This window comes from Capricornis sumatraensis, chromosome 7 (genome assembly GCF_032405125.1).
Source record: "Capricornis sumatraensis isolate serow.1 chromosome 7, serow.2, whole genome shotgun sequence".
Taxonomy (NCBI): domain Eukaryota; kingdom Metazoa; phylum Chordata; class Mammalia; order Artiodactyla; family Bovidae; genus Capricornis; species Capricornis sumatraensis.
Window position 1 is genome coordinate 64,023,893 of NC_091075.1, and position 72,089 is coordinate 64,095,981.

Sequence of the window (72,089 nt, forward strand, 5' to 3'; positions counted from 1 at the left end):
TATATTAGAAACACTTTACCTTGACTTGGGAAGGAGGATGGTGTTAAGTTCAGGCTTTCTAAGAGGGCTGTGTCTAAACTAAGCTGTGGAGAATAAATACAGGCGGGGGGTGTGAGGGGAGAGGTGATGATTTCAAGTAGAGACAGTAGAATCGTATTAAAGAAAACCCTCAGAAAAATCTCCCAAAGGAGGCCTGAGACACTCTTGGGATTCCTTGTAGTCATTTTCTTCTTTTATGAGAACAAATGGGATCAGTGGGCTATAAATATTCTTTCTTTTTTTAAAAAGTTTTTGTTACAGAATTTTAGGAACTTATAGGGAAGAAGGGAGAATCGTATAATTAACTCTCATGTATTAAGAAGTTAGCTTAAAAATAATCAAACTCATGGCCAACCTTGTTTCATTTATGTTTACCACCTCCCCTATTGTATTATTTTAAAGCAAACTCTAGGCGTATATAATTTCATCTGCAAACACTTTAGTTATCTTTAATGAATAAAACTTTTTGATTAATAATATAATACATCTATCATACACACAGAAATTAAAGCAAATTCTTAATATCAATGCTTCTTTTTGAACAAGCTCAGCCAGTGTTCCTGGGTTCCTTCTGGGAAATTAATCACTTAAATCTTTCTAGTGCAGAAAGTGTGTTATTTGATTTTGGGGGTCTTTTGTTAAAAATTCCTTTTCTTGGTGAAAATTGTGCTAACTTCCTCTTTTAAAGGTATTTATGAATAATAGGCTAGGGGAAAATCTGTCCCCAGTGGCCTAAGAAGTTATAAAAGTATAAAGAATGGAAGTCAAATGGGATCTTAATTTTGTTTCTGAGTGAAGTAATAAAAAGCACTGGACATTTTCTTTGGGACAGTGATCCTGTCATTTTTAGAGGGGCCTAGCTGCTGATTTCAGAAAATCCCTATCTGGTCTTCACTTAGTGCTAAGTCATCTCATTCTACGCTAGTTTGAATTCTGGCTGGTCAGGGTGGATAAAGCTCCTTTACTTTTATGCAGAGGGACAAAATTCAGTGTTGTTAATAGCTGGCACTGTAGATAATGGGAAATTAGGAGAAGAGGTAAGCAGGAACCAGCTCTGCTACTGTGCTGTCTCAAGACTTCTGTGTAAGTATGAAGTTACAATCAAATGCTATCTCATCTCAAACTACTTTGAGTAGTGAAAGCTTCAATTTGGCTGAATCCAGAATATATGCATATAGACCGAGAGACGAGAACAGGACATGGTCTAAGATCTGTAAGAACGGAGTCATCTCTAGGGTTGGTAAAGCAGGTGCTGGAGAAGTAAGTAGTCATTAAATGTAAGCAAAGAAATTAGGAATAATTGAGGTATTTTAAGTAATAGAATGCTACAATCAGACTTGCATTGGAACAGGGCATATATGAGGGCACAAAAGCCAATAGGAGACTGTTTTATTACAACAACTAAAGAGATGATTAGTGCATGAATGAAAGTAGTGCTGGTGACAACTGTGACTGGGGACAGCGTGGAAATATGTTTTCAGATTGAACCCGTAGCACATGCAGACCAGTTGGTCAGCAAGTTGAAAGGAAGGAGTCTGTGATGGCATCCAAGTCCGTGGCCTGACCCTTCTGAAGAATGATAGGATGCAGATGTCCAGCTGCCCTGTTTCTTGGCTGATGTGCAGACTGCCGGATTACTTGTCGGTGGTCACTGCCACTCTGAACCCCATTCAGTATTGCAGCAGAAGCCTTTCTGAGATCAGGGCTGTGGCCAGAGTTAACTGGGGGATGATTCAGCCCAGCTGTATTGGAATAAAATGCTTAATTGTCCAGCGTGTTCTCTGTTCAGCACAGAAAACAGTCCCCAAGCTCCTATGTTCAAAAGAACTTCGTCATATTCCCTAAAGCTTTATTTTTAGTTACTCTCACACTAAAATAAGGGCTCATTTGGTCTTTTCAAATTTTAAAGTCTACTTGACGATCTTTAAACTTACAGATTATAAGAAAAAAATAGGAACACACTGCTTTAAAGAGTGTCACATCCTAAAATTCAGAATAATACTTTTATAAGTTAGCTAGGCCTTCGTGTATTAGGCATCCCTGTATCTTAATATTGATCATTTATTACAATCTTTAAATTGATCTTTATCTCTCTTCCCAGAAGCAATCAGAACTCTTGGACTGTTTTCCTTCTGGCTAAACCAGAAGCAGCAGCAGAATATCTCATACAGGATTGTTCTGAGTCCCAGGATCTCAACAGGCTTTATAAGCTGGCTCTGCTCTCCCTGTGAGCTAAATGGATGTGGAGAAAAAATCTTTTGTTCTTTTCAAGAATCATTTCAACCAGCATTTATGGACAGCAATAGTTGGTTTCAGATACTTGTTTTCTGCATGGGCTCTTTCTTCCCTGTATAACACTTATTCCTACTCTTAATTCTAAAAGTTAGTCACCTGGCATAGCCAGAAAGAAAGCAACACAATGCAACATTTATTATCTAGAAGAGAGGCACATTTTCCTCTCATATCTCTGATACCTAATAGTTTTTTTTTTGTAGTTTTCAAGTTATGCAGCGGCAAAGTGTTTCACATGCCTGGGGAAAATCTATTGAGTGACAAACACGCAAAGTTCAAGAAAAATTTTTGTGTGTTTTTTTAAATTAATGGAACAAATTTTAATTTATTATCTTATACCCAGAAGTTAGTTTTACTGGTGATTTACTGCAGTCCATGACTTACTAGGCTCTGGCACTGATGGTTGATTTACTGTTATATCAGTTCCTTAATTAAAATGAATTATTCATAGTTTTTCCTGATAAATGACCTAATTATTATGCTAATCATAATAATCTGAGTCTTCAGTGTTTTCTAAAGCATCCTGCCTAATGGGGTTATTAAATATGTGTATAATTAGAGTCTTATAAAAATTCAGAAACATGCTTTGACACTTTTATTTATATTTAGAACTTCAAAAACATCAAATATAGGATATCTTTTGCCCTGAACTCAATTAATTTCTTTTATGTCATTTTCTTTTCCTAATATAAAACTGAATGAGTATAATAAATAAAATGACAACTAACTTCATTAGTGTTACACAGAAGTGAAAGATTTTGTACCCAGTCCTACTTTTGAGAACTTTAGCTCTAACAGGAAAATTTTCCTTCATGATGTGGAGACTATTCAAGGCAAAAGGAGTGAACTGACCTGATGCTTATTGTTATGTTGTCAAATCTTACTTATATACAGGAGATGTGACTATACCATGGGCTCACTGTATGCATGCTCAGTCACTTCAGTCATGTTTGACTCTTTGAAACCCCATCGACTATATAGCCCACCAGGCTCCTCTGTCCATGGCATTCTCCAGGTAAGAATACTGGAGTGGATCACCAAACCCTCCTTCAGGGGAACTTCCTGACCCAGGGACTGAACCCACGTCTCTTACGTCTCCTGAACTCAGGCAGCTTTTTTACCACTAGTGCCACCTGGGAAGCACATGCCATGCCTCATTTAGTTCAGTTCAGTTCAGTCGCTCAGGCGCGTCTGACTCTTTGCGACCCCATGAATCGCAGCACGCCAGGCCTCCCTGTCCATCACCATCTCCCGGAGTTCACTCAGACTCACGTCCATTGAGTCAGTGATGCCATCCAGCCATCTCATCCTCGGTCGTCCCCTTCTCCTCCTGTCCCCAATCCCTCCCAGCATCAGAGTCTTTTCCAATGAGTCAACTCTTCGCATGAGGTGGCCAAAGTACTGGAGTTTCATGCCTCATTACCTAGTGACTATTCATATCTGGGACATTTTTCTTTACTTCTCTATTTTGTTTAATTTCTCAAATCCAAATCATCACACTTGCATATGGTTATCTTATTTCAGGGCCAAAACTTAATATTTGAAGATATTTGGATATTCTTATGCATTCAGTCGGAATTACGTTAATAATCAACTCCCAAGGGCATCTGAAGCTGGAACATCTGGCACACAATCAAAGTTTAGTAGGAAATGATTTTGATATCAGGTCTCAAATCAGGCAGTTTGACCAGCCATAGCTGGATGGGTTACCAGCTATGTTACCAAGAACAAATCAGGATTAAAAAAATACATGTTATGCTCAATTTTGTTTCAGTCTAGTTGTTCAAAGGATATTTTGAGACTTGAAAAGAGTAACTCATGGGTTTTGTTAAACATGAAGCCCATTCTGAAAAAATAAGACTGACCTTTTTTGTTCACAACTCATTTTGTCATTGCGCACACAGATATAGATGGTGAATGTGAACATTTCCCATCATTTAATGGCTTATATTTTTTGTAAGGTTCTCCCTTTAACTCTCTTATTTTCTCTATCATTTTGAAACCATCAATTTCCATTTCAAGTTCTGGAGATCAATAATTGTGTACTCCAGGACTTGCAAGTGAAAGACATTTGGGGACATGGTAGTCTTGCTTGTCTTTCTCCTCTTCATCCTAATCCTTTTAGACATCTGTGGTCCAGCTATGAGAGGAGGCAAAGTTGTGTACTGTGACCTGATAAACACTTTCATTCCCATCTTTTGAGAGCTGCTATGATTGGGCAATTTCTTGGACAAGCCAGCTCTGGTGGGTACCCTCTACACAATGATGTTACACAAAGATGATGGATATAATATAGCTCTGAGATAGCCTCCTCTCCAAACTCACCTTAAAGTTCAGTTCCTTCATTTCATTAACATAGGAGGAAGAAGAGGGAAAATAGAGCATTATCTCTTACCTTAACTGTTCAGTGGTGATGTCCCTCTTTTTCTGTTTTTCGACTAACGGTAAACTATGGAATGAGGTTCGTGACATTGTACAGGAGACAGGGATCAAGACCATCCCCATGGAAAAGAAATGCAAAAAAGCAAAATGGCTGTCTGGGGAGGCCTTACAAATAGCTGTGAAAAGAAGAGAGGCGAAAAGCAAAGGAGAAAAGGAAAGATATAAGCATCTGAATGCAGAGTTCCAAGGAATAGCAAGAAGAGATAAGAAAGCCTTCTTCAGTGATCAATGCAAAGAAATAGAGGAAAAGAACAGAATGGGAAAGACTAGAGATCTCTTCAAGAAAATTAGAGATACCGAGGGAACATTTCATGCAAAGATGGGCTTGATAAAGGACAGAAATGGGATGGACCTAACAGAAGCAGAAGATATTAAGAAGAGGTGGGAATAATACACAGAAGAACTGTGCAAAAAGGATCTTCACGACCCAGATAATCATGATGATGTGATCACTAATCTAGAGCCAGACATCTTGCAGTGTGAAGTCAAGTGGGCCTTCGAAAGCATCACTATGAACAAAGCTAGTGGAGGTGATGGAATTCCAGTTGAGCTGTTTCAAATTCTGAAAGATGATGCTGTGAAAGTGCTGCACTCAATATGCCAGCAAATTTGGAAGACTCAGCAGTGGCCACGGGACTGGAAAAGGTCAGTTTTCATTCCAATCCCAAAGAAAGGCAATGCCAAAGAATGCTCAGACTACCACACAATTGCACTCATCTCACACGCTAGTAAAGTAATGCTCAAAATTCTCCAAGCCAGGCTTCAGCAATACGTGAACCATGAACTCCCTGATGTTCAAGCTGGTTTTAGAAAAGGGAGAGGAACCAGAGATCAAATTGCCAACATCCGCTGGATCATGGAAAAAGCAAGAGAGTTCCAGAAAAACATCTATTTCTGCTTTATTGGCTATGCCAAAGCCTTTGACTGTGTGGGTCACAATCAACTGTGGAAAATTCTGAAGGAGATGGGAATACCAGACCACGGGACCTGCCTCTTGAGAAATCTGTATGCAGGTCAAGAAGCAACAGTTAGAACTGGACATGGAACAACAGACTGGTTCTGAATAGGAAAAGGAGTACGTCAAGGCTGTATATTGTCATTCTGCTTGTTTAACTTCTATGCAGAGTACATCATGAGAAATGCTGGACTGGAAGAAACACAAGCTGGAATCAAGATTGCTGGGAGAAATATCAATAACCTCAGATATGCAGATGACACCACCATTATGGCAGAAAGTGAACAGGAGCTAAAAAGCATCTTGATAAAAGTGAAAGAGGAGAGTGAAAAAGTTGGCTTAAAACTCAACATTCAGAAAACAAAGATCATGGCATCCAGTCCCATCACTTCATGGGAAATAGATGGGGAAACAGTGGAAACAGTGTCAGACTTTCTTTATTTGGGCTCCAAAATCACTGCAGATGGTGACTGCAGCCATGAAATTAAAAGACGCTTACTCCTTGAAAGAAAAGTTATGACCAACCTAGATAGTATATTCAAAAGCAGAGACATTACTTTACCGACTAAGGTCTGTCTAGTCAAGGCTATGATTTTTCCAGTGGTCATGTGTGGATGTGAGAGTTGGACTGTGAAGAAGGCTGAGCACTGAAGAATTGATGCTTTTGTAAGTGTGGTGTTGGAGAAGACTCTTGAGAGTCCCTTGGACTGCAAAGAGATCCAACCAGTCCATTCTGAAGGAGATCAACCCTGGGATTTCCTTGGAAGGAATGATACTAAAGCTGAAACTCCAGTACTTTGGCCACCTCATGTGAAGAATTGACTCATTGGAAAAGACTCTGCTGCTGGGAGGGATTGAGGGCAGGAGGAGAAAGGGACGACCGAGGATGGGATGGCTGGATAGCATCATGGACTCGATGGACGTGAGTCTGAGTAAACTCTGGGAGATGGTGATGGACAGGGAGGCCTGGCATGCTGCGATTCATGGGGTTGCAAAGAGTCAGACGCGAGTGAGCGACTGAACTGAAACTGAAGTGAATTTACAATCAATGCCCTCCCTCTCCATGGTGAATGACCACATACTGACTCCTCCTCATAAGACACACATATAAGTTTGGGGGGAGGCTTTAGGGGTTGATACTGAACATTTCTCTGTGGGTGAGGTCTAGTCTCACCCTTCTCCTTCTACTCCCCCTTGATTCTGGTCAAAATAAGCCTTCTTTTTGATGGAACTTTGTCACAGGTGAACTGAACTCTTGAATGGAGTCCTGCCAAGATAGGTCAAGTCCAGCTCCTTCTCTGTTGGTCACATGGGCTGTGGGAAACTCTGATGTTTTTGCTAGAGCTGTGATAAATAACTCTGACCTTATAAGAATTTCTTTTGGACATAATGGTGCAGTATTTCTGGGCTGTATGGGATACATATTTATTGTGACTAGTGCCAAATTGCCCTCTAGGAAGTTTGTGCTGGTCTATATTTTCACCAGCAATGGATGAAGTTTCATTTTTACCAACGCCTCTGCCAGTAGTTAGCGTTATCTAGATTTCCAATTTTTGCCAGCCTACAAGAACTTAATTTGTATTTCTGTAATTGCCATTTGTTTTGATTTGTCATCTAGTTGTCAGCATCTTGAGTTTCTTCTATTATTGGATATTCATATTTCCAACTCATTTTTCTATTTGAGTTATTATCTTTCACTATAGAATTTTAAGTGGTCTTGTATATTCTAAACATTAGTCCCTAGTTGGTTTTATACTTCAAAAATATCTTCTTCCATTCTTTCAGCTATATATTAACTTTATCCATAATGTTTTTTATCGACCAGAAATTTTTCATTTTGATGTAGACAACTTAATCACTTTTCTGTTTGTGCTTTCAAAGTTTTGTTTAAACAAAAAAATTTTGTTCAAATCTGTAGCTGTCCTACATTTTATTCTCCCATTTTATTCTTTACCTTTCGATATTCACTCCTTCATAGTCTACTTTGGTATGTAAGATTAAATGGGGATTCACTTTTCCCAAACCTTTTTACTAAATAATTCATTGTTTCTCTGTGAGTTTGTGATGCTACACTTATCTTATATAAAAATGTCCCATATACATGGTATATCCCTGAGCTTTCTATTTTGTTTCATTGGTCGATATAATTATTCTTGTGATAGTGTCTTATTTTTAAAATATTATTATTTTAAAGTATGTATTCATATCTGGCAGCTTGCCACTTTTTTAAAAAAATCTTTAAAAACTTTGACTTCCTATTAAATAATAGAATGTTTATTTAGCTGTTTAAAAAGCCAACTGGAAATAGGATGAGTATTACATTGAATTTATAGAATTAGGAAGAGTGAATATCTTTGTAATGTTAAGTCATCTTGTTGAAGAGAATAGAATGTCTATTTAATTTTATAAATCATCTAGTATGACCTTTACTAGAGTTTTATGTTTTCTCCATGGAGTGTGTTCTTGGTTAATTTCTAGATAGTTTATGGCTTTTCCCCCCTTTTCTTTCTTTTTTCTTTTTTGCTACTGTTGTATTTTCTCATTGGTTAATGTCGGGGTAAGTTAGTGCTATTGATTTTTTAAGTTGTTATACCCAGTTAAATTTCTTTTCTAGTCTTAGTCTTGGTTTGCTAAGATTTTTTAAAAAATAAACAGGTCTGGAACTTGATTAAAGTCTTTTTTCATCATTTAAATAATATGATTTTCCTATCTACTAATGAGATAAGTGGCATTGATGAATTTCACCAAACATAACTACAATAATTTTGTACTTCTAGGATTAACTTCATTTGAGTATGATGTGAACTTTCCAGGTGTTTTTCAGATGAACTATTAGATTCGGTTAGCTAGCTGTGTGACCTTGAGCTGTATGACCTTGATGAAGCCACATGATCCTTCTATGCCTAAATTCTTTTTCAGTAAAATGGAGATAATAGTCAGAGAGTTGTCTTTGAATAATGTATTTCGGGGTTTGTTTAGATGAGTGCCTGATGTAATAAAATCTATGTAAATGCTTATAATGCAAAATCTTTTGCAGTCAGTTAAATGAGGTTCTAATTTTCTTTTCTTCTGCACTGTCTGAGTTTGATAGCAAAGTGATACTAGTCCCCCAAATGAGTTGAGCAACTTTGGGCTTTTTCAAAGCAAGCATATTTAAATAAACAGAGTGCTAACTTACCATCTTGATTCTAGAGGGTTTTGCCCCCTCCCCACCTTTTTTTAAAAGACAGTATAATAACTATTGAGTATGATATTAACTGTGGGTTATATATGGCCTTTATTATGTTGAGACAAGTTCCCTGTAGGCCTACTTTGTGAGTTTTTGTCATCAATGCTTCCCTGGTAGCTCAGTTGGTAAAGATTCTGCCTGCTATGCAGGAGACCCCAGTTTGATTCCTGGGTCAGGAAGATCTGGTAGAGAAGAGATAGGCTGCCCACTCCAGTATTCCTGGGCTCCCCTGGAGGCTCAGCTGGTAAAGAATCTGCCTGCAATGTGAGAGACCTAGGTTCGATCCCTGGGTTGGAAAGATTCCCTGCAGAAGGGAATGAATACTCACTTCAGTATATTGGTCTGGAGAATTCCACTCCATGGGGTCACAGAGTTGGACACGACTAAGCAACTTTCATTTTGTCATTAGTAGACATTAAATTTTATCAAAAGCTTTTCCTGCATCTGTTGAGATAATCATGTGGGTTTTATTCTTCATTTGCTAATTTGTTGTATCACAACAAATTGATTGATTAGGGGATATTGAAAAATCCTTTCATCTCTTGGATAAATCCCAGTTGATCATGGTGCACAATGATTTTAATGTATTGTTGGAGTCAGTTTGCTAGTATTTTGTTGAGTTTTGCATCTGTGTTCATCAATGATATTGGCCTGTAATTTTTGGGTGTGTGTGATTATCTTTGTTTGGTTTTGTTATCAGGGTGATAGTTTCTTCATAGAATGAGTTCATAAGTATTCCTTCCTCTACAATATCTTAGAATTCTTTCAGAAGAATAGATGTTAACTCTTCTCTAAATGTTTGGTAGAAATCGCCTATTGAAGTCATCTGGTTCTGGACTTCTGTTTGTTGGGAGTTTTAAAATTACTGATTTCATTTCAGTACTGGTAATTGATCTGTTCATATTTTCAATTTTTCCTGATTCAGTTTTGAGAGACTGTACCTTTATAAGACTGTCCACTTCTTCTAGGTTGTCCATTTTAAGGTGCATAGTTGCTTGTGGTAGTCTCTTATGATCCTTTGTATTTCTGTAGTGTCAGTTGTAACTTTCCCTTTTCCATTTCTGATTTTTATTGATTTGAGTCCCCTCCCTTTTTCTCTTAATGAGTCTGGCTAAAAGTTTATTAACTTTATTTTTTCAAAGAACTAGTTTTATTGATATTTTCTATTGTTTTTTAATCTCTATTTCATATTTCTGCTCTGATCTTTATGGTTTATTTCCTTCTATTAACTTTTGGTTTTGTATTGTCTAGATGGTGAGTTTAAGGACAATGAAGGATATGATCTCCAGGTACAAAACACTTGCTTGTATCATTCCTATTTGCTATCACTTCACCAAGCAACTCAGAGTTTCACCTTTAAGTTAATAAAGAGACATTATGCTCAATGAGATAAGTACAATGGTGTTTTCAGGAGATGGTGGGAGAGATAGGACAGATGATGTTTAAGAGTACAAACTTATGAGCAGTAAATCCTAGAGATCTAATGCTCAGTATAGTGAATATAACAATGATGTTGTACTATAATCATCAGAATTACTAAGAGACTAAGTCTTAATTATGCCAACCACTAGAAAGAAATGATAATCACGTCAGGTGATATAAGTGCTAATTATCACTATAATGTTAATCATATTCCAATATATAAATGTATCAAATTGTTGTCCTTGTATAAATGTACACCTTACGTTTATGCAATGTTATCTGTCAAATATATTTCAATGAAAATATTAGATCTAAAAAATAAATATGATAAAAATATTAAAAATAGCAAAGCTTTAGCAGAACATCATATCTTTTTAGGTTGGAAGCTAGCAGCTTAGGGTTTGAGGGAAGAAGGGTTAGGAGGGGTAGGTTTTCTAGTTTGTCCAGGTAGCTCACATATTTTCATCTACACTTCATTCAGCAGAGATTTTGCAATGCTTTCACCAGGGCGACTTGAACTCATGTTGCTGAATTCTATAGTAAAAGGCCAGACTATAATCTCCCAGACTAATGTGGCAAGATTCAAGAGCCAACCTGGAAGGTTTTCTTCTCTTATGACTGGTTTCGGCTGTCATTGGCCCCAGGCTACAGTCAGTCTTCTACCTCTCACACCCAGTCCAGTTAGAAAAAGCATTTGATCCCCAGGGTTTCATGAGCATATGCATTTTGTATGTGCATTAGTTACTATAACTCATACTCCCCTCTTGCTTCTATATTGGTCTCAGATTGACCAGAGGAACCCAGCAAGCCAGGCTGTTTTGCCCTGTGTTCTGCAACTAGGACACCATGATTGTCCTCTCACTTCCTAATTTGCTGATTTGACTTAGTAGTCCTGACATGCCCTGGGAGCATTTAGACTCAGAGAAGAACTTTCCATCTTTGGCACATTCTCAATGCTGTGACAAAGAACACAGTCACAGCTGATTGCTCTGCTGGGCTTTGGCTGGGGGACTTGTTATTAACTAGGCTCAAATGAAATTTTAAAAGAAAAGGATATTTTCCACATTGGCATTTAAGAAATTGTGCTACAGGAAGTGGTATATACTTGTGCCTTTTCTTGATAGAGAACACAAAGTACTTTGGATTGTTCATAGCTCCCTCAATGCACTTCAGCAAAAGAAAAGCTGAAATTTTAAATTTATTGCCAGTCCTAGGGAAGAGCTTACTAAATTCTTCCCTCAGCTCAAATGTAGCCCCTAAACTATTATTAATTATATTAGTTATATAAATAGACTTTAAAGTAATCAATTACTAAATTAAATTAAAACATTCCTCTGGATTACTTTTATTCTGTTGTACTTGGTTTAGACCTGATGGGTTTGTATAAAATACTGGCCATCATAGCCACTCGCAGTTATCAAATGAAACCAATGCATTATTTCATAGAGGGTATTAGACCTTGCATTGAGGTGTGTATGGAAGTGTATAAACAAGTGTAAAACAAGTGGTTGCCTTTCCCATTGGCCTAATTAGTCTCTCTCAAGTACAGATATAAGTTTTGCCTCTCATAGAATCACTATTATTTTTTCTGTCAAGGACTGCATTTCCTATTTTTGGTGTTTTTGGTTCTCTTTGTCACTGAAAGGGGAATGTGTCAATTTAAGACAGCTGAGATTAGGTTTCACAAAGTCTCAGCTATGGATGGAAATCATTTTTGCCTGCAGTTATTAAATGTGAAATTCAATCACTAAATGACTTATTCTCTCCAGTGGACACCCTCAGCAGATGACAAAAAGAACAACTAACTTGGGTCCTCATCAAAGATGACATTAAAATATTCTCTTAAACTTTCTAACTTAATAGCACAACAAATGTTTCTTGAGCATCTACTGTGTGTCAGGCAGTCTTCTAGACCCGAGGATGATACAAATGGAAACAAGTTAAATTCTTCTCCCATTATTAACAAGGAGACAAAATGAACAAAGTATGCAGTAGCAATAAGTTCTATAAACATACTAACAGGGTGAGATGACAGTGACTGGGGACCCACTTCAGCTTGGGGTGGTAAAGGAAAGACATGCGCAAAGTGGCATCTGAGCTGACACCGGAGTGAAATGCAAAGATGGAGACAGAGCATCCCAGGTGGAAGGAGGAGCAAGTACAGAAGCTCAGAGGATTGCATTTTTATGAAGGTAACTAGAATCATTGTGGATTGAACTGAGTTATGGAGGGAGAGAGCAGTATGGGATAAGATTGAAGAGGTGGATAGAAATCATTTCATTCAGGGCTTTGGGGCCCTGACCAAGAGTTTAGATGTTATTCTAAGGATAATGGGGAGCACCTCCAATCCTTTAGCAGTCCTGCCATCTGTGCCTTTAAAATGTATTCAGAATATGACAACTGCTCACCCTTATACCAACACTTCTACTTCTTTTAATCAGAAAATGTCAGGATCAAATGCAGCTAAAAAAAACCACAAACAGTTCTGATGTGTACAGAATGGATTGTGGAGAGGTGAGTCTAGAATAGAGGTATCAGTCAAGAGATGATTTTGTGGTCCAGATGGGAGGTAATATTGACTTGGATAAAGGTGGCAGTGATGGAGGTGGTAAAAAATGGCCACATTGAGGTTATATTTTGAACTAGCCCCATCACCATAAAACCTGAGACTGTGAAACACGTGGAGAGCAGTTTTCCTGGGTTCCTTTACCCTGTCACTTTCCACCCAGGCGTCCCTTCCCAATAAAGTCTCTTGGTTTATTATCAGCATGTGTGTCTCCTTGGATGATTCATTTCTGAGAGTTAGGCTAGAATCCACTCAGGCCCTCAATGGGGTCCCTCTTGCTGCAACACCTAAGTTTGACTCTGCTGAAGCAGTGACTGTTTTGTCTCATCTTTTATTTTCTGTTTATTTATTAAATTTACTTACCTATGTATCTTTAAGGAAATCTCATAGACAAATAGGGGAACTGGTCTTTGGCTCAGACAGGACAGACTGACCTTGGAATGGAAAGAGCTACGGGTACTTGAACTGGCTTCTTGCCTCAAGTATCCTTTTTTGGATCAAGAGAAAATGTGTTTCCTGCTCTAGGCTCTAGGCTTTGTTTGCCAGACCAGCTGTGAACACTTGTTACAGCCACACAGATGCTGTTCACAGCATGCCTGTGACTGGTTGGAGATTGCTTAGAAGAAACTGCCAGTGGCTTGCTTGACCTCGCTCTCTTTGTTTTGATAATTCTGTCCTAATAATCCAACAACATCGACATTTGACCATGGTACCAGTCAAGACCTGATCTATCTTGCCTTCTGGTTTTCTTCTTTATTAAATGGAAGTATTGTTGTTACAATATTGTGTTAGTTTCAAATGTCCAGCAAAGTGATTCAGCTTTATATATGTATTTTTTAGATTACTTTCATTATAGGTTATTATAAGCTATTGAATATTGTCCCTTGTGTTATACAGTAAATCCTCACTGCTTATCTGTTTTCTTCTTAAGATTTGAATGAATGACCTCTTTGTGTGTAGGTGTGTGTGTATGTAAATGTATATGGTTGTGATCATAGTTTCAGTGTGTCTCTCTGACACCCAAGACCTGTTATCACAAACTATAACCTTTGGCCATTTTTTTTGAAGATGAATGAAAAGAAATAGTTCAGAGTGAAAAAACATAGTTCAAAGTTTTATCTGCATAGGTAAATTTATAGTGGTCCCTTTTTATCTTACAATGTTCCTCAGATAAGTTGGTTCCTTTTTAGTTTTCAGAGGGATGGCACAAATAAATTAGAATTTCTGTCTCAGCTGCCATTTTGGCAAGAGTAAAGTTTCTTGTGTAAAGATGAATAAAGAGGGAGGCAGGGACCCAGAGAGTAGAGAATGGGAGGTGTAATTTATCTGTAGACGCTCGACACTGCCCTCTTCATAGCAACAGCAATAAAGAAAAAGAAATGTTTCCAAGTGAACATGAAAAAACAACAGTTGTGTGTCTCAGATGTTAAAGTATGCAGTTGTCTGTTGTGTAGTTGCTAAATCATGTCAGACTCTTTTGCAACCCCATGGACTGTAGCCCATCAGACTCCTCTATCCACGGGATTTCCCAGGTAAGTATACTGGAGTGAGTTGCCATTCCTTTCTTCAGAGGATCTTACCCGACTCAGGGATCAAAACCACGTCTCTTGCATGTCTTGCATCTCCTGCACTGGCAGGCGGATTCTTTACCACTGAGGCACCTGGGAAATGCACACTTTTCACAAATACCTTTTATGATCTAATGTCCTAAAGGAACTGTGCTTTTGAGGTATCTTAGTTCTGTTCATATGTAAATGTAGCTGTGGGTTTCCAGAGATGAGACCTTTCCTTTGTTTTGAGCTCCCTGCAAGAAATTCCAGTTATAGGTTGGAAAAAGGATAAGCCAAGTGGAGACGTATCTGAAGGCTATGGGGCAGGTGGAATTGGGAATTACTCGTCTTGTTAGGCGAAAGCGTCTACATATGAATATACTTTGTGTTTATATATATATGTGTGTATATATCTATATACATACACACAAGACTCTGCAGTTCCACTTCTAGATTTGTTGTTTAATATTTAAGGACATTAGTCTGATGAGAGGGCTTTGCTTTCAGAAGCTGTCTCAGGTCCCAGATGACAGAGCCGCTTGTCCCCCACGTGGCAGTTTCTGGGTACTGCAGCTACAACCCAGCAAACAGCCGTTCAGAGCATGACAGCTTCTCATCCCACGAGAAAGCACGTCTCATTTGGGTACTAAACCTGGTGACACGCGAAAGGAGATGTATGATATTTATAGAACTGAATGTTTAGAAAGCTCAGCAATGCCACATCAAATGGTTGGAGATACCCAAGGGGCAATGGGTGAAGCGTGGTGCCGAGCGCAATGCCGACCTTCCTTTCATTGGGAACCAGAGCTTCACACCATGCTAAGCATTTTGCTACCTATGAAACCCACATTTGAATCAATCACTGGGAGCAGAGCCAGTTGGACCCTGTGGCTCTGTAAAGTCCAGCCGGGTGATGGATGGTAATATTTTTTTGGAATGACTTAAGGAAACCCAGAGGACTGTTGACAGGCAGGGGGTCCTGACATTATTAGATTCCTTCTGATATGTCAGTGCTGCCAGTGAATTTTAGTTTTCCCCAAGGTTCTTTCTGATCTTGGAGGAAACACTGAATAAGCTTCTGGACTGTCAAATTTGCAGTGAGTTCAACTGATATTTCTTTTTGAGACTTTAAAGGATCGTAAATTACAACCGGCTTTTTGATCTCAGTGCTGTCATAGCCCTCAGCTGTAGCAAATGTGCTCAGTAAATGTGTGTTTTGATGGACTAGACTTTTGTAACCAGCCCCCACCTCCCCAGTTTTGGAAGGAATCAAAGGAAACCTTATAGATGTAGTAAGATAAAGAATATGTTTCATTAAATCAAAATGATTTATAGAAAAGTAAAACATTCCAATAATTTGGGCTCAAGCTGGGACTTCTGTTTAAAAATGTTTTAAACTTCATAGTACTTTGATAGTGTTTTTGTAGACTTTCACATGATGCTTAACATATACTACCATTCCATTTGATTTCTGTTTGCTCAGTGATAACATTTGATTGAAGTCCTGGAATTCTTGTCTCAACAGGTTTATTAACCTCAGAGTTTCAGGTCCTAAATCTTATGTGTTTCAATAATTGTTGCTACTACCAATTTAGCAGTATTCCACCTTTGGTCACATTAAAAAAACGATAATGTAGTCAGAAAAGAATGTTAATGTTGGTTCTAAACAAACTATTTAAATTCTCGGAGTAGTGGAAGGAACACTGGATAAGTTAGTAACATTCAGTGTTAAAATGTGGATTCTCCTGCAACAAGCTAGAGGACCTCTGACAAAATTTTTCAAACCTCTTTGATTCTCAGTTTCAACATCAGTGCATTGGGGATAAACATATTAACTTTCTAGTGTATTGTTGATTCACTCCAGAAATTTATTCAGCAGCACTTTTGTGCTAGGCATTATTCCAAATGTTGAAATACATTGTTGAATAAGACATCCAAAAGCCCTATCCTTATGAAGCTTGCCTTCTAGCTGGGGAAGACAAACAGCATAGACTTAAACAGTTCTGGTAGCCCTAAGTGTTATATAGGATATACATCAGGACAGTGTGGTAAGAATGCCTTGGCTGATAGGGACAGCCCAGCGTCAAACAAGGTGACTGGGGAAAGCTCCTCTGAGGACATCATATTGAAGGTGACCTGAATGACAAAACAGCACTACTCTTGTGAGAGGTCCGGGGAAGCACATTCTGTGGACAGGGCATAGAAATGCAAAGGCCTTAAAATAGGTTAGAACACGGAACTTTTTTGTTTTCGGCTGTACTGTGTAGCCTGTGGGATCTTAGTTCCTTGATCAGGGATCAAACCCATACTCCCTGCCCTGGAAATATAATGGACTACCAAGGAAGTCCAGAGTGTAGTAAGAACAGACAGAAGTCAGGTCTTGGGTTGCCCCGCAGGCATGGCTTGGTTTCATTGAGTTAGACAAGGCTGTGGTCCTAGTGTGATTAGATTGACTAGTTTTCTGTGAGTATGGTTTCAGTGTGTCTGCCCTCTGATGCCCTCTTGCAACATCTACCATCTTACTTGGGTTTCTCTTAACTTGGGCGTGGAGTATCTCTTCACAGCTGCTCCAGCAAAGCACAGCCGCTGCTCCTTACCTTGGACGAGGGGTATCTCCTTACCACCTCCGTTCCTGACCTTCAATGTGGGATAGCTCCTCTAGGCCCCCCTGTGCCTGCGCAGCCACCTGGGAGAAATATCAATAACCTCAGATATGCAGATGACACCACCCTTATGGCAGAAAGCGAAGAGGAGCTAAAAAGCCTCTTGATGCAAGTGAAAGAGGAGAGCGAAAAAGTTGGCTTAAAGCTCAACATTCAGAAAACGAAGATCATGGCATCCGGTCCCATCACTTCATGGGAAATAGATGGGGAAACAGTAGAAACAGTATCAGACTTTATTTTTTTGGGCTCCAAAATCACTGCAGATGGTGACTGCAGCCATGAAATTAAAAGACACTTACTCCTTGGAAGAAAAGTTATGACCAACCTAGATAGTATATTCAAAAGCAGAGACATTACTTTGCCGACTAAGGTCCATCTAGTCAAGGCTATGGTTTTTCCTGTGGTCACGTATGGATGTGAGAGTTGGACTGTGAAGAAGGCTGAGCGCCGAAGAATTGATGCTTTTGAACTGTGGTGTTGGAGAAGACTCTTGAGAGTCTCTTGGACTGCAAAGAGATCCAACCAGTCCATTTTGAAGGAGATCAACCCTGGGATTTCCTTGGAAGGAATGATACTAAAGCTGAAACTCCAGTACTTTGGCCACCTCATGCGAAGAGTGGACTCATTGGAAAAGACTCTGCTGCTGGGAGGGATTGGGGGCAGGAGGAGAAGGGGACGACCGAGGATGAGATGGCTGGATGGCATCATGGACTCGTTGGACGTGAGTCTGAGTGAACTCCGGGAGATGGTGATGGACAGGGAGGCCTGGTGTGCTGCGATTCATGGGGTTGCAGAGAGTCGGACATGACTGAGCGACTGAACTGAACTGTAGTTCATTTCAACCACAGTAAAGATTGGAATATTCTCCAAGGACAATGGAAATCATTGGAAACTTTTAAGAAATGTAATGACTTGGTTTAATTTGTATTTCAAAAAGTTGACTGCTGTGTAGAAAATGGACTGTGGGATAGATGCTATCTATCTTTCAGGAAGAATAGTTAGAAAGCTATTCCTCTATTCTGGGTACCAGATGATGTTGCTGGGACTAGTGAAGTAACAATGGAAATGGTGATAAAAATATGGATTCATGATGTATTTTGAACTAAACTGATGATAAAACTTGCTAATGGATTAAATTTGAGGGGTTTAATAAAGAGAGAAGTCTGGGATAAATCCTACATTTTTGTTTGATGGGTGACTCATGATTCATGAATTGGGCAGTGCTCAGTCGTGTCTGACTCTTTGCAATCCCATGCTCCCCTGTCCATGGAATCCTCCAGGCAAGAATACTGGAGTGGGTTGCCATTTCCTGCTCCAAGGGATCTTCCCAACCCAGGGATTGAACCCAGGTATCCTGCATTGCAGGCAGATTCTTTACCATCTGAGCCACAAGGGAAGCCCCCCTTTGATGGGTATAACAATCAAATGTGAGTCAAATTTGAGAAGAAACTGCTTTGGGCAAGGAAACTGAGAGTTCCATTTTTCATATGTTATGTTTAAGTTGTTTTTTAGGATTCAAGTAGAGATATCATATAGGTATCTAAGAATAAGAAGTAGAATATGCAAGCTGGAGCTCTGGGCAGAGCTTTGGGCTGGAGATGTATAAATTTGGTAATGAATAGTTTTGCTGATATTTAAAGCCATAGGCCCTGAAGAGATGGCTCAGGAAAAAAGAATGAGCAGAGATCAGGGGACCTGGGGCACTCCAGTGTTGAAATGCATATTCAAAAAATCAGTTGAAGAGTTTGGAAAGGAGTAGCTTGCTGATGGATAAAAACAAGAAAATGTTCTGTGTCTAGGAAGGGGTTATTTGTGTCTGTTGCTGCTGAGAGGTATTAGTAAATGAGGATAGAGACATGGCCTTAAGGTTTGTTCACAGTGACTCAAAACAAGCACACTTGCACTGCAGTGACAGGGACAAGAGCCAGACTGGAGTAGATGGTTATGAGAATTATACTCCACGCAAATCCACTGTCTGGTACGTAATGTGTGCTTGACATATGGTATATATTACTGAGAAAGTTTAATTTGGTGGCAGGTTTTGTGGTTTGCTATAGCAACCATTCTCCTTGCCTCCTTCCCCCACCCCCACTTTATTTTTCAGGCAGACATCCCCCCCACAAAATTTGTTCAAGTTTTTGACTCTCCCCTATGCCTAGGGACAAGCCATCCCTCATCTACGTCATTCTTGGTGGTCTCATTCCTCTCCTCAGGGACCATCAACTCCAGTCAGTGGGATCTGAGAGTGGTCTGGTGAAGTGAAAGTGTTAGTTGCTCAGTCATGTCTGAGTCTTTGTTAACCTGTGGACTGCAGACCGCCAGGCCCCTCTGTCCATGGAATTCAGGCAAAAATACTGGAGTAGGTAGCCATTCCCTTCTGCAGGGAGTCTTCCTGACCCAGGGATCAAACCCATGTCTCCAGCATTGCAGGCATATTCTCTACCATCTGATCACCTTTTCCTTTGCCAATAAAAGGATGTTCATGGTATGAAACGCCCCTCTCCTTCACGGAGTTACATCTGTTGGGGATATCTGGAATTGCTGCAGCCATCTGCATACAGCAACTGAGAAAGACAGACTGTCAATGTCAGCGTGGAAATATGAAAAGCCATCTCAGTCTCCCGGGAGTACTAAGACAATCTTTAAATCAGTAGTTCTCAGGATATGAATCCCACAAAGCTCTGTATGATGCTGATCTTATTTATAAATTACCTAGTGCTAGACATTGCTCTAAGTTTTACTTACTATCTTTTAGTTCAGTTAACTCGCTCAGTTGCATCCGACTGTTTGTGACCCCATGAACTGCAGCATGCCAGGCCTCCCTGTCCATCACCAACTCCTGGAGTGCACCCCGATGATGCCATCCAACCATCTCACGCTCTGTCGTCCCCTTCTCCTCCTGCCCTCAATCTTTCCCAGCATCAGGGTCTTTTCCAGTGAGTCAGCTCTTCGCCTGAGATGGCCAAAGTACTGGAGTTTTAGCTTCAACATCAGTCCTTTCAATGAATGCCCAGGACTGATTTCCTTTAGAATGGACTGGTTGGATCTCCTTGCAGTCCAAGGGACTCTCAAGAGTCTTCTCCAACACCACAGTTCAAAAACATCAATTCTCTGGCTCTCAGCTTTCCTCACAGTCCAACTCTCACATCCATACATGACTACTGGAAAAATCATAGCCTTGACTAGATGGACCTTTGTTGGCAAAGTAATGTTTCTCCTTTTTAATATGCTGTCTAGGTTAAATATGAGTAAATTGAGATCAAACAATGTTAAGTGATTGACCTGGAGGATAGGAGAACATAGAGTGGGGATTCAAACCGAGGTTCTCTACCTATCATGTGCATGATATCTCTGTAGCTCATAATAAGTAAGTAAGGCATCAGTAAATGAAGATGTATCTATTTGATATCTATATTTTAAATGATGGGTGACTTTCTGGGTGGCTCAGATGGTAAAGAAACTGCCTGCAATGCAGGAGACCCAGGTTCAATCCCTGGATTGGGAAGATCCCTTGGAGAAGAGCATGGCAACCCACGCCAGTATTCTTGCCTGGAGAACTCCAAGGACAGAGGAGCCTGGAGGGCTGTGGTCCATAGGGTCACAAAAAGAGTTGGATATGACTGTGTGACTAACACTTTCACTTTCATTTCAATAGAGGCAACTGGTTTGAGACTCTTTCTTCTTTTGTTAACTAATGGGCCTAGAACTGCAAAGGAGATGTGTTTCAGCAGTCCTTGGTTGGCACATGCATTGGGTGACAGTGTTCTTGTCTGGAGGGACCAGAATCCAAGTTTCCAAAGAGTAACTTGGCACAAATTAACTGCCAGGTTGTTTAATTGCTAATTTTAAAACAGATAAAATTTAAAAACTACTAATAATTTAGGACTTGCTATATGACCTATCTTGTATGCAGTGCTTTAAGTATTGTACTTTGCGTCATTACGTCTTCACTAAAGCTTGAGCTCTAAGAAAATTTTATTTTCTGCATTTTTATGATTGAGAAAGGTCATGAAGTGTCTTAATGTGTATTGTTCCGAACTGCTGAATTTTAGTCCAAGTTTCTTTCATTTCAAAAACCATACTCTTAACTATCCAATGAATATATTAAATTTTAATTAAAATTTAGCATAAATCTGGAGACCCCGTAGTACACTGAGGTAGCATTTGTCTCAAGAAGGGCTTGTGCATAGGAAATGTCTGAAAGTAAGTAGAATGAGATTAACAACAGTTTTTCTTGATATTGGGGATAAGAGTTAATTTTTAATTCTCTCTGATAGATCACTGTTGCTAAAAGAAAAACTTATAAGTGATTTTAAAAAAAAATCAGGATTTTTAGTTTGTAGATCTGGCAACCAGATGTTAGACACAGATGGATTTACCAAGATAATGTGGGATTATTTTGTCACTAAACACCTGGCCAGCCGGGCAGTTGTCCCTTTCTTTTTGTCTTTTATTCTGACTTCTGCTGCAGTTATAAGGGACGAGACATTCACCTCCACTCCTCTCTCTGAGCGTTAAATTCTTTCAGGTTTCTTTCTATAAATCACTAATGTCTTCTTTCCATCTCTCTGGGTATGACTGAGTAATCAGATTTTTCCTATTCTAAAGACAAACAGAAACCAATGGCCCAACTATTTATTTTGTGTTGGGTCGATTGGTACATTAAATAAGGGAAAACAGGATTTTCTTTTTTTTTAAAAATCATCTGAAGATAAGAGAGGCTTGCTCGTTGAGTTGTCGGGGTTCCTTTTCTGTTAAGTCTACCTAATGCTATGTACTCAACCACAGAACAGTGGGTGATTACTTAGTGAATAACCCCAATCACCTCTTAGATTTCTACTTCATCAATGTTTGTATAGCAAACAGATCCTTGATAAGGCCCAGGTTGATTGCAAAATGAGTTTCCTGTACATGTTGCCGACAAATCTTTTTCCTGACGACCTAGTTATATTTTGCGGGTTTATATGCTTTTTAGAATTTGCATTTTGCCACCTTCATATAAAACTTTTAACAATGTTTAAGGAATACTGTTGATAGTAATGTAAAATACAGGTGGCCAGGCTGGAACTGAAATACTGGGTCAAAAATTGAGGAGAACATTTTATAACTTAGTATTTCAGCCAGAAATTGATAAGCCTTCTTATGATAAGAACTGAAACACTGTCAAATTCAAGTGACTGTGTTATAAGAAGACATTAAAATTTCATGATATGTCCTGAAATGAATATACTTCACTTTATATATGTAAATGACACTGTTCTTACATTTATAAGCTAAATAGACCTGTCCCTCACTGCTATCTATCCTTCAAATGTACTGTTTTGTTAGCACATTGCATGTTTTCTTTCATCAACCCATTTTGCTCAATGTACTGCTTTCCCCTCCTCTTTCAGTCTGTAGTATAAGCCGCAATGGCTCTCTGAACCACATGAGGAAAAGTACTATCTTTTCTCTTTTGCTCCCAGATTTTATGCCTTAATCCTTCTCGAGGTGAAATGGTTACTAGAGAAATCTAAAAATTAGTTCTGTCTAAAGTGCTACCTCGGAGAAGGCAATGGCACCCCACTCCAGTACTCTTGCCTGGAAAATCCCATGGGCGGAGAAGCCTGGTAGGCCACAGTCCATGGGGTCTCTGAGGGTCAGACACGACTGAGTGACTTCACTTTCATGTATTGGAGAAGGAAATGGCAACCCACTCCAGTGTTCTTGCCTGGAGAATCCCAGGGACAGGGGAGCCTGGTGGGCTGCCGTCTATGGGGTCACACAGAGTCGGACACCACTGAAGCAACTTAGCAGCAGCAGCAGCAAAGTGCTACCTCACTTGAAGGTTCTTCATCCCTTCAGAGAAGAAGGGAAATGCCTGCACATGAGCCTGCAGACAGAAGTATGATGGTGTGTGTAAGGGAAAGTCTCAGAGTTCAGCTCAAATATTTATGTAAATTCACTTTGCAACTTGAAGGTAGAGAAATGAGCTGTGATCCTATGCACTAGTTTTAAGTATCAGAAATACTGGTGAACCTGTAGAAGGAAAAAGAAATAGGCATATATCTGGGTTACACCAGTAACAAAATTTTCAGTACTTAAAATTTTAGGTACATTATCTTTCATAAATTTTTATGCATATCTATGTATTTAATTCAGAAATTTACTCTCTAAAAATTTTGTGTTCTTTTCCCTGCATATAATACTACTTTATACATATCTATTTGTCTATATCAGTCTGTATATCTATTTTTTCAATCATCTGTGTGAATCATGCATGTGTGTATGTATGCTAAGTGGCTTCAGCTGTGTCCGACTGTTTGTGACCTTATGGACTGTATCCCCCCAGGCTCCTCTGTGGGATTCTCCAGGCAAGAATACTGGAGTAGGTTTCCATACCCTCCTTCAAGGATCTTCCTGACCCAGGGATGGAACCTATGTCTCTTACGTCTGCTGCATTAGCAGGCAGGCTCTTTACCACTAGCACCACTGGAAGCACTAGGTAAATGCTGGTTATCTTAGTCCTTATTTGATAGTGATGGGGTTCAGATCATACTACCCCACAATATGGCATGCTGACTATTTTAACCTGAAAGAATATGAGAAAACTGCAGGTCCTGGAAGAACTCTCTGACCTTCCCCCTTTTCCCCCGAGCAGACCATAAAACCTTCTTGTGAGAGGTGCTCTCCTTATACTTCAGGAAAATGAATACCCATATCCCAGAGATGATTGACACTGATAGGAATGTGAACACACCGCCTGGCTAAGTTTCCCATTTACTACTGTGGCTCATATCCCTTTGTCCTATATATTTTTTGCATGACTTTCTTCATCAGACCTGATATAAAAATGTCCAGGTTTAACAATTTCTTTGGGTCTTCATTTCCTTTTGAAGGCTCCATGTCAAGGAAAATTTATATTAAATAAACCTGTCTGCTTTTCTCCTATTAGTCTGTCTTTTGCCCAGCCACTTACAGAGCCTCAGCTGAAGAACCCAGAAGGCTAGAGGGAAAGGAGTCTTTCCTTCCTTGCCATAGTAAAGGTGACATGGTTTCCTGTGTTTCTTGCTCATTTGTGCTTCTTCTTTTGCAACTATCCTATTCATGGACTTATTTTCAGAAAATTCAGACCAAAGATTCCCTAACAATGTTCCTTTAAGACAGTATTGCAGTGTTTTCTCTTTATGAAGGAAGGAAAAGAGACTGGGTATTGACTGAATCAGACTTAGTATTTGAATGAAACTCTGAAATCTAGAGTGCATTTAAGAAATATAATACTGGGACCGAATACCTTTGACTTCTGCAATCGATGTGTAGACCAGAGCATGTATTGTCTTTGTAATTTAAAAAGAAAGACAGTGGAAAAAGCCAAGTTTTGGTGTAAAAAGGAACACAACAGACACATTTCTTTACTGAGCTCAAAAGACTATGCAACCATATATTTAAATTACAGAATCAATTTTGAGGTTGACATTTTGTGATGAGAACACTGAAATGTTGCAGCTAGTTTGGGGAGAAATGGGCTTAGTATATAATTAACAGAGACAAGCCATTACGGAGAACAAAAAAATAAAATTAAATCAGATAAGTGCACATGTCAACTGCTGGGGGGGAGGTGGAATAAAGTATGAATCATTGTATTTTGAATTAAAATAGCATGCTTTGATAATTGCAGTGTGGAGCTTTATATTCGTTTTCCTGCCATGCTAAACAGCCTCACTAAGTTAAAAAATACTAGCTGTGACACTGAAGCAGTCAATAGCATTAGCAGGAACTAGAGCCAGAACATTTAAAGCAGGAAAAGAAAAAAAGCACAGATTTGTAGGTCTGCAGAATGTTCATCAGAGTTTACAGGCTCACCAGATTCTTGTTCTAACTGGGTATGTGCACACGTATATTGGACTCACAGTGAGGGGGAAAGCCAGGGAATGGAAAAGGGTAATGCTAATCCAGATGATGGCAAAAGTCAGTGCTGAAGATTGCACCTCGCAGGTCCCTTTGCATACATCTCTTCATTTCATCACCACAACCCACAAAGGAGGGATTAAGAACCTCACAACTGCCTTCGGCTATGAGAGGCACCCTGACATTCTAAGTCTTTTCTCTTTCCAAAGCTCATGTTCTTACTGACCTGGAGATGCTGCCACAGCATCTCTTCCCTAGCCCCATTATTTTTTGCTATTGTTTACTCTGTCCCAACTATTGCTTCATTCATGCATGATATATCAAATAGCTACCAGATTCTTAATATGAGCCCTGCCCTGCCCTGTGCTGGATGCTCTCAATACAGCAAGGAATTCGATGGCTGTTTCTTCAAATCATGGAATTTACAGTTAACCAGAGGAAACTGAGAATTATTAATCATTGTCAAACAGCATTAGTTAAGTACCTAGAAAGTACAGTCACTATCATTTTTGCATCAGTGCTTTATTTTGGTGTTATCCTCCATTTTGCATGTGAAGAAACAGGCTCAGATACATTTGGCAGTCGGTTATATTTCAGGTGGCTGTGAAGTGTCTGATCTGGGATTCTGGCCTCGGCCTGCAGGATGTTTTGTTGTCTCTTCATGATGTCACCCTGCCTCATTGCTACGCCCGTTGATTCTTCAGTGAATTTCTCATCAGGAGCCGAAGTCCCTGTGCCACCATCTTTTGCATTTTTTGCCACTACTGTGTTGTTGTTGCTGCTGCTGCTAAGTCACTTCAGACGTGTCTGACTCTGTGTGACCCCATAGACGGCAGCCCACCAGGCTCCCCTGGCCCTAGGATTCTCCAGGCAAGAGTACTGGAGTGGGGTGCCATTTCCTTCTCCAGTGCATGCATGCATGCTAAGTCGCTTCAGTCGTGTCTGGCTCTGGGCGATACCATGCACAGCAGCCCACCAGGCTGCTCTGTCCATGGAATTCTCTAGGCAAGAGTACTGGAGTGGGTTGCCATTTCCTTCTCCGTATTGTTACTTTCCCCTAAGTCAGTTCTCTTGTCAGCATCTCCCACAGATAGGATAATTTTTGCACAAAGTAATGTGTTTGAAGTAATGTGCTAATGCTGTCTCTAATAGCCTCACCTCCCACAAAAAACATATGTGCATATGCACACACACACACACACACACTTTACCCTTAGGGACATGTGGTAAATGAACTAATATTCAACACGACGGGCTTTCCTTGTGGCTCAGCTGGTCAAGAATCCACCTGCAATATGGGAGTTATAGTGAAGTTGCTCAGTCGTGTCCAACTCTTTGCAGCCCCATGGACTGTAGCCTACCATGCTCCTCTGTCCATGGGATTTTCCAGGCAAGAGTACTGGAGTGGGGGTGTCATTGCCTTCTGTAATACGGGAGACCTGGGTTCAATCCCTGGGTTGGGAAGATCCCCTGGAGAAGGAAAAGGCTACCCACTCCAGTATTCTGGCCTGGAGAATTCCATGGACTGTACAGCCCATGGGGTCGCAAAGAGTTGGACACAACTGAGCGACTTTCATGTTCATGTTCACGTTCAACATGATAATTAGACAGTTTCTGAAAAAGTCAGATTCTAGTAACTTTGCTTTTCAAGGCAGGCATAATGCAAATTCAAAGCAAGTTTCAACAGCAACCACATTGGCCATATTGTCTTTAAATCAGACTTCTTTAAGGATGCCCCATAATCTTTGGTGATGTGTCTTCCCAAATCATTTCAATCGCTCCTGCAGAGGTGTTATAACCATATGCTAGCTCTGGCAAAGTGATAAACCTTCCCTCTACGATAAACCATATGCTCTGACTTGTGGGAGTAATTGTCTCAGGAATACATGGGCTATAGGAAGCAGCTCTCTCTTTATATACTGGGAGTTCTTTGAAGAACATGTAAAGATTTCAACATATACTATCTTAATTAAATAGGTAATGCAAGTCCCTGATGGGCCCCTATCTTGGAGTGTGATTAATGAATACCCTGTCCAGCTATAAGAATGGTGCCCCTGCTGCATGACATATAGCAAGTTTTCAACCCCTCTGTCAGTCCAAATTTACTTCTTTTTAGAGCTGGGATGATATCTATTGGGCTTCCCTGGTGGCTCAGTTGGTAAAGAATCTACAGGCAATGTGGGAGACCTGGGTTCAATCTCTGGGTTGGGAAGATCCCCTGGAGAAGGGAACAACAGTATTCTGCCCTGGAGAATTTCATGGACTGTATAGTCCACAGGGTTGCAAAGAGTTGGACACAACTGAGCGACTTTCACTAATATCTATAGTGGCTTTAAAACTGGCCCCAAATTCTATGACATACTTCCCACCAATAGGTTGAGTCTATGTCCCCTCTCTTTGAAACGATGGGCTTGTGACTGCTTGACTAATAGTATATGTTGAGATGACTCCCTGTGACTTCCAGGGATGGGTCATAAAGGTCTTGCCATTTCACTCGTGAAGCATTTGCTCTTGGAACCTAGTGCTTCCATGCATATAATACAGTCTTATGACTCAGCGCTGCAGTTGAGAGTCTCAAATGAGTGCAGCCTTCCAGCCATTTCCACTGAAGTACTAGACACGAAAGCAAGGTTATCTTGACTCCTCCAGATCAGGCGATTTGCCAGCCGAATAGCACTAAGTGACCATCAATGACGTGATGTAGAAATTTCACTTCACATCTAATATGGTCACAAACATACATAAAGTGTTTTGAGGCATAGGACAGGAGTGTAAAATATACTATTTCCTGTACAGTTTTGGGAGTGGCAGTCAGGATGAATACATATGCAAAGATAACGTATATATTGTTAGAGTAACAACTGCTATTCTTGCTCTAAGAGTTCAAAGAAAGTCACAACGAAGAAAGTGATTCTTGAGATCAGAGGCTCCCATCTTCAGGGAGAAGAAGGGAACATTTGTTCCAGAGACTGTGCAAGATACTTGATGTGATTTTAATTCATATTTCATAGATTAAAGGACAAGAGAGGTAATGCATATGTGTCGATCACCTCCTGCTCACCCTGTTGGTGATGGAGGGATTCCTGCCCTGGGGTTATGGGGAAGAGGCTGGCTGAACACAAGACACTGGACAGTGGACAGATGATACTGACAGCGGTTACATAGCCACATGCACTCCCAGCGAGGGGCGGAGGACACAGCTGCTTGTCAGGGCCATGCAGGTTTGTTCTCAAGAACAGAATGGACAACCAGGGACTGTGAGGCAGGCTTTATATTCATAGAATCAAGAGGGTGGAGTGACCCCTGGTTCCCAGGAGAGGATGGGACTTGATTGGAATATCTGTGAGGCCTTTCAGGTAACTGAAACTCAAAACTCAGGGATGATCACCCTGTGCCTGGTCCCTCTGATGGAGAGCTTTGTCTGGGTTGGCGACCATAGTGACAGAAACAGACTGGGATGAGGACCTGCTGTTAGGCCATCAGAAGCTCTCCTGGTTTTATACATAAGAAAGGAGCATAGCCCCAAGAATCCTGTATCCTGCATTGAACCTGGACTGGCGATTCATTTCTTATATGATATTACACGTTTCAATGTGAACATGTGTATACCCGTGGCAGATTCATGCTGATGTATGGCAAAACCAATACAATATTGTAAAGTAACTAGCCTCCAATTAAAATAAATAAATTTAAATTTTAAAAAAGGAGCATAGGATATTGAGCCTTCATTTTTGGCCTTAAACTCTTACATTATATTATGCTGAAGATGCCAGAGCCTATGAAAAATGGAGCTTGATTTTGAAACTGAGTGTGTCAGGCCCATTGTCCTTCATGGGCTCAAAGTCTGTGCACTGGATGCAAAGGAGTTAGTTAGTTAGGTCAGTTGCTCAGTCGTGTCTGACTCTTTGCGATCCCATGAATCATAGCACGCCAGGCCTCCCTGTCAATCACCATCTCCTGGAGTTCACTCAGACTCACGTCCATCAAGTCCGTGATACCATCCAGCCATCTCATCCTCTATTGTCCCCTTCTCCTCCTTCCCCCAGTCCCCCCCAGCATCAGAGTCTTTTCCAATGAGTCAACTCTTCGCATGAGGTGGCCAAAGTACTGGAGCTTCAGCTTTAGCATCATTCCTTCCAAAGAAATCCCAGGGCTGATCTCCTTCAGAATGGACTGGTTGGATCTAGGGGACAAGTGTGTGAATATCCTTGAGCATCTGCTACCTCTTTCTATGTCATCCTCCTCTGTTTCACTGAATTTACTCTCAAGGCACCAATACTCTAAGAATGTTCACGAGAGGTAGTGTGTAACAGCAATGTCATAAAAATTCCTTGAATATGTGTATATCCCATAATTCTACAGATTGCATTACCCTTAGAATTTCTACATACAAATACTAAAACGCGTTCATTCAGACTCAGGTCTCACACGCTATGTAGCAGGACACATCCTCAGACTGCTCCATTCAGCCTGGAGTTTATGTGACCTTTTCACATGTGCTTCGAGCTCTGTCTTTCCAGACAGAGAGCAGTATAAGAATATCCCATTGAGAGGAAGGGGGAAGGGAAGAGTGCATTCCTGGAAATGGGAGCATTGCCTGATCACTGCTGAAGCACCTGTTCACAGTAAACATGCAGTGTCTTAGTAATACAACTGCTATTACTATTACCACCGGGGGCTTCCCAGGTGGCGCAGTGGTAAAGAATCCACTAGCCAGTGCAGGAGACGTGGGTTTGATCTCTGGGTGGGGAGATCCCTTGGAGGAGGGCATGGCGGCCCACTCCAGTATTCTTGCCTGGAGAATTCCATGAATAGAGGAACCTGGCAGGCTACCACCCATAGGGTAACAAGGAGTCAAACACGACTGAGCACGCACACACACACACACACACACACACTGCTACTATGTACCTTACTTCTCCTTTGCTTCCCAATGACCTATTGTACACTTTTCAACTTTATTTTAAGGAGACATCGTCCTACCCTATGTTTGGGGTCAAGCAGTGGTGGGGGCAACTGGTGAGAGGAAGAATTAGGCAGAAACCAGGAGCAGGCAGCAGGGGGAGCTGGGTTGCAAGAAGTCAGGTGAAAACTGGTGGAGAATGGTCAAATAACACGAAGGCCATAGAGCCAAAAACGTTCAAACCAGCAACAGATTGTCCTGAAGACAAAGAGCCCCAACCTATCCAGGTGACACTTGGGAAGTAGGTAGAGGGTGTGATATCCTGATTCTTCCAGCCTTTTCTCCTGCCCTCTCTGAATGCTCTTTTCTTTTGGGCACCCATGTCCTTTCCAGGCCTGCAGTGTTCACGCTGCCTCACTGAGGCTTGTACTGTTCTGATCCCTTCTTTGAGTATAGAGCTTTCCTGCTCAGGGCTCTAAACTTTGATATATTTTTCTAGGTGATCTGGTGACCAGTGTATGCCAAGGAAGCAGTAGGTGCTACAGTGTAGCATTACCTTTCTGAAACTTGCTTTGATGCATCTAGAAGAAACAGGAATTTCAGGCAGAGAAGAAAAGAGACAGTTTGGGGAAATAATTTGCTCTTTGTTGACTCCACAATTTTATCTCCTAAGAGGTCTTTCTAAAGTGTTCTGTATTCATAGGAGAGATCTGCCTCAAAGTCATAGAATGTTGTACAGCTAAGGAAAGATTAGTTCGGCCATTGTTTCCTAGTCTCCTGATGGCTCCCAGGGCAGGTCTTTAGGTGGGGGCTTATATAATGCTTGTTGATAAACAACATTAACAGAGAAATAACAATTTCTGTCCTGTATTGACATCTGCTGTCACTCTTTGTGACATGCAAAATGTACAGTGGGTGAAATCCATAACTGAAATATGAAAGCGACTTTACACAGATGTCTTGGGACTGGATTGTTAGAAGATAATGGCCCTTCAATTGGTCTGTTTGATGCTAATATGGTTGCTATAGGTGCAGCAGTTTTAGAGCAGCCTCTGTCTATGAATGAGAGAAGTAAATCTAGGACTTCAGGGATTTTCAGGCTGCTGAAAAAGCCCTCTGCCATCTGTTCCCTCAAATACTCCCCTTGCTTTCTGTTGCCTGAAATTCTGCAAATGGTTCTCCAGATTTTCCCTTCTGTTTCCTTTCCCCATGAAAATGAAAATGATAAAATAGATTCACCTGGGGACATACTAGAAACGTCCCCATGCTTGGATCTGACCCCTAGAGTACCTGCTTTATTAGTCTGGATTAGGGCCCAGCTATTGGAATTGTTTTTAGAAATCCCTGGGTAATTTTAATATGCAGCCAGTGTCCATAAACACTGCTATTGAAACACTAAAATGTACTGATCTGTGCTGGAGATATCTGAGTGTGGGCATTTTGTTCTTGGTTTCTGTTTGATCAGATATCTTCCTGAAAATCAGGTTACTAGAAGGGAGAAGGATAATAAAGAGAGCTATGGATTCCTAAGGAAATTGATGGTAAAACTGGAGAGACTGGAGTGGAAGACATGGGGATTCCAAAACCATGCGTTGTCTATTTCACAATGCTTAAAGACTAGGCTCCTTAGGATTAATGACAAACAATGAAGAGACATGCAGAAGCCTCCCCCCAAACACCACATTTAAGGAGCCATCCTCAAGTAGGTCGGGGCTGGGAATGGCGTGCACACTAATTTTGCAGGCAGCAAGAGGAGTTTTAAGATGTTGCTGCCACATTTGCTTCTGCCCTGTCAACCTATTGGGGAGCTGCATCATCTGTCTTTTGATTTGAAGTTCCAGATTAATGGGCCTGAAAATTGAATTAACTCAGTGACTCCTCGGAGGTTCATGCTGAAATGAAAACAAGTCAGAAAGGAACTACCTGTGGCTAAGTGCTACAGAATCTTTTCAGCTTTAGCATTTGCAAGGTTAAGATGAATCTGAAATGGTAATACAACATGGGCAAACTAAAGTTAGGGTTAGAGTGAAATGTTCTGGAATGTTCTCAGATTTCAAAATGTCATAAGCTGAACAACCAATACATTGATATGTTTTCTTCCTGGCTATAAATCATTTGCTTGTCTTTGCCTGGATGCTTCTTGGGGTTTTCAAAGCAACAAGATTAATCCAAGAAAATAAGTAAATTAAAAGGGGCATATGTGGGAGGGACGCTCAAGAGGGAGGGGATATATGTATATTTATAGCTGATTCACATTGTTGTATGGCAGAAACTAATGCAACATTGTAAAGCAGTTATGTGTCAATTAAAACAAAGTCTTATGATAAATCATAATGGAAAAGAATATTAAAAAAGAATGTGGATATATGTAAAATCGGATCACTTTGCTGTAAAATAGGAATTAACAACATTGTAATCAATTGTGTGGTGTTTAGTTGCTCAGTTGTGTCTGACTCTTTGCAACTCCATGGATTGCAGCCTGCCAGGCTCCTCTGTCCATGTGGATTCTCCAGGCAAGAGTAACGGAGTAGGTTGCCCTGCCCTCCTCCAGGGGAGCTTCCCAACCCAGAGATCGAACCCAGATCTCCCACATTGCAGGTGGATTCTTTACCATCTGAGCCACCAGGGAAGCCCATTGTAATCAACTGTACTTCAATAAAAATAAATAAGAAGTTAAAAGTTCAAAAAAGGGAGCATAAAGGTGGTCTTATAAGAAGTTAACTTTTTCCTTTATATTGCTTGAGAATCCTAGAAATATTTTCCCTCTTATCAACAAAAGTGAAGGCTTCTGATTAAGTTGGTTCCCTGGCTTTGGGGAAGGGTCTCTGCAGAGGTGGATTTTCTATGAAGCTGGAGCTTCAGGGCCCCTCATGTGCACTAGCACCATCTCAGGCCCTGCAAAGAGGGGCCCTAGCAGTGGCTTCTAATGGTCAGTTTTGTAAAATTTGAAAAAAAAAATACAGTATTTTAACAGCAATCAGCTAAAACTACTTTCTCCACGCTACATTTTCCTCTGACATACTTTCCCTCATGGTGTGTAGCTTGGAGTGACTCTATGCATTTGGGGGATCTAGCTAAGGGATTTATGGAGTAAGTTACACAGCTTGTAGTCACTTTGTTGCTGTTGTTCAGTTGCTAAGTCATGTTATGACAGCATGATATGAACTTAGCAACAGTTCATGCAACCCCATGAACTGCAGCATACCAGGCTTTCTTGTCCTTCACTATCTTCTTGAGTTTGCTCAAACTCATGTCCATTGAGTTGGCGATGCTATCCAACCATCTCATCCTCTGTCACCATCCCCTTCTCCTCTTGCCCTCAATCTTTCCCAGCATCAGGATCTTTTCCAATGAATTAGCTCTTGGCATCACTTGGCCAAAGAATTGGAGCTTCAGCTTCAGCACCAGTCCTTCCAGTGAATGTTCAGGATTGATTTCCATTAGGATTTACTGGTTTGATCTCACTTTCTGCTAGGAATTCTAGTGTTCATGCAGTTTATAGAGAAACTCACCTGCTCCCATTCAAAGTATGTGACTAGTAGATATCAAACAATTTTTTTTCCTTCAAATGTTATAAATTTAAAAATAATTCTAGATATTTCCATAGATAGGTACTGGAGCGAGGTAGACAATATGTTACTGTAGTAAAGATTCTGGTTTCTGGGAAAGCTGGAACTGAGTTAGAACTGTTTGAATAAGGCTTATTGCTGAATGTGCTTCACATAAGGGTGCAGTGAGATGTAGGATTTAATAGGAAGATTACAGACTTGAATTTTTTTCCAGACAGAAATTTTAAAAATTTATTTTAAACTTTTATGTAGTGGTGGTGAGGAGAAACTTCTTCCTAAAAAGTTATAACAGAGAAAATCACATACAGGCCTCCCTTGGAGATATTGCAGGTTCAGTGCCAGACTACTGTAATAAAGTGAATATTGTCTTAAAGTCAGTCACATGAGGTTTTTTTTTTTTTTTTTTGGTTTCCCAGTGCACATCAAACTTATGTTTACACTGTATTATAGCCTACTAAGTGTGCAGTAGCGTTATGTCTAAAGACAATGAAGATCCCTGAATTCAAAAAAATTACTTTATTGCTAACAGATGCTAACTGTCATCTGACAATGCAGGGTTGCCACACACCTTCAGTTTGTAAAAAATGGAGTATCTGCAAAGCATGATAAAAGGAGGTAGGCATTAATACTATCTAAAATATGTGTCAAACTCTTTTCTATTTATCTAATTTTTATCTTTCCATTTTTCTGCTATAATTTTTAATTTGTCAATGTTGATGGGGTTATAGAGTTTCGAGACAACTTTTTAGAAGTACAGATTTTAGGTTTAATAAACTGAATTACTCATTCCCATTAGCAGATCTACATGTGGTTTTGTTTTTAGAACCTCAGCTCACTTTGCTGACACCTAACTCACTAAAATTTTGTAAGGGTAGGAGAGAAATTTTCAAAAGATAAAGTAGCAAAGAGATCATATTTGTGCTTATCAGAGGTTAGGCAGGAAGGTGAAGGTGAGGGGGCATTGGGTGAAGACAGTCAAAAGGCACAAACTTCTAATTTTAAGATAAGTAAGTACTAGGGATGTAATACATAGCATGATAAATATAATTAACTTTACCATATGCTATATATGAAAGTTCTTGAGAGTAAATCCTGAGTTTTCGTCACAAGAAAAAATTTATTTTCTTTTTCTTTTATGTTTGTATCTATATGAGATGTTCGTTAAACTTACTGTGGAAGTTATTTCATGATGTATGTAAGTCAAATCATTATGTTGTACACCTTAAACTTACATATTGATATATGTCAATTATATCTCAGTGAAACTGGAAGGAAAAAAGATAAAGTAGTACACTAAGGAGTATCTAGAATTTGGACTTCATTCTATCTACTTTAATGGGAATGGGAGCAATTTCCATTGTGTGAATTTACCCCAGTAAAGTTTTATTATCCATTAGACATCAGTGTCCCAGGCAGCCTCCTGGCTAATCTGCCCATTGATCCAGCTCAAGATAAAAGTTACTGATTTCATTTTTCATTGTCTAGATCTCTTCTTCTAAATTATGTATCGCTTGGTTCTTATTTTTAATCTCTGTTTACATTTTGCTGTTTTATTGTGTGTACTCTACCGTAAGTCATATTAAATCTTTTGTGGAAAGTGATAAGGCATAAACCAAACAATACTGGCTGTTTCAATCTATCTTGCCTGTCATCTTTATTTTTGTCTCTTCCATCTACATTGAAGTGATCAGAATTCTGATGAGATGGTGGCCTGACACATCCATTCTCATCTCTAATCCAACTATCAACTCTTGTCTCCATAGAGAAACAGGTGCCAGACTAAGGGTGTGTGAACACTTTGACCTTTCTAGGGGCTGGATTTTTAGGATGATTCTCAGTTCTGGGCCTGGCAGTTGACCCAGGAGGGAAATCTGAATTCTTTTGCTCCCGAAGAAAGGTGTTCCTCTGAGTTCTGTGGATTCCCCGGAGGAAGAGCGTCATCACTCCATTGATGGTCATTCTCGGGAGACCTGCTGACTGTCAAGGCCTTGTGACCCTCCTGATGTGCTGATTTGGAGATCAGCAGTCACGCTTATTCTTGTGTTTGTGGAGGGAACTAAAGAGTTTCCCATTTCATATCCCTGTCTGTGAAGAGCAATACTTCCTACCACTTGGGGATTTCCATCACTCACAGGTACTCTATTAGCTTGGAAGGTAAATAAACTTATGGGGATGCTAAAGAAATTATTGTAGTCTGAGGAGATTCAGCAGCAGTGTCTTTGAGATAAAACAAGAGGAGAAAGAGAGGAAGGGTGAGCAAGAAAGAGAGAGAAAGAATGGATAAAAGGATAGGAAATCTTCTAGTATAGTAATAAAACTGTTAGAGGAGACAGATGACTATTAGAATAACCACAACAAAATGTTTTAAGAGAAAGCTTAAGGAGATTCTGTTATAGCTTTAAAAGACTTTCTGAAATTTAAAAATCTGATAATTTAAAAATTTAAAATCTGAGTGGGTGAATTGAGAAGAGATGGGCTTCCCTGGTGGCTCAGATGGTAAAAACTACCTGCAATGTGAAAGACCCAGGTATGATTCCTGGGTAGGGAAGATCCCCTGGAGAAGGGAATGGTGACCCACTCCAGTATTCTTGCCTGGAAAATTCCATGGCCAGGGGAGCCTGGTGGGCTACAGTCCATGGGGTCACAAAGAGTTAGACATAACTGAGTGACTTTCACTTTAGTTACCATAGAGATCATCCTGGAGGGTCAAGTAGAAAAACATTGTAAAACAGCAAAAATACAAAGAGGATAAAATCATGAGGAAGAAGCTATGAGATTTTGAGGCGTCATCAGGAGTTCTGAAGTATAAAGGCTAGAGATTCTAAAAAAAGGAAAGAAGGATAGATAGAAGGAAACACAGCAATTGAAATAACTTGGAAAGATAGCACTGGATTGTAGACCTGTGTATTCAGATTGGAAGTGCCCAGGCAGGATCAATTTCCATAACTGGGAGTTGGAGGAGAGAGAGAGAGAGAGAGAGAGAGAGAGAGAGAGAGAGAGAGAGAGAGAGAGAGAGAGAGAGAGAGAGAGAGAGAGAGAGAGAGAGAGAGAGAGAGAGAGAGAGAGAGAGAGAGAGAGTGTGTGCAAACAGGCTTTTGGATACTGACTTGGCTTTTCATTCTGCTCTCAGTGGTATCCCTTTGGGAAGTACGTAAAGCTTTTCTCCTGTCATGTGATGGAGGAAACTTGATAATCTCTGATAACACCATATGGTCATGCTTTATCACACTTTAAACTTCTCATGTGACATCAGCTCTTGTTCCATTGGCTTTCACATCAGCTATTATCATCTAGTGGATGAAGAAATTATTGTGTACAAGCACTACTGCCGTATAAGAGAGTAGTTCCTGTTAGATGGATTATTTTGTGCTGCTGTGCATGCTGCTGGGTTTTGGTGTACAAGATTGGCCTGAGAACTAGGTTTGGGTTGGGAAATGAGGAGAGTGAATTTCTCTGCAATTAGGGAGAATTTGGCAAGTCAGAAACAATCTAGAAACAAGGGGTGAGATTGCATGTAGCTGGGATTTGATATGGTGTAATGTATGCAACAAAAACTCCCACAAGGAATTAACCCAAAGAAAATAATAGAGGTGTCCAATGTCTAATGTCTAATGCTCAGTTTGAAATTGTATTCCTGTGCCATAAGCTCTTCATGGCTCTGCCCTGTCCCTCATATTCATTTAAATCTGCTATAATTATGAAAACCACTCTAAGTATTTGAAGCAGAAAGAGGTTACCTGCCCCCATAATAGGTGCTTTGAAAATAATTGGAGAAGCTAAAGGAAGCAAGGTAGGTTGGGTTTGCAGAAATGTTTTTAGAGGACTGCATCAGTGTCCCTCTAGGCAAGCCATTGTTTCTGAGCCCACAGGAAGCAAGAAGCCTCTACTCTTCCTCTCAGTCCATGGAACCAAAAAATGGACACTAGTATGCTGGCCTTATATTTCCACAACTTTATTGACAACAGCCACAGCTGAGAGGCTCCGGAATATGGTCCTTGCTGTGTTTATAGCTTTGGAAGCTCGGGAAAAGGGCGTTGACTTACAGAACCTAATTTGCTTCCAGATTATACCACCTGGAAGATACTTGGTGCACAAGTCAAGAGAGGCAAACCAGAAAAGGAAGCACAGGGCTGATTTTCAAGGGCCAAGGAAGTTTGGACAGAGAGATTGTTAGTATTGTTAGATAGTATGAAGGAAGATAATTCATAAACAAGATATCAGGGAGAAGCATGATTTGAGGAAGAGAACAATCAGGACACCTCAGTCTTTAATTAAGCATGTTAGTAATTCAATGGACCTACTGACTAGAGTTGGCACTAACAGAGAAATGAAATTTACTTGCTACCCTACTTGTCAATACTTGTGAAACAAGCTTAAATAGTCCCACTTGCTGCACTTCACAGAGCTGTTATGTTTAAAACTTGATGACCAAAACTAGTGGACTGCACCCAGAGCTAGAGGTCATATATTTTATTTTATTTCATATTTATAAAATTGATCAGGAGACAGTGAATATATATGTATGTTTATAGTTAGAAAGCAGCAAACAATAACCAAAAGATGCTAGGTAAGGGAGGCTGAGCATAAACGAGAGGGTCTACAATTGAACTATTGGTTGAATTGATTTGACTTTAGTACTTCTATTTGACTATTACATTATATTATTGCTCCATGTTGTTGATGTAAGTGTACTAATGAAATGCACTTACATTTACTTTCTTCATACTTGTTTTCATAAGATGAAAACAATTTTCTTAAGACCATCAACAATATGGAATGATATAACTTTCCTGATGTAGCATATGTCTGCGAGGGGTTGAATGATGTCTCCCCCAATATCATATGTCCTATCCCCCAGTAGCTGAGAATGTGACCTTATTTGAAAATAGGGTCCTTGCAAATGTAACTAGTTAAGATGAAGTCCTTTGGATGGGCCCTTATCTAATGTGGCTGGTGTCCTTATAAAAGGGGAAGTATGGGTACAGATACACACACAGGAAGAATATCATGTGACAGTGAAGGCAGAGATTGGGTGGTTCTTACACAAGTCAAGGAATGCCAATTATTACAGCATACCACCAGAAGCTAGAGGAGAGGCTTGGAGCAGATGCTTCTTGCCCCTAGAAAGAATCAACTCTATTAACACCTTGATCTCAGACTTCTAGCTTCCAGAACTGAGACACAATTCTTGGTTATTTGTGCCACCCAGTTTGTAGTACTTTGATATGGCAGCCTTAGCAAACAAATGAAAATGATAAGAATTTTTAAAAAAACATATAAAGAATATTGAGTTGATAAGGTAAAGTTTAGAAAAATGAACATAATGGCATTATGTAAACTGTTGCATACACTCAGGGGTTAATCAGCACCTTTCCAGATGGTGGAAAATTTGACCGTGAATTTCAACATGGCTGAACCAGCTGGAAGTAAATTCTATGCCATTATAAATCACTTAATTAAAAAAAGATATTTAGTCTCAGGAGCAATATAAAATTTTTTGATTAGAGATGGAACATTTGGAAGCAATCTTTACGAAAAGAACATGAGGCAGTAAAGGAAGATGAATCAGAAATAGAAGGTTAGTGTCATTTCAAAAACTGTATGTGGGCATATTACTTCATTTCTAACCTAAAGTGTCCCCTGTAGTATCATAATAAAAAAAGATAGTCAACTTTAGAGGAGTGTTAGGAATAAAAATTACCTAGACTTTTGACATTTAGATTTTCATCTGAAATAGGGCCTGTTTCCAAGTTGATATAAGAAATAGGCTTGTTAATAGATTGACTGGTGCATAAAACTCAGTGGTTTTTGCCCTAGAGAAGTTACAAAGAAGCCACATCATTAATTCCTCCTCCAGGGGAGCAAATGTTCAGTCTTTCTTTTTATCTCTCAGTTCAGTTCAGTTCAGTCACTCAGTCATGTCTGACTCTTTGAGACCCCATGAATTGCAGCACGCCAGGCCTCCCTATCCATCACCATCTCCCGGAGTTCACTCAGACTCACGTCCATCGAGTCAGTGATGCCATCCAGCCATCTCATCCTCTGTCGTCCACCTCTTCTCCTGCCCCCAATCCCTCTCAGCATCAGAGTCTTTTCCAATGAGTCAACTGTTCGTATGAGGTGGCCAAAGTACTGGAGTTTCAGCTTCAGCATCATTCCCTCCAAAGAAATCCCAGGGCTGATCTCCTTCAGAATGGACTGGTTGGATCTTGCAGTCCAAGGGACTCTCAAGAGGCTTCTCCAACACCACAGTTCAAAAGCATCAATTTTTCGGTGCTCAGCCTTCTTCACAGTCCAACTCTCACATCCATATATGACCACTGGAAAAACCATAGCCTTGACTAGACAGACCTTAGTTGGCAAAGTAATGTCTCTGCTTTTGAATATACTATCTAGGTTGGTCATAACTTTTCTTCCAAGGAGTAAGTGTCTTTTAATTTCATGGCTGCAGTCACCATCTGCAGTGATTTTGGAGCCCCACAAAGTAAAGTCTGACACTGTTTCCACTGTTTCCCCATCTATTTCCCATGAAGTGATGGGACCAGATGCCATGATCTTAGTTTTCTGAATGTTGAGCTTTAAGCCAACTTTTTCACTCTCCCCTTTTACTTTCATCAAGAGGCTTTTTAGTTCCTCTTCACTTTCTGCCATAAGGGTGGTGTCATCTGCATATCTGAGGTTATTGAGATTTCTCCCGGCAATCTTGATTCCAGCTTGTGTTTCTTCCAGTCCAGCGTTTCTCATGATGTACTCTGCATATAAGTTAAATAAGCAGGGTAACAATATACGGCCTTGATGTACTCCTTTTCCTATTTAGAACCAGTCTGTTGTTCCATGTCCATCTCTATCCAAGTCTTATACCCAGAGCCTACAGTATTTTGCAGCAAGTTTGAGGTGTTTGATTCTAAATATAGGGGAAAGCATTTCTATTAACTTGTGAAGCTTTAACAGTTATACTGAAAAGTTTTTTATTTTCTTAATCTTGTCTCTCTGGAGTCTCTGTATTTCTTTTTAAAAAATATTTTAATTTTATTGGAGCATATTTGATTTATACTGTTGTGTTAGTTTCAAGAATATAGCAAAATGACTCAGTTATTCTTTTTTAGATTCTTTTCCATATAGGTTATCACAGAATATTGGGTAGGGTTCCCTGTGCTAAACAGTAGATCTCCATAGGTCTTCTATCTTACATAATGTGTGGGTTTCATCCCAAACTCCTGACTTATCCCTCCCCCCATTCCCCCCTTTGGTAACCATATGTCATTTTTGATATCTGTGAGTCTGCTTCTGTTTGTAAATAATTTCATTTGTATCTTTTTTTTTTTTAACAATTAGATTCCACATATGAGTGGCACCATATGATATTTTTCTTTCTTTGTTTTATTTCACTTAGTATGATAATCTCCACATCCATCCATGTTGCTTCAGATGACATTGCTTCATTTTTTTTTGACTATGTAATATTCTTAGTCCAATATGACTAAGTAATATTCTGTTGTGTCTATGGACCACAACTTGTCTGTCAATGGACATTTAGGTTGCTTCTATGTCTAGAACAAAAAATTTTAAAATTTTTATGGAAGCACAAAAGACCCCAAATAGCCAAATCAATCTTGACAAAGAAGAATGGAGCTTGAGGAATCACACTGTCTGACCTCAGACTATATTACAAAGCTACAGTAGTCAAAACAATATGGCACTGGCAAAAAAACCTGACATAATCAGTGGAATAAAGTAGAAAGACCAGAAATAAACCCATGCAATTATGGGCAATTAATCTCTGACAAAGGAGGCAAGAGTACACAAGGGGGAAAAGACAGTCTCTTTAATAAGTGGTACTGGGAAAACTGAACAGTCACATGTAAAAAATGAAATTAGAACACTCTCTAACACTGTATACAAAAATAAGCTCAAAAGAGATTTAAGACCTAAATGTAAGACTAGGTACAAAAAACTCCTAGAGGAAAACATAGATAGAACATTCTTTAGCATAAATCACAGCAACATATTTTTGGATCTATCTCCTAGAACATTGGAAATAAAAAAATAAATAAACAAATGGTACCCTAATTAGACTTAAAAGCTTTTGCACAGCAAAGAAAATCACAAACAAAGTGAAGAGACAACCTAAGGAGGAAATATCACTATTTGTGAATGATGCTACAGATAAGATATTAACTTAGAAAATATACAAACAGCTCATATAACTTAATATTAAACATTGGAAAAGACCCTGATTCTGGGAAAGATTGAAGGCAGGAGGAGAAGGGGATCACAGAATATGAGATGATTAGATGGCCTCTCTGACTCAATGGACATGGATTTGAGCAAGCTCTGGGAGATGGTGAAGGACAGGGAAGCCTGGTGTGATGCAGTCCATGGTGTTGCAGAGTCAGACATGACTGAGAGACTGAACAACAAAAATAAACAAATAAACAACCTGATTGAAAAATTGACAGAAGACCTAAATAGATGTTTGTCCAAGGCAAGTGGCAGTTTTAATAAGCAAGAGAGCTCTTACATGTGAAACTTGTCTTGGGCAGCCCCATGATCCCCACATCCACCCACCAGAATCTTAAAATTTTATGGAGAGGTTTTAACTGGGTTCAGTTACCTATACATCTAGATGGTCTCAACAAAATACTGCTATCTCAGATCTACATTTGAAATGACTCCAGCAGGGGAGACAGTGAGGAGCCTCTGGTTGCCTAGGTTCATCTCATCAGTCAACTGATAGTCATGTCTTCTTGATGACCTCCTCCAACAAGATGATGAGTAGAAAATCACAATGCATAAATGTGTGCAGTTTATAATATTATGGGCTTCCTGGTGGCTCAGATGGTAAAGAATTTTCCTGTAATGTGAGAGACCTGGGTTTGATTCCTGGGTTGGGAATATCCCCTGGAGAGGGAATGGCTACCCACTTCAGTTTTCATAATAATATTAAATTAATAATAATAAAAATCAGTTTTTAATTAGGTTTATATATGTGTTTACTAAAAAATGAGGTGCCAGAATAATTACTTTGAAATTTTTTTCTAAGTTATTGATGTCCTAGTAGTTTATTCATTTTCTACTGCTGAATGGTTTTTCCATTGTCTGAATGGAGGAATCAATTTTTATATCCATGTTCTCAGTGATGGACATTTGGATTATTTCCAGTTTTTAGCTGTTACAAACAAAGCTGCTTATAAACATCCATCTACACATTTTTTTTTTTAATGTACACACGTTTTTATTTCTTTTGGGCAAATACCTAGGATTGGAAGGACTGGGTCATTTAGTTGTTGTTGTTCAGTCAGTCAGCTCAGTCATGTTCGACTCTTTGTGGCCCCATGGACTGCAGCACACCAGGCTTCCCTGTCCTTCACCATCTCCTGGAGCTTGCTCAAACTCACGTCCAGCTCATTGGTGATGCCATCCAACCATCTCATCCTCTGTCATACTCTTCTCCCTCCTTCAATCTTTTCCAACATCAGGGTCTTTTCCAATGCGTAGGTGTATGTTTAGCTTAAGGAACTATTAGATGGTTTTTCAAAGTAGCATCAATTTACATTCCTAGAGGTTAAAGCATCTGCCTGCAATGTGGGAGACCTGGGTTCAATCCCTGGGTCGGGAAGATCCCCTGGAGAAGGAAATGGCAACCCACTCCAGTATTCTGGCCTGGAGAATCCCATGGACGGAGGAGCTTGGTGGACTACAGTCCACGGGTCGCAAAGAGTCAGACACGACTGAGCGACTTCACTTCACTTCTTCACTACATCAGCAACATGCATTCTCATATGTTCCAGTTATCCATACCCCCTAATACTTGTTATGACTTGATATGACCAGTCTTTTACATGTAGACATTCTAATGGGTGTGTAGTAGTATCATGGTATGGCTTTTATTTGCATTTCCCTAATGATGGATAATGTTGAGCATTGTACAAGGGCTTATATGCTATCAGTAAATCTTGGGCAAAATGTTCAAATCATTTACTCTTTTTAATTTTTTTTATTATGGTCTGATATTTCTCTTTGTATTTGGATAAAAGTCCATTATCAGATATGAGATTTTCAAATATTTTCTCTTAGTTTATGGTTTGGTCATTTTTGTTTTGTCTTTTTTCTTTTTTTTTTTAATGGTGCCTTTTGGAGAATGGGGTCTTCCCCAATAGCTCAGTTGGTAAAGAATCTGTCTGCAATGCAGGAGACCCTGGTTCGATTCCTGGGTTGGGAAGATCCACTGAAGAAGGGATAGCCTACCCATTCCAGTATTCTTGGGCTTTCCTTGTAGCTCAGCTGGTAAAGAATCTGCCTGCAATGTGGGAGACCTGGGTTTGATCCCTGGGTTGGGAAGATTCCCTGGAGAAGGGAAAAGCTACCCAGTCTAGTATTCTGGCCTGAAGATTTCCATGTGTTCCATGGGGTTGCAAAGAGTCGGACACAATTGAATGACTTTCACTTTACTTCACTTCATTTCACTTTGGAGAACAGTGGCTCAGATAGTAAAGAATTCCCCTGCAATGCAGGAGACCTGGGTTCAACCCCTGGGTCAGGAAGATCCCTTGGAGAAGGGAATGACAACCCACTATAATATTCTTGCCTGGAGAATTCCATGGACAGAGGAGCCTGGTGGGCTATAGTCTATGGGGTTGCAAAAAGTCAGTCACGACTGAACAACAAACTCTTTTGAGAACAGAAGTTCTTCATTTTGATGAAATCCAACTTATTAATGTTTTATTTTATGTATTGTGCTTTTGATATCTTTTCTGAGAAATCTTAGCCTAAATAAAACACAGAAAATTTCCCTTATACTTTGCTTTTGAGGTTCTATAGCATTATACTTTATATTTATATTTATAATCCATTTCTGAGTTAATATTTGTATATGGTATAAAATTCAATTGAAGTTTATCTATATACATATTAACATTTGTATATGTACAGATATCTATGTTAAAAAGACTTTCCATGGAATTGTCTTTGAAGTTTTGTGGAAAATCAATTAACTATATATGAATCGACATATTTCTGTACTATCTGTTCTATTCCATAGATCAAGCTGTCTGTCTTGGAGCCAATACTTTTATGCTAAATTTTTAAGTAAGGTAAAAGAAATTTGTTCTTTTTTCAAAGTTATTTTGGCTATATTAGTTCCTGTGCATTTCCAAGTAAATTTTAGAATTACTTGTCAACTTCTATAAAGAAGCTTCTGAGATTTTGATTGCAACCTAGTTAGAATCTGTACATTCATTTTAGATGATAGCCACCTTAACTAAATTAAGTCTTGTGATCCACAGGCATGACATATTTCTCCATCTAGTTAGATCTTCTTGAATATCTCTTCTCAATATTTTATAGTTTTCAGTGTCCATATTTCAGCATATTTATTCCTAAGTGTGATCAGTCATTCAGTTGTGTCTGACTCTTTGTGGCCCCATGGACTGTAGCCTGCCAGTCTCCTCTGTTTATGGAATTTTCCAGGCAAGAATACTGGAGGGTTGCCACTTCCTACTCCAGGGGATTTTCCTGACCCAGGGATCGAACCTGCATCTCTTGCATCTCCTAGATTGGCAGGCCGATTCTGTGCCACCAGTGCCATCTGGGAAGCCCCTTATCCATAGTTCATGTGTTTAAACTATTGTAAAAATATATTTTAACTGCAATTTCCAGTGGTTGTTAGTAGAAATACAATCAATGATTTTTGAACATTGATCTTTTATCCTGAAACCTTGAAAACTCATTATTAGTTTTAGTAGCTACATAGATTTTCTGCATAGATAGATTATCAGGGTATCTATGAATGACTAGTAATGTGTATGGGTAGTGGGATTATGGAGGAAATTTTCAATGACCATTATGTTTCTGACTTTATATCACTATCATTAATATATATTAGAAATCTAAAATTAATATTATGTTTCACAAGAACAAAAGTGATTAAATTTAATGCTAGATAGTTTGAATTCTAAGGTCCTTTGAGAATTCCAATGGAAATGTTTATCTGTTCTTAGCAGAGCAATCAGGAATGAAAATATGTATTTGGGAGTCATCACTATAGATGATGATCTGCTTTGTAGGAATATATAAAATAAAAATAAAAAGAAGGATAAAATCAAGGATAGAACTGTTGGGGAGCATCATGTTTAGTTTAAGATGGAGAGACTTAGATATTTTCATGTGCTGAGACAAGAGAGAGGAAATCAGTTTAGAGGGATACTTTAATTTAATTTTCCTTTGTGCTTTGTTCAGAATCACTAATATCTATTTAAATCCAAGAGAAAGTATATTGATCCCCACGTGGGCAACATATCTCTTCCTTTGGGTTCTGTCTGGATTCAAGGTTCTTGAAAATAAATTTGTTTCTCAGCCTTATGTTGCATTTTTGAAATTGTGAATCTGAGACAGGTTCTATATGATTTTGAGCCCACAAATATGTCATGTTTTTTTTAAAGGTTTTTAATAGAATAGCTTCTTTTATAGATACAGATATAGTGCATATGAGTTAGAGAAAGTTAGAACACAAAATGAGCAAAATAGAAACAAACATTGCATTCTCATTCCCTTAGGTATCAGCACCATTAATGCCTTAGTAAACATATTAATTTTGTGCATCCTGTTTTGTAAGCTGCTTTTCTTAGTCAATGATCCTTATCTTTCCTATCCAGTAAATTTTTATCTCATCTAATACCAAGATCATTTTCAAATTTTCAAACTTGGCTGAAAAATGTCCTTTAAGGTTGATTTGTCTACGTTAAGGCCACACATTATATTTAGTTATTGTGTCTCTTCAGTTCAGTTCAGTCATTCAGTTGTGTCCAACTGTTTGTGACCCTATGGACTGGAGCATGCCAGACTTCCCTGTCCATCACCAACTCCTGGAGCTTGCTCAAACTCATGTCCATCAAGTCGGTGATGCCATCCAACCATCTCATCCTCTGTCGTCCCCTTCTCCTCCTGCCTTCAATCTTTCCCAGCATTAAGATCTTTTCCAATGAGTCAGTTCTTTGCATCAGGTGGCCAAAGGATTGGAGTTTCAGCTTCAACATCAGTCCTTCCAATGAATATTCAGGACTGGTTTCCAAACCCAAGATTGTGTCTCTTAGGTTACTTCAATTTGGCCCAGTTGCTTTTTCTTATGATCCTGACTTATCAAAGAGACTGCCATATATCAAACCCTTAAATATTTCATTTCTACAAAGCAGACAGCCTACTTACATAGTGTTGTTCATTGAAAAATGCTATCATAACAAAAATCAGTAATCTACTCATCACTTTACTAGTGCACCAGTAAGTACTTTGTCAAGTCAGCCATATTTTTATAAGATGAAGACAACAAGAGCAAGAAGTATGATGAAATAATTAGGACTGTTTCTGTGGATCACTGTGTGTAGAACAGCAAGCCCTAGATTCCTCTTTCATCTCTCTCCATGATTCCAGCACATGCCTCCAACATAGGCTTTTAGAGCTCTGATGCCATAGTTCTTGATTCTTGTAATACCAACCCTTTCTCTTCTTCTTGACATAAAGATGGTAGCTACTTCCTCTGTCTGATGGTCTTTAAACATATTCACAAATTATCTGACATTCTTCTCACTAAGAGATGAGGGTTATGTCTTTTTCTTTTATATCTAGACTGAACTTACTAACTAATCAAGCATAGAATATGGCAGGTGGGACACTAAGTGATGTTTGAGGGTCAGTCATAATAGAAGGCAATAGCACCCCACTCCAGTACTCTTGCCTGGAGAATCCCATGGACAGAGGAGCCTGGTGGGCTGCAGTCCATGGGGTTGCAAAGAGTCAGACACTACTGAGCGACTTCCCTTTCACTTTTCACTTTCATGCATTGGAGAAGGAAATGGCAACCCACTCCAGTGTTCTTGCCTGGAGAATCCCAGGGACGGGGGAGCCTGGTGGGCTGCCATCTATGGGGTCACACAGAGTCGGACACAACTGAGGTGACTTAGCAGCATAAGGGGATATATCTTTTAACCTTTCTCTTGGATTACTTGCCTTTGAAGCCTGGGCCATCAAGGAAGAAGTCTGACACTGTCATGTTGTAAGGAAAGCCAGGCCACATGTCTGAGTGCTCTGGCCAGCAGCCCCTGCTAAAAGGTCCCAGTCAACAGCCAGCATCAACTATAACGCAGGTGAGCAAGTAAGATTTCAAGATGACTCCAACCTCCATCATGATGTGAATCAAGCCACCCCAGATCCCATAACTGTGAAAGATAAGGATAAGAAATGGTTGTTTTGAACCCCTGAAGCTTGAGATACTCTGATATGCAAAAATCAAGAAACAGAACACTCAGTTACTCATTTCTGAGTTACCTCATCACCCCCAGTTTTCTCTCTGACCTCATCTACCATCGGTGTAACCAAACCCCTCAATTAAATTTATTCTCTGAAAAACCTAGAATTGTGTCTATTTTTCTGACAAGAACCTTACTGATAACACTTCCAGGCAGACCCTACGTAAAACAGGACAGATTGAAAAAAAAATCAGGATCACACGTTGATCTTTTTTAGTTATATGCTTATGTTTATTGCCAACTGGTTTGTAAAACCAGTGTCCTAAAATTTTCCCGTACTTTCAGAAACTATAAGTATAACCTTTTGAGCATATGTAGAGAACTATGGTGTATTTGAATAATTACAAGATAAGAATTTCAGAATTTGTTAAAGTTCTTAAAAAATAAATGTGATTCCATAGTAATATATTTTTTTCCTTCACTACAGCAATCTGACTTTTTTTTGCATACCAACAAAAAGAGAGAGAGAGCTTTAAAAACATCATCTTCGTTATACTTCCTCATATTACAAAGATGATTAATTTCCTAAGGAAAAGCCATTAAAATGAAAATTAAAGTATATGTGTGTTTTTAAACCTCTCTCTTTTTGTGGGTAGGCAAGAAAGAGGCACAGGTCTCCTCCACCTTCTGCATTTAACACTGTACTACCTGGGAATCCCTTGCTGCTTCCAAAAGCTGTCATATGTTGCAGGGTGCTTAAGACTAGGAATTTAGGTTTATGGAAGCAGTGATTCCAAAACTGCATGGGAATCTTCCTCTCAGGGTGTCAGGCTCTGCTGGATACTACAGGCAATAAATCCAGAGTGAACCACAGAGAGTTACATTTTACAGCCTTGGAGCATGTGGATCCTGAGCTGGTTAGAGTCCAGGAAGCTAGCCTGTTCAGTGCCTGTTTCGTAGAGAAGGAAAATTCTTGGAGCAGGCTTAGTCATATTTTCAAAGCTGCTGTTTTATGGACGTCAAGTCTCTTTCATAGTTAGTGCTGCAATACTAGCTCAGCTGTCATGTTTCCTTTTGCCTTCAATTTCTCTGTCTCCTCTGATGTCATTCTGCATGCCGCACATGGCCTGGGCCAGCCTCAGTTTTCTCTAGCTCAGCTTTGGGAACTGAAGTCTACCTCATTTCTTGATTCAGTAGAGACTAAAGTAGGAGACTACAATCTGTCAAACAATAGAAGACAAGACACGTTTTGCTGCCAAAAGCCACAAAATCAGTGCTAGGCCCACTAGGCCCTGAGCTGCATGCAGCCTTGCCTTAGTATCTGCATTGTTGGTCCCTCCACACGGCTGCATTTCTTCCTGTCTCTGTTTCATTGCATCAGTTCGGCCGGATTGGCCCTTAGTTCTGAACCTTTATGTATTCTGAAGGGTCTCAGACAACCTGCCCAGTTCTAACCTAGCTTTCTTCACTGCCTCCCTCTTTACCATACATGGCTGAAAACGGTCTTGTATTTACTAGGTCTCATGATGGTGTTTGTTCCCAGAGAATGATGATTCACAAGCTTGGCCCAGTCCCTTTACCCACCTTAACACTGCATTGAAAGTGAACCCTACCTGGACTCTGCTGTTGCCCTGCCCCAACTTTCCCAACACACATCATTGACTGTGTGTGTGCTTAGTTGCTTAGTCATATCTGACTCTTTGCGACTCCACGGACTGTAGCCCATCAGGCTTCTCTTTCCATGGGATTTCCCAAGCAAGAATACTGGGGTGGGTATCTATTTTCCTCTGCAGGGATCTTCCCGACCCAGGGATCATACCCTGTCTTATGTGGCTCCTGCATCTCCTGCGCTGGCAGGCAGATTGTTTACAACCATGCTACCTGGGAAGCCCGTCAAATACAGGCACTCATCTGAATGGAAGGTGAGTTTGCCGCACTTTTCTGGATATTGATTACTCCTCTTGGTCTGTTTTCTTCAACCCTAATGCTGTCCTTCCAAATTTCTTCTCTTCTCACTCCGATCCCTATTCTCTCTTCAGTGGGTCCCTTGTTCAAGTCTGCCTGTATTATAAGACTGTTCTTTGATCTTAACCTTTTTCCTGGCTTCGGTCAGGCTTCACTTCCATTGTTGTTCCAAATAAAGGCACATAAAAAAGTTTGGCATCGAAATATGAGAGGGCAGAAAGATAAATGCTGAGGCAAATTTGTAAAACCAGAGGCTGTGGAGCCCAACAGGTGTGGAATAGAAGGGAAAATAATGGAGAAGCAGGTGATTAGCATTCATCAAGAGAAACTCATAGGAAAGAATATCCAAAACAATACTTATAGCTTCAAGTTGCTGTATATTTAACGATGTACACAGCATAACAATAAAGATACTGAATTTAAAACTCAACCTGAGAGTGTGAATATGATCTCTTAGCCATTACTGAGACTTGGTAGCACGGAACAGTGGTCATGGAACAATGTCTCCAGTGGACGCCAGTCCTCATTTGTGTGATGTCCCTATCTATCCAAGTGATCTCCCTGATTCTCTTCTTTAAAAACTGGTGAAATTGATGAAACTAAGCTTTATCTCTGTTTCTTTTTTAGTTCTGACATTCTATGAGCATGGCCCACTGCCCACTCTCAAAATTGAGTCTGTACATTATGGGCACAGCCAAATGCTCATTTCAGGTTTTTTTTTTTTTTTAAAGAGTTCCACATGTCCCAGGAACAGAAGTAAAATTATAGTTATTGGAAGATGATGGCATATGAAACCAGCTACATCAGTTGTAAAACACATCAACTTTGTGCAATATTTAATCTCTGATTTCATAAAAATCATAACATTTTGGCATCCAGCTCATGAAAGATCTATCACTGGTCCAGTTCGTACTACCCTCTAGAGACCATTTTTCCCCCCACTTGATACTTCTAAAAGGTTCTTAAAAGTTATTTGAGTGAAACATTTCTACTGTGCAAAGGCTGTGAAGAGTACAGGTCATACAGAGAAGAAACTTTAAGGATAAGAAGCCTTTTGCCTTTTCTGGATGTGGAATCAGGAATCCCATTTCAGCCAGAAGTGTGAAAGAAAGGAGCATCAATGAATTGGTCTTTCAGTTCTGAGACCAGGATGTCTATAATCTGGAATGCAAGGTTCAACCAGATATGCATTTGAATCCAAGCTCTGCCTTAATGACTAAGACATTCAGTCTCTCAGAACCTCAGGTTTCTCAGTAAAATGGGGACAATATTGCATATTTCATAGTTGTATTTTAAGGAATAAAAGAGGTAACATATGGAGCATTTTTTTGGCACACAGGAAATACTTAGTAAATGTTGCTTTATCATTGTTATTTATTATTTATGAAGCATCCAAAATGGGGTCTGTTGTTTAGCCATTAAGTAGAGTCCAACTCTTCATGACCCCATGGACTGCAGCACGCCAGGCTTCCCTGTCCCTCATCATCTCCTGGAGTTTGCCCAATTTCATGTCCATTGAATCAGTGATGCCATCCAACTATCTCACCTTCTGTCTCCCTCTTCTTCTGCCTTCAGTCTTTCCCAGCATTAAGATCTTTTCCAGTGAGTCAGCTCTTCGCATCAGGTGGCCAAAATGTTGGAGCTTCAGCTTCAGCATCAGTCCTTCCAAAGAGTATTCAGGGTTGATTTCCTTTAAGATTGACAAGTTTGATCTCTTTGCTTACCAAGGGGTTCCCAAGAGTCTCTTCCAACACCACAGTTCAAAACCACCAATTCTTCAGTGCTCTGCCTTCTTGATTGTCCAGCTCTCACATCCCTGTGTGACTACTGGAAAGACCATAGCCTTGACTATATGGACCTTTGTCAGCAAAGTGATGACCTTGCTTTTTAACACACTGTCTATCCAGTAGGAATGGGTCTATCCAGTAGGAAACACACCAATAAAAGCAAAAATGAATTTCTCACTTCAAATTACACTTTCTAAATTTCTGAGTTCTTATCTTCAGTGAGATTTTACAATTTAAAAGGACAAAATTTGGTTTCTGAGAAATTAAGAAAAATGTAGTTCACACACGAAAAAGCAAGAATATGTTGGCATTAAAAGCAGTAAATGATTTAAACCAATTAAATAGACTATGAAAATAGAATATTCTTTTATACCTCCCACATATGAAAAGCAACTTCTCAGTTGTAAGTTCTAGTTATGATATTATTTGCAAAATAGTAAAAGAATTTGCAGGAACATTTCTATTTAAGGAACTAGTTCTATTTTTTGAACAGTTACCACCACTGAGCTTTTTGTTTGCTCTCTCCCTTTTTTTATAAACTAAGTAGACAGTCAAAAGAAATGGTGAAAGCATATTTTTGGATAAATAGTGCTTTTGGATACCCATGCTAAGAACTGTATATATGTATATGTGAGTATGCATGTGTTTATATGTGTGTGTATGTATGTGTGTATGGGTGTATATGTGTGTGTGTATCCTTTTTGTAGAAAAGTGAGGAAAACCAAGGTAGCATCGGTGGATTGTTAAGAACTCTTGAAAAGGAAATATTTGGATAGATTTTTCTAATCTAAAGCCTAGTTTGGGAAAAATAATAAAAAGAATGACTTTAGAATTATATAATATTTTATAGGTCTTCAATAAACTTGTATTTATAGGTTTTCTCAAAACCATGCTTTTGAATGAATGGATTGCTATCCAGTTTTCTTTCCTCAGAGGATGACTAAAGAAGTAATTTTTTTCCTTAAATGTGCAAGCAATAATTTCTGTTTGACTTCGTGGCATAAAGACTTTTCTTCAGCATTCTTGAGAACTGTAACAGGAATAAGTGTTACTAAATTTTTGCGGATGCTCCCTCTGAAGTTTTACCCTGGAGACTAAGGATCTCTTCTGCCTCTCTGTACTTCATGCGTCTCTTCTGTGCTGCTTGTCAGATTGTACTGGAAATGCTTTAAGGGCAGAAGTTAAGAAGTTTTGAATCCCTGCTGTTTGACATGACATGTGCTCGATCACATGGATGGAATGAACAGTTGAGAAATGAACAGAATGGGGAAGAAGCAGGGGAGGTAAGCAAGCTCACAGACAGAACACTGTTAATATCCTTGAGACCATGATCCCTGTTTAGATGGCACTAGCTGGGAAGGGAGTTATCTGAGAACTCTAGAGGACCAGGAAGGCCTGGAATAGGATTCAGTGCCTACTTCATTTATTTTCCAAATCTCCCTATAATAATGTGGTTTGGGAGAAAGAATATACATTAGTTCCGTCATTCTTAGGAAAGGAAGTACCACCCCCAGCAGGCATTCTGCTTTGGAAAGGAAGTACCACCCCCAGGGAGGCATTCTGGAAATTGTGGAAGAGCATGTTTGGGTTGTTAAATATTTGGGAGGAGTCTTCACTGTCATTTAATAAAGTTGGGTCCAGGGATTCTAATTGTCTTGCCATGTGTGGGAGAGCCCTACACAGCAAATGTATACATATCCTCTGCACATCTCAAACAATCTTAACCTGGAAATGAACTCCAGCTGACGTGTGAACACAGGTGCTTTTTATGTGGTTTTAATATGCAGTTTATTTACTAGGAAGTGCAACTGATGTGTAAATTGAGAAGAGTATGATATTTTACTTTTTGAAAATTTCTCAAAAGTGATTCATCATTTCAAAAAATTATGAAACCGTGTTGGTTGTGTATATGAGTGGTTGACAGGACCTCTGCCAGTTTCCATGTGTGTCTTTTTATACTAGTAATGGATGCTTCTATGTTGTATGGCAGGCACCAAACTACTTCAACACATCTTCCATAAGTCAGGTCTCAGCACTTACATAATGAAGTATGTGTGGTTTCTTACCAGTTAACATTTTTTAATTTCTTCTTCATGCTAGTGTTGAGTGTTATATTGAGCTTTTGTGTGAAGGTTGGTTATATAGTTCCAAAAGCCATTTTCTGAATCTCTTAGCCAGAAGTGTTTTCAGTCTTTTTCAGATTTTAGAAAACCAATGAAGTACCTACTCCTGATAGCATGTAACACTCTTGGAGGAATATGGGAGAGCCCCTGTAACCAAACACATTGATTTTGTTGTTGCAAATATTCGTAATAGGTGGGATAAATAGAATAAATTACTCTCATCAGTTCAGGTCAGGGGATGCAACCATGTGAAGTTAGGTGCCAAAATCTGGTAAAAGTTTTTAGATTTCAGAGCTTATGGGTTTTAGAATTATGAAGAAATGGTGGAATGAATGCATTATATATATGTAGGTGGATTACAGTGCTATGTATTTTATTCCAGGATAGAAAAAGGACTATTAAAATGCTTGGTACAAAAACAGACATGGGGTGTGATGCAGTTAAGGATCACTGATGGAGCTGAAGAAACTCAGACTTCTGAATAATGATATGCAGTGAATCATTGACCGAGTTATAGCCTAGACTTGATTCTGAAGTAGTTCCCAGAGGCTAGAGCTCATTCATGAAATATGGAAATGTACAAGCCAGGTTATTTATCTTTATCTTCTTTCACAGCAAGGGGTTGTACTCAGGGCCACTGGTGCTTTGTTGATACCAGAATGTTATTTACTCCTTTGAAAAGTGAAACGTAAAGAAGCAATCAAAAAAGCCAGATGCTCTCTCCAGATTGCTAAAAAAGAAATTTTGTCCTTTTCCATTTCCCATAAAAGTGCAGCTGTGCCTTCTAAAACTGGAACTGATTCATGTGCTCAGGTGCCAAGGCATAAAAATCAAGAGCGGAGAAAGCTGAAACAAGATATTTTAGAATAGAAATAGGAAATGAGACTAGGGAGAGAGGTAACTGAAAAGAAAGTAAATGAAAAAGTAGAAAGGAAAGAAAAAATAGTGTGTGGGAACACTTTGATGGGGTAAAGTGCGCATAGAATTTTATTAAAGAGTGAATTTATTAGATAAGAAATAATCATTCATCCACCTGATTGTTTTAGTTAAGTTGGGGCCTTGGCTTTATCCATTCAAATTCTCTGGCTTGTATTTTCACTTTTAAAAATACAGGATCCAAAGACAATGAGTAGAGAAGTTTAGAAGAAACCCAACCTTGCCAATTCTGAATGCAGTTTTCTTTTCACATTAGAACTTGAGCTTAAGTGAATACTCCTGAGAATGAGGAGAAAGGACAGACTTGAGATGTATTTTGAAGGGGGCACAAGCAGTGCTTATGGCACTCTCCAGGTAGAGAGAGACAAAGGAAGGGAAAAGGGTTGAGAAGAGTAGAAATTCGCTAAAAAGAGGAGTGTTATTGCCAGAAGTGGAGATGATTAGAAAGAGGAAGATGAGGCATAACGAAGCTCTAGTTTAGATATTTTACGCTGAAGTGATAATCACATCTTGTTGAAAAGGCCCAGTTGGCTTGTGAAAATAAAGGAAGTCGTCAAGTGACTTTGAACCATCAGTACATTTTCATTCAAAGGCTCCATTTTCCTTAAGCCTGTTTATGTGCAGATCAGCTCCAGACAGTTAAAGATTTTTGCATTTGGAATTTTTGATTCCAGGGAAGTGGGCACCTAGGAGTTTTCACCTGGGCAGTGCTTTGTAGTAATAATAAAGAACCATTTTGGTGAAATTCCCCCAGTGACTTAAGGTTGTTGGTTGTAAGCAACATGTGTGGGTATGCTAGGTTATGTCTGACTCTTTGTGACCCCATGGACTGTAGCCCTTCAGACTCCTCTGTCCATGGAATTTTCTGGGCAAGAATAGTGGAGTGAGTTGCCATTTCATCCTCTAGGGGATTTTCCTAACTCGGGGATCAAACCCATGTCTCCTGCATTGGCAGGTGGATCCTTTAGCGCTGTACCACCAGCCACACAAAGCTATTCAAACCAGGTTAAGTAAAGAGCTGGCTTAAAAAGAGGTATACATGGCAGGACAGGCCTCATGAGGAGGAAAGAGCTAGAAATCCCTAGGAATGCAGGGGGTTGCTTTCTCCATCTTCTCTGCTGGAAGCTCTGCAACTGCTGTGTTCTAATTCCAAATGGTGTGATTGGGCTGGCAAGGGACAGGGTTGTCTCTACCCACTTGGTAGAGCTGCTGGAACAGACATTGTGTATAGGGGCACGGCCAAGGCAAACCATTTGAAAATATACCTTCTAAATGCCATTGGCCACACCTTCCACTGAGTATGTGGAGGGTGGTGGGTTCTGGGCAGGTTGGCAGAAACATACCAAGAAAACAAATCTGTGAAAGCATACTGCTTTGTTAGAATATGAAAATGTTTTAAGAAAAGACTAGGTATGGACTTAGTTGGTTAACTTTATTATAATTTCATCAGATAATTAAAATTATCTCATTTCTTAATTTTACAATTAATTGAAAAACATTTTGGAACACCTTCTAAGAGCCTTCCAGTCATTGTTTTAGATGATAGAATATAGCATTGATCAAAATTGTTTAAGTCTTTGTTTTAGAGCAGCTTACATGGAAAGGAGAGACTGTGAGAGGAAAAACCATCAGAAAACATGAAGAATAATAAAGCAGGTTAAGAAAAATAGTAACAGATTTTATCTAAGTTGTCAGGGAAGGCAGAATGACTATATAATTTACTGTCTCATGGAGATTCTTTGAGGACCAAAAAAGCATTATTTAGTAATCCTGGGATGACAGACATGAGCTGGGACTGTCCCAGGCAACCTGGTCACCCTACTGAGAGTGTGACGTTTGAACAGACACCAAGAGAAATAGTGGAGGGGGTGATTATTTCAGGGGAAGTGGTTCAGGAATAGGGAATGCTTGATTATCCCAAAGAGTTGGGTCATTGGGAACTTAAAACTTTAGAATTTTTAAGATCAGGGGAGTGCACTCTGGTGTGCCTACCCCCAAGGATAAGCTGTGTGAGGACTGGCTGACCTGCCACTTTGGAGCCTGACCCGTGATACAGGTGACTGGCAGTGTTGAAGTGGAAGCATTTCGAGATGCCAGCCTCTTCCACCCTATGGTACAGAAAGATGGTGTTATAGAGAGGTTGCTTTGTAAAAGGCTGGACTCAGTTTGTGGCTCTATTTTGTGAAGTCCTTTCTGTCTGGAGACTTGGCTCAATCAAAGCCTAACGGCTGCTGTAGGATAAACTGCCCCTTCTATTTTCTGGGTGTGCTCTTTGCCTCACACATAAGCCTCTTCTTCTGGATGTCCTGAAAGAGCTTGAGCCACTCGCGGACTTTCACAGTTCAGCTCCCTGAGAACCCTATAGCTATCTTCTTATTGCCACCTGTTCTCCATGTACCCTGCCCAGCTCAGGAAGGTCATATTCTGTCAGAAAACTACACTCTGGGATTAGTAAACTAGGCAATCTAGCAGCTTGGGGAGGTTGGACTCCTTATGGTGTCTTAGTTCCTCTTCATCATAAAGTACCTATGGTAACGGAGATATTGTGCTGGGTAACAACAGCAACAGCACCTTGAGATTAATAGCTATGACTCATTGAGGCCAGGTGCTTAAAAACATTGGTTAAAAACTCCAGTCTTCACTTACCCATGAGACAGGTATAATATTAAGTTTATCCATATGAAGTTATTTATACTCTATCGTTTTGACCTACAGAAATGACAGTTTCATCTGATTAGACTTAAGGTTTTACATGCAAAGGAAGGGAAGCACAGGGGAGTTACAAAATTACACGCCCTGATTCAGAGTTGGCATTTTAATGTGAGGCAGTTAGCTCCTGGCTCATTGGTCCTGCCACTGTGACTTCCTGGCTACTGGGTCTTGTGGGAGATAGACTGTTTCTTTGGGAAGATTTCAGGCTGGAACGTATAGCTGTAGAGAGATTTGCAGAGCCTCCAAAATGCCCTAGTCCTGTGGAACTCTGACCTGGTGCTGGAGCATTTGGACCTGAGGGTGAGACTGTAGTACTTTGCTCCTAGACGCTAAGAAGACACCGTGAGGCTAGAAACTGAAAAGGAAAGTGGGCCAAATAGTCGACTCAGAGAGAGTCTAGATGAGAGAATGTGAGAGGTCAGTTGCTATGGCCCGAATGAGAAATAGGAGGGTGCCTGAAGCCAAAAGGCAGAAGCCAGGGCCCAGTGTGGGGAGCCAGTTTCCCAGTGTGGGGCTCCTCAGATACCAAGTCCCCTGAGAGCTGTCTGGAGGCAAACAGGGTGGCAAGTTGCATTCTTGCAACTGAACCGAAGGCAGCCGTAGGAATGAGACCAGGCCCCAGAGCCTCTCTGTTTCTGTCCTGCTGCTTCAACTCCGTTTTTGTGTTTTCCTGTGGATAACTGTAGCTCCTCTTTCCCCGTTTTTACAGCTTTCTCAGTGTCCTCATGCAGATGCTGAGCAGTGATGACCCCAAGGATGCCCCTAAATTCCAGTGGCCGCAAACACTAGTGAAAAGTGTTGCTGTTTAGTTCAAAGTTTTCCAGCGAGAGCTGCCTATTGATCTGGCTTGGGTCAGAGGTCCCTGAAGCCAGGGCAGGTTCCATGCACAGTCCCTAAGGAGGACAAACAGTACCATAGGCAAATTTTCAGGCTTGTTATAGTTGCCATTAAGCCAAATTGAGACGCCAACAGGAAGTTTGAATTTTGCTTTTTTTCTCTTCTGATGTGTCTCCTCGCTGGAATCTTCACCTCTTATTCCAGTATTGCAGCCTGCCCTCCCTTGATCCAGTCTCCCATGTCATAGGAGGCTGTGATAGCCTGTTTCCACACTCCCCAGAGTTTCCTTTGAAAAGTAAGTCCAACAAATGGGAGTATTGGTTCTAAAATAAGATGTGTTCTGACCTTAGGTAATGTGAGAAAGATTGGTTATACTCTAAAAAAAAAAATTAAAGATTATGGACATATAAAGAATAATCACTTAAGATTTTTAGAAAAATAAACATTTGGAGAGATATCAACAAGCCAGCCAGTCCTTTTAGTCTAGGACTGTCCTTCATTTCCCTGGGAGTAGGGAATGACAACCCACTTCAGTATTCTTGCCTGGAAAATTCCATGGACTGAGGAGCCTGGTGAGCTACAGTCCATGAGGTCACACAGATTTGAACACAGCTGAGCAGCTGAGCACACAAGCAGGCACTTGTGTTCTCGCGCTTGAAGTCCCTGGTCCCCAGAAATCCCCCTTGCTTTCAGGCACACTGGTACTATTTGTCACCTAAAAGTCCAATGAATGCCTTTTACCTCTGTAGAGTAGTAGTTATCAAGGGTAAAGAAGCATATTTTCCTTCTTTTCCTTATAAAATGATGGGGTTAATCCACACTGTTTATCCCTGTAAATCAATACTATTAATAGCTTTAAAATTGCACATTTCTTTGAACTGAGGTTCAGTCAGCATCCAAGTTTGGCAGGTGTGGATTTACCCCATCATATATGGGTGTAAGAAACAGTCTATACAAATATAATATTCTGCTTTCCTTGTTCTAAACCAGCATGTCTCAAATTTGGATGTGCATGGGAATCCCCTGGGGATCTTGTTAAATGGCAGATTCTGAGTCAGTAGCTCTGGGCAGGGTCTGAGGCTCAGCATTTCTAACAAGCTGTCAAGCCAAGTGATACTATTAATGCTCTGTCAACTACACATTGACTAGAAGGATTCTAAATCATAAAATCCATTTCTCAGAACCCCTACTCTTGGATAGAAAAAACTTCAATTAGAATATTATTTTGGGGTATGCCCCTTGAGAATTATATAAGAATTGTGAAGGCTTATTTGGTGATTGGAAAATGAAGAGATGGACTTTGCTTACTATTTCCTAAAGCAGTGAGAACGAAAGAGAAACCAATGTCTTTATAAATTTTCCTGCAACACACATATAGGCATCCCATTTTAAACCCAGGTACTTGTTTTAATTTTTAAAGCTCAAATTTGTCCTGCTATCCATATAGAACTTCTTGTGCTTCTGGTAATAGATGTCTGAGTTTGCAAATAATTACTGATGGAATATCTGGCCACTTTGGCTGCCAACATCATCACCTGATTGAAAATTAAAATTTTCTCTCACTGAGTTGAGTGATCCTTTTGCAAAATCAGCTTCTTCTGATCCCATTTCTTTGACCTGAAGTGTAAGACATGGCACGTGAGAACAGCTGGAAACTCAAGGACTCAACGAATGCAAAATCTTATTCTCATAGCTTTATGATAAATTGAGTGCCACCTGGACAGCTTAGTAGAAAATGTTTTTCAAGATGTCCTTGGTCATCTTTTAGATTAGAGACCTTTACTTGATGATCTTGGCATATTTCTGATTGATAGGAATAAGAGACCCGAGGAACGAATAAACAGAGAGTGCTAGTCCATTTTCTGAAGTGTGGGTTTGGTGCTGGCTGAGCCTGGGCAGACTTTGATCTATCCTGAACAGATGCCTTTAAGAAGAAGTTAGCTGAGCTTTAGGGGCAGCTAATGTCTCCCAGGCTTCAGAATGTTATTAAGGCTTGATTGCAATCTCCTGACATGATAAAACTGAATTGAAGAACAGGAACTGCCTGCTTGGCAGCTCTGTGGACAGTTGGAAAGCTCAGAGAAGGCACAAGCATTAAAGAAGAAAGAATGCTGACAGAAGCTGGGCAGGCAGACAGGGCTATTTAATTCAGAGGGGTGGGTGTTAATTAATTTATTTGGGGTGAATGAGATCTGATTTCTAAGCCAGACTACAAGCTGTTGCCAGTCTAGTTGGGGACAATGTCCTGCCAGCTATAGGAGTATCATCTGTTGTCTGGGTGGCTGATCTCAGACCATATCCATCTTGCTGGGTCCAGACTCGCCATGCTGTGTCAGTTGGACACCAGCAGCTCATTTTTCTTACCTCTCAATGTTACTCTTATTGTACATGCCTGTCTAGCTGCTTGTCTCTGCTTCACATGTCTCCCAGAGCTCCCCTGGAGCCCCAAAATGTTCTGTGGCATGTGGAGAGTAGGAAACCGGGAGTGAGCGGAAAGTTACCATTCCTTCTAGAATGGCATAATTTTAAATGGATAAAGTTTTGGCTTCCTATACTTTTACGATGGGTCAAATATTATCCAGAAAATAGAAGTTAGTCATTATAATGCACTAAAGCAGGTATCAGGCTCACGGTGTCCCAATCTCCTGTCTGGTCTCTGCTTTCTCATCACCCAAAATTATTTTCTCTCAATTCCATTGTTTCACATAACAAAGGGCCTGTCTCATGATGTCCTCCCGCTTGCAGTTCTGTGGAGGCGTTTATTATAGTAATTAATTTTTCAAGGCCAAAAATGGTATGACGTGTTATGAAGTGCAAATAGAAATGAGTGCAAGTTTGTGGGTAATTTTAAAATGTATTTTGACATAGTGGAAAGAGCACTGGATTTGGGTCAGAAGATCTGGTTCAAGCAAGTCACTTAAAATACAAGGAGCTCCTCTATGTTTGTCAAAACTCCTCAATCTCTAGCCTTAAAAGGATGAAATATATTGCATGCAAATTAAGCCTGTCTAAATACATCTTGAAAAATCGGAGGAATAACTCTTGCTTTATTTATTACGAAGATAAGACATTCTCATCTAGAAATGCAGTAAAGCAGACACACAGACACAAATAGTAATCATAATATTTCAACCATGAGATGATCACATATCTATTTTCTGCTGACAGTGGGGTAGATTCATACTATCCTGCTGTTCTGGGTGCTTTTATCACCACTGATCCATGCAAAGCCTTTCCTCTCCACCCATCCTATACTCCCAGTACCGTTTCCCTCCTCTGACATAAATATACCTATGGAACATACTTTGGTTTATATTGCCTGTGTAAAATATGTACTGTTATTTGTGCATGCGTTTGTTTTTCTTCTATTGACATGTATTGTCTGTAGAACTCATCCTATTTCTGAATTATTTTATTCAATATAAATACTGTGTATTGTTTTGTATATCACAATTATGTGTAAATTTAGTGCATTGATCCAAATTTCTACATAGCACTTAAAGAGCTATTATTTCCAGTGTCCCAGTGCAATCCACACAGTATTGAAATAAACCTCCTTGTACATGACCCCTTAGGGACCTGTGAGGTCATGTCTCTAGGTTATATACCTGTGAGTGGGTTTGTGGGGTTTGTGGGTCAAGAGATCTTGAAGGTTTGCATCAGTGTATACACCAATCAGTTATTTTAGGAGGCCCTCAGTTTTCCACACATCTTCAAACATTTATGTATTTAATTTACTTTCTGTCTATATATTTTAAAAATAGAAATTTTCTTGTCTTATAATTTACTTCCAAAAGTGTTCTATAGTGGATATTTTTTTTTTCCAGATTTAGCACAATATTCTAATATTATATTCAAAGTTAGGTCTTAATTATTGGACTGTCATCATTTGTTTAACTGATGCCCTGTTTTGTAATATTCAAGAAAATATTCTTCCAAGATAGGACATAAACAAGTCTACAGTTAAGCCAATATAATTATCAAAATAATTAATTGCATCTTGGATATTTAGACCTAAGAAATAGATTCTGACTCATGTCCAAATACCCGTGATTCAACTATTTAATTTGATAATCATATTGCCTTAATGATAGACTTGTTTATGTCCTATCTTCTTGCCTGGAGGATTCCATGGAGAGAGGAGCCTGGTGGAGTACAGTCCATGTGGTTGCAAAGAGTCAGACATGACTGAACAACTTTCACTTTCACAGGGATCTACATCTTAGCAATCGTGGAGTGTTGATAAGTGAAATATTTTGGTTACAGGAAAGTAATGAAGTTTTGACTGTATTAGAAGTAATTCATTAAGTAAGAGGATAAACTGAAAAGAAATGAAAACATGAGTTCCAGAGCAATTCTATCAAATTGCTGTGCATGCATGTAGCCAATGGAAATAAACAACACAATCAGGTATCTCATATCCTTTATGTAGAGGGATACAGAAACTAAGTGCCTAAACTCATTGGATGGAATTATCTTGGGATAGAATATAATTAAAATAATAAACTGCCCAGTTTTAGCAACTGTTTACTTTTCATATGCTAAACTTCCTTGTAAATTTCCTTATCAAGTTGAGTAAAATTAAGCCAATGTTTGTGTTACATTCTTCAGTGATTTAATATTTCAAGTGTTTGATGTATGTACTGATTACTCCTTCACACACACTCCCCCCCTCCCCTCGCCATCCTTGATACAAAGAAATACTCATTGTATTGAATGTTAGGGGGATACTATGATACTTTCAGATCATCAGTGATTTGCTATAAATTACTTTTGGAGAATTCAATATTAACACGTTGAGCAAAATATCTGATATTAAAAATAATTTATTTCAACAAACAAAAATTAAGTAGATTCATAGGCTTTGATTAATAAGTCTTTGAAAGAGAGTCATTACCCTTTTAGATTGTATGCACGTAATGCACAAAATGATGTACATAAAAGGAATTTTAGAAACCTTAGTGTAAGACAAAGAAAGATGAGTGCTGGTCATTATTCTTTTCTGAAGTGTAATATTCTGCGTTATCTGGAATTTAGCTAGACTTTTCTTAAAGGAGTGAGGAAAACTTAGGAAAAAAATGAAATAACCTTACATAAAAATGTTCTCTTTCGGTGATAAGATGTTCTTCACCAGGCACTGTGCTTTGTATCAGAGCAGAATAATTTAGGTTAATTATTTATCAAGGACAACTATATCCTTAATAGGAGCGCTCACAGAAGACGTTATACTAGGAAACATCTCATTTTTTTCTTGTCTACTTCCTTGGAAAAAAGGGAATTATTTTCTGTGAAGAACACTATTTTTAGAATACTACCATTTTAAAACTAATAATTGCAGGTACCTTGGGAAATTTTAGAGGTTAAAATATTCCTGTTCAATCACTCTGTGTTGGTATTTGAACTGTATGACAACTTTAAGAGGAAGATGAAAAGCAAGTCACTTTCTGTATGAGCGAGGATTAGTTCTGTTTGTGTTTGCACAGGCAGGACCGAGGCCAGTACCGGGTACATGAAATACGCTAAAAATATTTGCTGAATAAATTAATGAATTGAGAAATTAAGCAATTGGATTTGCAAAGGAAAAAGTGAAAATAAAAAGATGAGGATTCACTTTCTGAAAGGTTACAGACATTCAACTTCAAATGTTTCATTTACATAGGACCCAGCTGTGGGATCAACAATGAACTGAGAAGAGTTTAATCTCTTTGTGTCTCACTTCACTTTCTTCGGTCTGGAAAGTGGATATATTCATATTTAACTCCTGTCTTTATTTTTCCTATGCTTCTTTTTTCTAAATTGTTTTGAATTTGTTTTATGTTGCTATAGTATATGCAATTCTATAGACTTCTTTTAGTCTATGTAAGAATTGTGTAAACATAAATGGAAGTAATGATAGCTGTTTTGCTTAAAATCAAATTAGAACACTTCTAAGGCTTCAAAATTTCTTAATAAACAATCACTTGTAAACATATATGAAGGATTATTTTTAACACACACCCTGCTTATTACTGTTCTAAGTAAAATATAAGATTATTTTCCCCCATCGTCTGTCACCATTAATGGGCTGTTCCAGCTCCAGAATCTATTGGCCCATGTAGAGTTACTGCCTGACTTACTATTTAGTCTCATCCATAAAATGGATATTTCATAATCCCCTATGCTCAGGAAGGGGCTTCCCTGGTGGCTCAGTGGTAAAGAATCCACCTGCAATGCTGGAGATGATGGTTCAATCCCTGGGTTGGAAAGATCCCCTGGAGAAGGAAGTGGCAACCCACTCCAGTATTCTTGCCTGGGAAGTCCTATGGACAGAGGAGCCTGGAGAGCTACAGATATGGGGGTCACACAAGTCGGACATGAATTAGCAACTAAACCACTACCACATTCTCAGGAATGCTATGAGATTAAATAAGATAAAAGGCAGTGTTCTCTGTCTATTTCATGCAGTTCATTCCTCCCCATCCTCACAGCTGGCAGGTTGCATTTGTGCTGTGAGAGGTGATCAACATGGGCAAGAGAAATCTTGGTGGCTTCAGAGATGCTCCATTCTGAAATATATGAAAGACCTGAGCCTATCTCATAGAAAGGTGAGAGGAGCCAGAGTCTGGCTTTGACCACACAGAGTGAGAGTCAGATGGAGCTGGGGTCCTTGGAGGAGAGCAGAGAGCAGAGAAGGAAGACGGGGAGGAGATGGAAACTGGAGGAAGAAGTCTTGGATATCCCTCTGAGGCTGACTTTATTGGCTAGAAAGGTGACTCTGTGGAGACTGCAAATAAGTGAATGAACCATTCTTGGGACCCCAGTGTCCTGACAGGCTTCTAGTAAAAATACATGTTTCCAGGTAATGAAGTTCTTTGCTGCCTGTTACTCTGGATGTTAAATAAAAGTGATATGTATATGAACATTGTGGCCTATGTCCATATTTCATTGACTCTAAGGTGCTATTAATATTAGCTGTAAGATGCATCTTTATTTATAAACCACTGGGAAAGTAAAAAAAAAAACAACAACCTGCTTTTAATTTAATCAAGGCACAATATTTTGTGACTTGAAATTTTTAGTTTAAACATATGGAAAAAGCTTTTAAAGGTATATTTACACATAGATTACTCATATGTATTACTTTTGAACATACATATAAAAGCAAATAAATATGAAACAAATTAATTCAGATGTTTGTAAATGTGTTCATATGCAGAGTTTAATTATTATGAATCACCTTTCCACTCAGAGTAATTGATATGTGTGCTTTTTAACATAGGGCTATTAGTCCTTCCTGCAGTCAAAAGTACTGATGTTGCAATGTTTCTCAAAAGTATGCTATGCCATTGCCTCAGAGTTGCTTCCAAGCCAGTGACAAGAGTCTGCAAGTTTACTGTGCCGGCAGTGACAGCTATGTCATGACTGTCGCAGGGTGATTTGATGGTCAGATGCCCAATAATTTCAGAGATGTTAACACAGTGAAAAATGCAAGCCATAGAATGGATGAAATACTCAAATATCCTGGGACCCTCAGATGCCTCTGTAACTCCTTAGACAGCATTCCAGGTTGGGTCTTGCACATTTAATGCACTGGCGAATATGTGTAGCAGCTTCCACAGCTGGAGGGAACACATGATTTCTCAGTTACAGTGACTCCAGACTTCAATAGATGGATGGATGGATGGACCTCAAGGTTCCCAACTCCCAAACCTCTAGAATTAAAGAAAAGGAGGTTCAGTGAGTCTCACTTGAAAAATGGCACAACTGTTTGTGAGTGTAGCCCCGTGTGGCATGTATTCTCCCTTTGGCTTATGTCGATCATTACCCATCACACTTGAAGCTGCCTAAATATGCCTGACAGATGTCAGCTGCTGCCTCTGCCCCTTGTGAGCCCACAGTGTCTGTGCCCAACAGTACTGTTTTCTAAAGCTTCCAGTGATTTTTATCTCTAGGATGTCAGAGATGTGGGAGTTCTTATACATAGTGGGGATGAAGGACGGTCTTCTTAACTCTTCGTTTCATTTTATTCCCTACTCCCAAAGGAGCAAAATTCATTCCTAGAGTTCCGTGAATCTTCCAGGAGACCTCTGGCTTCTGGCTGTCATCCTTGCAATATTAGGGCTCCAAAGCATTCCAAGTTTCTGAGAGCTAAACAGAAACCAAGATAACATCTCCATTATTCCCTCACATCCATCGCCTATACTCTCTCATGCCTTCCTTGCCAAGGCAAAATATATCAAACTCTTATCACTCTCTCATACTTCTTTTAGCCACAAATCAAGAATGATCCCTGTGCATTGCAACTGGTGCAAAATGAAGAGGCAGAGGAGGTGTGATGATCCATGTTCTATCACTAGTTTTAGCTTGATAGGAATGATGTTTTACCATTTGCACACATATTTCCTTCTTTATATGAATTTAATCTTAATCTTAATTTGTTTCTCTCAGGAAGATGATAAACTTTTTGAGAACAAGGATTATCTCATGTATCTTTTGTGAACATCTTCTTGTGATGGGCAGTCAATGTAAATGATTATTTTTATTTAGTTTCATTTCTAACATGGCATATATTCATAGTGGGAAAAGATTCTATTTGCAAACGAAGCAGATGAAAGCCAAGTTAGTCATATTATCTTAAAGTTTCAAGCTAATGTATGAAAAAGCTCAAAATCTTTGGAAACTGCATTAACTCATTTTGTAAAAGATGCTGCAAACACATGTCTTCAAAGTCCATCTCTTTAAGGTGTATTTGGTACTTTGGGAGAGTTGAATGAGCCCTGTGTTTTGTGAGGTGATGTGATTTTTCAACCAAGAGCTCACATTTCATAACCCATCATGTCTTCTCTTCAGGGAAACTCCCTTGGTCTTTCTTGGGCACCACTTTTGTGCTCTTAAAAAACTTTCTAGTTTACTTTTGGACTCAGATGACAATCTTACCAGGAACACAAAAACATTTCCAGATCTCTACATGAACATAGAATTTTTATTTTATTTTTTGTCTTGCTGGCTCCCTGTTTTTCCTTTCCTTGCCAATTTTAACCTTCATCTCAGACAGTAGAATCAACAGGGCCCTGTTACCTTGGCAACGATGATAGGATAATAGAATTAGAATGTCTCAATGCTTCATGCTAGCATCATGCTCTTGAAAGCAAAAGAAAACACAATTATGAAATATCACTTGTGGTACTTTAAAGTGGCAGTATCCATTCATTTTAACTATATGCCATTTATTAATGAAAGATAATCTATGTTGAACTTTCAGTGATTTAAAAACGGTTCAGCCACAAGAATAAGACAGGAAGTCTGTCTCAGGATAAGGTTTTCATATATGTGTGTGTGTATATATATATATATATATATATATATATATATAGTCAGCTTTGTGTGTTTCTTTTGACATTCTACTTTTTCATCAATTTAAAGATAATGACCAAGAAAAATTTATCAACAGGTAGTCTTTGAGAGTATTGCCATTTTATCTGAAATAGATTTGAACATTCTTCAGGCTCTTTCTATTTTCTAAAAGCACATTGTCATTATAGAAAAGTAAATTGACACTCTAGGGATTTACACTTCCAAGCTATCACATTCAGCACTGATATTCTGTTGAATTATGCTGCTGATTGGGAAAGGGGGCTTTTGCTGATGTTTCTAATAGTTTGGCTCTTCTGTTCTTTTGTTTCTTAAGTATAAACCTGGTCTTTATGATATCAAGAATACCTTGAGTATTTTTGGGTCTGACTCAGTATTTTTTTCAATTGACATATAGTTGATTTACAATGTTGTGTTACTTTCAGGTGTATAGCAAAGTGATTCAGAACAATACACATATACATGTTATTCTCCAGATTCTTTTCTATTAGCGGTTGTTATAAGTTGTTGAATATAGTTCCCTGTGCTATAGAGTAGAACCTTATTTATCTATTTTATATGTAGTAGTGTGTACCTGTTAATTCCAAACTTCTCAAGGTCCTATTTTACCCTGTCACTCCTGCTTCCCTCTTTGGTAACCAAAGTCTGTTTTCTACATCTGTGATACTATTTCTGTTTTATAAATAAGTTCATTTGTATTATTTTTTAAGATTCTCTATATAAGTGATATCATATGATATTTATCTTTCTCTCTCTGATTCACTTCACTTATTATGATGATCTCTTTTTCCAGTGTGGCAAATGGCATTATTTCATTCTTTTTTTTATGGCTGAGTAATATTCCCTTGGTTTTAGAAAAGGCAGAGGAACCAGAGATCAAATTGCCAACATCCGCTGGATCATGGAAAAAGCAAGAGAGTTCCAGATAAATATCTATTTCTGCTTTATTGACTATGCCAAAGCCTTTGACTGTATGGATCACAAGAAACTGTGGAAAATTCTGAAAGTGATGGGAATACCAGACCACCTGACCTGCCTCTTGAGAAACCTATATGCAGGTCAGGAAGCAACATTTAGAACTGGCCATGGAACAACAGACTGGTTCCAAATAGGAAAAGGAGTATGTCAAGGCTGTGTATTGTCACCCTGCTTATTTAACTTCTATGCAGAGTACATCATGAGAAATGTTGGGCTGGAAGAAGCACAAGCTGGAATCAAGATTGCCAGGAGAAATATCAATAACCTCAGATATGCAGATGACACCACCCTTATGGCAGAAAGTGAAGAGGAACTGAAGAGCCTCTTGATGAAAGTGAAAGAGGAGAGTGAAAAAGTTGGCTTAAAGCTCAACATTCAGAAAACGAAGACCATGGCATCCAGTCCCATCACTTCATGGGAAATAGATGGGGAAACAGTGGAAACAGTGGCTGACTTTCTCTTTTTGGGCTCCAAAACCACTGCAGATGGTGATTGTAGCCATGAAATGAAAAGACGCTTACTCCTTGGAAGGAAAGTTATGACCAACCTAGATAGCGTATTCAAAAGCAGAGACATTAATTTGCCAACAAAGGTCTGTCTAGTCAAGGCTATGGTTTTTCCAGTGGTCATGTATGTATGTGAGAGTTGGACTGTGAAGAAAACTGAGCACTGCAGAATTGATGCTTTTGAAGTGTGGTGTTGGAGAAGACTCTTGAGAGTCCCTTGGACTGCAAGGAGATCCAACCAGTCCATCTTAAAGGAGATTATCCCTGGGTGTTCTTTGGAAGGAATGATGCTAAAGCTGAAACTCCTGTACTTTGGCCACCTCATGCGAACAGTTGACTCATTGGAAAAGACTCTGATGCTGTGAGGGATTGGGGCAGGAGGAAAAGGGGACGACAGAGGATGAGATGGCTAGATGGCATCACTGACTCGATGGACGTGAGTTTGAGTGAACTCAGGGAGTTGGGGATGGACAGGGAGGCCTGGCGTGCTGCGATTCATGGAGTTGCAAAGAGTTGGACACAACTGGGCGACTGAACTGAACTGAATATTCCCTTGTGTGTGTGTGTGTGTGTGTGTGTGTGTGTGTGTGTGTATCCCCAAAATTTCTTTTCCCACTCATCTGTTCATGAGCATTTAGGCTGCTTCCAGGTCTTGATTATTGTAAATAGTTCAGCTGTGAACATTGAGATACATGTATCTTTTTGAATTAGAGTTTTTGTCTTTTCCAGGTATATCCCAGGAGTGGTATATTGCTGGATTATGTGGTAACTCTATTTTCAATTTTGTAAGGAATGCTTGTACTGTTTTTCATAAGGGTTGCACCAATTTAAATTACCACCAACAGTGTAGGAGGAGGATTCCCTTCCCTCTACAACCTCTCCAGCATTCATTATTTGCAGAGTTTTGATGATGGCATTCTCACCAGTGAGGTGACACCTCATTGCAGTTTTCATTTGCATTTCTTTAATAATTAGTGGGGAATTCCCAGATGGCACTGGTGGTAAAGAATCTTCCTGCCAATGCAGGAGATATAAGAGATGCAGGTTCGATCTCTGGATTGGGAAGATCCCCTGGAGGAGGGCATGGCAACCCACTCCAGTATTCTTGCCTAGAGAATCCCATGGACAGAGAAGCCTGGTAGGCTGCAGTCCATCAGTTCGCAAAGAGTCCAGCATGACTGAAGCAACTTAGCATGCACATAATAATTAGTGACATTGAGCATATTTCCAAGTGCCTGTTGGCCATCTGTGTGTCCTTTGGAGAAAGTCCATTTTGGTCTTCTGTGCATTTTTTGACTGTATTGTTTGATTATTTGATATTGAGCTGTATGAGCTATTTGTATGTTTTGGCAATTAATCCCTTGTCAGTGGCATTGTTTGCAGATATTTTCTTCCATTCTATAGATTGTCTTTTCTTTTTGTTTATGGTTTTCTTTGCATTGCAGAAGATTTTAAGTTTAATTTGGTCCCATTTGTTTATTTTTGTTTTTATTCAATATTTCTATTACTGTAGGTGATACATCAAAAAAATATCATTATAATTTATGTGAAAGAATGTTCTGCATGTTTTCCTCTAGGAGCTTTATAGTATCTGGTTATACATGTAGATCTTTAATCCATTTTGAGTTTATTTTTGTATATGATGTTAGAGAATGTTTTACTTTATTTTTTTACATGTAACTGTCCATTTTTCTCAGCAACACTTATGAAATGTCTTTTCTTCATTGTATATTCTTGCCTCCTTTGTCATAGATTAATTGACCATGAGTTTATTTCTGGACCTTGTAGCCTATTCCTTTGATCTATATGCCTGTCTCTATGTCCGTACTGTAATGCTTTGATGACTGTAGCTTTGTACTATAGTCTGAAGTCAGGGAGCATGATTCCTTTAGTTTCATTCTTCTTTCTCAAGATTGTTTTGGTTATTGAGGGTCCTTTAAGTTTCCATACAAAATTTGAAATTATCTGTTCTAGTTCTGTGAAAAATCCTATAGTGATTTGACAGGGATTGCATTGACTCTGCAGATTGCCTTAGGCAGTATGGTCATTCTAACAATATTGAATTTCGCAATCCAAGAACACAGTATATCTTTCCACTTGTATGTATCATCTTCAATTTCGTTCATCAGAATCTTACAGTTTTTGCACATCTTACAGAGTGCAGATTTTTTGCCCCCTTGGGTAGGCTTATTCCTAGTATTATAGACATGATGGTAAGTGGGTTTTTTAAATTAATGTCTCTCTCTGATATTTCATTTTTAGGGCATGGAAATGCAACAGATTTCTGTTTATTAATTTTGTACCCTGCAATTTTACCAAATTCATTGATAAGCTTGAATCATTCTCTGGTAGTATCTTTAGAATTTTCTGTGTGTAGTGTCATGGCATTTGCTAACCGTGACAGTTTTACTTCATTCCAAATTTGTATTTCTTTTTCTTATTTGATGTGGCTAGGACTTCCAAAACTATGTTGAATAAAAGTGATAAGAATGGGCATCCTTTTCTCGTTTCTGATCTTAGAAGGAATGCTTTCAGCTTTTCACAATTGAGTATGAAATTAGCTGTTGGTTTGTTGTATATGGCCTTTATTATGTTGAGATATGTTCTCTCTATGCCTATTTTCTGGACAGTGTTTATCATAAATGGATGTTATTTTTACCAAAAACTTTTTTCTGCATCCCATATAATTTTTTATTTTTCAACTTGTTAATATGAGTATCACATTGATTGAGTTATAGATATTAAAAAATCCTTGCATCCCTGGGATAAATCCCACTTGATTGTGGTGTATGATTCTTTTAGTGTATTGTTGAAGTCAGTTTGATAGTGTTTTGTTGAGTTTTGTATCTATGTTCACAGTGGTATTGACCTATAATTTTTGTGGGTGTGTGGTATCTTTGTCTGGTTTTGGTATCAGGGTGATTGTAGCCTCATAGAATGAGTTTGAAAATGTCCCTTCCTCTGCAGTTTTTTGGGAATAGTTTCAGAAGGATAAGTATTAACTCTTCTCTAAATGTTGGATAGAATTCGCCTATGAAGCCATCTGATCCTGGAAGTTTGCTTGTTGGGAGTTTTTAAATTATTGATTTAATTTCAGTCCTGGTCTGTTCATATTTTCTATTTCTTCCTGATTCAGT